The 67,506-nt window shown below is 44.1% G+C and overlaps 5 protein-coding genes across 5 annotated transcripts in view; 4 read left to right on the top strand and 1 right to left on the bottom strand.

The window, feature by feature from the left end:
* The first annotated feature begins 16,535 nt into the window (after nucleotides 1-16,535).
* On the top strand, nucleotides 16,536-18,546 carry LOC149280896 (immediate early response 3-interacting protein 1). The gene is made up of 3 exons (XM_089499978.1): nucleotides 16,536-16,626; nucleotides 17,892-17,993; nucleotides 18,491-18,546. Exons 1-3 carry the CDS (start codon nucleotides 16,536-16,538, stop codon nucleotides 18,544-18,546), a joined length of 249 nt encoding a protein of 82 aa, XP_089356104.1.
* Nucleotides 18,547-24,485: 5,939 nt separating this feature from the next.
* Nucleotides 24,486-31,941, top strand: LOC149280895 (haloacid dehalogenase-like hydrolase domain-containing protein 2). Its single transcript, XM_089499995.1, has 6 exons — nucleotides 24,486-24,586; nucleotides 24,796-25,004; nucleotides 27,335-27,419; nucleotides 29,518-29,734; nucleotides 31,568-31,631; nucleotides 31,838-31,941. The coding sequence occupies exons 1-6, from the start codon at nucleotides 24,486-24,488 to the stop codon at nucleotides 31,939-31,941; spliced, it is 780 nt and encodes a 259-aa protein (XP_089356121.1).
* Nucleotides 31,942-33,204: 1,263 nt separating this feature from the next.
* LOC149280894 (katanin p60 ATPase-containing subunit A-like 2) lies at nucleotides 33,205-46,615 on the bottom strand. Its single transcript, XM_089499974.1, has 16 exons — nucleotides 46,565-46,615; nucleotides 43,417-43,487; nucleotides 42,017-42,183; nucleotides 41,150-41,195; nucleotides 40,220-40,343; nucleotides 39,455-39,556; nucleotides 38,577-38,675; nucleotides 38,365-38,442; nucleotides 37,991-38,089; nucleotides 37,434-37,497; nucleotides 37,157-37,275; nucleotides 36,907-36,998; nucleotides 36,125-36,235; nucleotides 34,455-34,617; nucleotides 33,709-33,811; nucleotides 33,205-33,341 (listed from the first exon to the last, which is right to left on the bottom strand). The coding sequence occupies exons 1-16, from the start codon at nucleotides 46,613-46,615 to the stop codon at nucleotides 33,205-33,207; spliced, it is 1,626 nt and encodes a 541-aa protein (XP_089356100.1).
* Nucleotides 46,616-55,231: 8,616 nt separating this feature from the next.
* Nucleotides 55,232-63,539, top strand: LOC149280893 (uncharacterized). Its single transcript, XM_089499993.1, has 3 exons — nucleotides 55,232-56,769; nucleotides 63,204-63,269; nucleotides 63,383-63,539. Exons 1-3 carry the CDS (start codon nucleotides 55,232-55,234, stop codon nucleotides 63,537-63,539), a joined length of 1,761 nt encoding a protein of 586 aa, XP_089356119.1.
* Nucleotides 63,540-63,577: 38 nt separating this feature from the next.
* The window catches only part of LOC149280892 (E3 SUMO-protein ligase PIAS2-like), a 17,681-nt gene continuing 13,752 nt past the window's right edge, over nucleotides 63,578-67,506 (top strand). The window contains exon 1 of the mRNA XM_089499992.1: nucleotides 63,578-63,601. Coding sequence (XP_089356118.1) covers nucleotides 63,578-63,601 — 24 coding nt within the window. The remainder of the gene's footprint in view (nucleotides 63,602-67,506) is intronic.

The following is a 67,506-nucleotide window of genomic DNA, read 5'->3' as shown; positions in this document are numbered from 1 at the left end:
GACTCTGCACACCTATCTTGATTCCTGTGTGCCAGACCCACCGACTCCTTGGACTCTGCTCACATACCTTGATTCCTGTGCGCCAGACCCGCGGACTAGTTGGACTCTGCTCACCTAAATAGATTTCTGTGCACCAGAGCTGCAGACTCCTTGGACTCTGCTCACCTACCTTGATTCCTGTGCGCCAGAACCGCTGACTCCTTGGACTCTGCTCACCCACCTTGATTCCTGTTCGCCAGACTCTGCTCACATACCCTAATTCCTGTGCGCCGACTCCTTGGACTCTGCTCACCTACATGGATTCCTGTGTGCCAGACCCGCGGACTCCTTGGACTCTGCTAACCTACCCTGATTCCTGTGCGCCAGACCCGCAGACTCCTTGGACTCTGCTCACCTACCTTTATTCCTGTAAACCAGAACCGCTGACTCCTTGGACTCTGCTCAGCCACCTTGATTCCTGTTTGCCAGACTCTGCTCACATACCCTAATTCCTGTGGTCCAACTCCTTTGACTCTTCTCACCTACCTTTTTTCCTGTGCACCGACTCCTTGGACTCTGCTCACCTACCTTGACTCCTGTGCGCCAGACCCGCCAACTCCTTGGACTCTGCTTACCTACCTTGTTTCCTGTGCGCCAGATCCACCGACTACTTGGACTCTGCTCACCTACCTTGTTTCCTGTGCACCAACTCCTTGGACTCTGCTCACCTACCTTGTTTCCTGTGCTCCAGACGTGCCGACTCCTTGGACTCTGCTCACCTACCTTAATTCCTGTACACTTGACCCACCGACTCCTTGGACTCTACTCACATACTTTGATTCCTGTGCGCCAGACCCGCAAACTCCTTGGACTCTGCTAACCTACATTGATTCCTGTGCGCCAGAGCCGCAGACTACTTTGACTCTGCTAACCTACATTGATTCCTGTGCGCCACACCTGCGGACTCCTTGGACTCTGCTCACCTACCTTGATTCCTGTGCGCCAGAACCACTGACTCCTTGGACTCTGCTCACCCACCTTGATTCCTGTTCGCCAGACTCTGCTCACATACCCTAATTCCTGTGCGCCGACTCCTTTGACTATGCTCACGTACCTTGTTTCCTGTGCGGAGACTCCTTGGACTCTGCTAACCTACCTTGTTTCCTGTGCGCCAGACCCGTCGACTCCCTGGACTCTGCTTACCTACCTTGTTTCCTGTGCGCCATATCCGCCGACTACTTGGACTCTGCTCACCTACCTTGTTTCCTGTGCACCAACTCCTTGGACTCTGCTCACCTACCTTGTTTCCTGAGCTCCAGACGTGCCAACTCCTTGAACTCTGTTCACCTACCTTAATTCCTGTACACCTGACCCACTGACTCCTTGGACTCTGCTCACATAGTTTGATTCCTGTGCGCCAGACCCGCGGACTCCTTGGACTCTGCTAACCTACATTGATTCCTGTGCGCCAGAGCCGCAGACTACTTTGACTCTGCTAACCTACATTGATTCCTTTGCGCCACACCTGCGGACTCCTTGGACTCTGCTCACCTACCTTGATTCCTGTTCGCCAGACTCTGCTCACATACCCTAATTCCTGTGCGCCGACTCCTTTGACTCTGCTCACGTACCTTGTTTCCTGTGCGGAGACTCCTTGGACTCTGCTAACCTACCTTGTTTCCTGTGCGCCAGACCTGCCGATGCCTTGGACTCTGCACACCTACCTTGATTCCCGTTCGCCAGACGGCCCAAATCCTTGGACTCTGCTCACATACCATAATTCCTGTGCGCCGACTCCGTTGACTATGCTCACCAACCTTGTTTCCTGTGCGCCGACTCCTTGGACTCTGCTAACCTACCATGTTTCCTGTGCGCCAGACCTGCCGATGCCTTGGACTCTGCACACCTACCTTGATTGCTGTTTGCCAGAACCACCAACTCATTGGACTCTGCTCACCTACCTTGATTCCTGTGCGCCAGAACCGCTGACTCCTTGAACTCTGCTCACCCACCTTGATTCCTGTCCACCAGACTTGCCGACTCCTTGGACTCTGCTCACCTACCTTAATTTCTGTACACCAGACCAACCGACTCCTTGACTCTGCTCACCTACCTTGTTTCCTGTGCAGACTCCTTGGACTCTGCACACCTACCTTGATTCCTGTTCGCCAGACCCCCCAAATCCTTAGACTCTGCTCACATATCATAATTCCTGTGCGCCAGACCCTCCGACTATTGGACTCTGCTCACCTACCTTGATTCCTGTACGCCAGACCCGCCGTCTCCTTGGACTCTGCTCACATACCATAATTCCTGTGGGCCAGACCCTCCGACTATTGGACTCTGCTCACCTACCTTGTTTCCTGTGCGCCAGACCCGCCGACTCCTTGGACTCTGCTCACCTACCTTGTTTCCTGTACGCCAGACCCGCCGTCTCCTTGGACTCTGCTCACATACCATAATTCCTGTGCGCCAGACCCTCCGACTATTGGACTCTGCTCACATACCTTGATTCCTGTGCGCCAGACCCCAGACTCCTTGGACTCTGCTCAACTACCTTAATTCCTGTGCGCCAGACCCGCCGACTCCTTGGATTCTGCTAACCTAAATGGATTCCTGTACGCTAGACCCACCGTCTCTTTGGACTCTGCTCACATACCATAATCCCTGTGCGCCAGACCCGCCGACTCCTTGGACTCTGCTCACCTACCTTGTTTCCTGTACGCCAGACCTGCCGTCTCCTTGGACTCTGCTCACATACCATAATTCCTGTGCGCCAGACCCTCTGACTATTGGACTCTGCTCACCTTGATTCCTGTGCACCAGAGCTGCAGGCTCCTTTGACTCTGCTCACCTACCTTGATTCCTGTGCGCCAGACCCGCCGAATCCTTGGACTTTTCTCACCTACCTTGATTCCTGTCCGCCAGAACCGCTGACTCCTTGGACTCTGCTCATCCACCTTGATTCCTGTTCACCAGACTCTACTCACATACCCTAATTCCTGTGCGCCGACTCCTTGGACTCTGCTCACATACCTCGATTCCTGTGCGCCAGACCCGCAGACTCCTTGGACTCTGCTCAACTACCTTGATTCCTGTGCGGCAGACCCGCCGACTCCTTGGACTCTGCTAACGTAAATGGATTCCTGGGCACCAGAGCTGCAGACTCCTTGTACTCTGATCACCTACCTTCATTCCTGTTCGCCAGACTCTGCTCACATACCCTAATTCCTGTGCGCCGACTGCTTTGACTCTGCTCACCTACCTTGTTTCCTGTGCGCCGACTCCTTGGACTCTGCTCACCTACATGGATTCCTGTGCGCCAGACCCGCCGACTCCTTGGACTCTGCTCACCTACCTTGATTCCTGTGCGCCGACTCCTTGGACTCTGCTCACTTACATGGATTCCTGTGCATCACACCCGGCAACTCCTTGGACTCTGCTCACCCACCTTGATTCCGGTTCGCCAGACTCTGCTCACATACCCTAATTCCTGTGCGCCGACTCCTTTGACTCTGCTCACCTACCTTGTTTCCTGTGCGCCGACTCCTTGGACTCTGCTCACCTACATGGATTCCTGTGCGCCAGACCCACCAACTCCTTGGACTCTGCTCACCTACCTTGATTCCTGTGATCCAGACCCGCCGACTGCTTGGACTCTGCTCACCTACCTTGATTCCTGTGCTCCAGATCCTGGACTCTGCTCACCTTCCTTGTTTCCTGTGCGCCAGGCCCGCCGAATCCTTGGACTCTGCTAACCTAAATGGATTCCTGTGCACCAGAGCTGCAGACTCCTTTGACTCTGCTCACCTACATTGATTCCTGTGCGCCAGACCAGCGGACTCCATGGACTCTCCTCACCTACCTTGATTCCTGTCCGCCAGAACCGCTGACTCCTTGGACATACCCTAATTCCTGTGCGCCGACTCCTTTGACTCTGCTCACCTACCTTGTTTCCTGTGCGCCAATTCCTTGGACTCTACTCACCTACATGGATTCCTGTGCGTCAGTGCCGCAGACTCCTTTGACTTTGCTCACCTACATTGATTACTGTGCTCCAGACCCGCCGACTCCTTGGACTCTGCTCACCTACCTTGATTTCTGTGCGTCAGAACCGCTGACTCCTTGGACTCTGCTCACCCAGCTTCATTCCTGTTCGCCAGACTCTGCTCACATACTCTAATTCCTGTGTGCCCACTCCTTGTACTCTGCTCACCTACCTTGTTTCCTGTGCACCGACTCCTTAGACGCTGCATATTTCATGATGAGTTTTTTATGAGATTTAGGATTGTTTTTTCTGAAGATCTTCTCTATATTGTCAGTTTTCTTCTTTTGTGATTAATTAGTCTGAATTAATAATTAATAACAGTTTTAATAAACAAGGGATATCAGCTGTTACCAAACCTAAGCAGTGTTTGTGCTTCTAGTGAAATACAGAAAATAATAAATGAAAACTAATAATAAATTGAAATCTCAGCGTCGCCTCGGGGTGAAAGGAGACATCAGGCGGCATTCGTTCTTTCAAAGCATCAAGTGGGACGACATAGAGACCCGACGTGCAACTCCCCCGTACCGGCTGGAAGTAAGATCAGATCTCCACCAGAAGAAGCTCTGCAATATTCCGTCAATTCTGCGGACCCCGGAGGACATTTCCTCTTCATCCAGTAAAAAGGACCTGTCTGGCTTTACCTTTGTAACCCCAGACTGGATGAATTGAAGGATGGACAGTGCCCCGGCCAAGTGACTCCCAAACTCTTGTTTCCAAAGACAATCCCAATAAATGAAGGAAACAAAACACACTTTTGGTTTTTGTATCTTCAATTCTATAGAACTCTGGATGGCTGTAAGTGGGTGTGACCTCACAATACAGTCTCTGCCTTTGTGACATCATACACCATGACACTTTTCATATACTCTGAAACACGGAGTATAACAAATAAAACTAAATTTCAAACATGTACTTTCTGCACCTCGCAATTAACACAATCCGGGCAATACTTTGGCCAGCTGACCGGCTCCGACACTCCAGAACGCCCCCAAAAAAGGGCAACACAAAATCTGCCCCAAAACAATGAATTCCGAGGCCAGATCTGTGGAATAAATATTATTACCCCCCATGTCCGAGTCAGAAAATACCCCACAAATAAATAAAACGCCCACAGTAACCCTTTCATTTCCAGCAACACAGCCACATCCTATGAGCTGGATTATCAATTAATATATTACCATAATTATATATAATTATCATTTATTTACACATTATTACTACTTATATAGAGCCACCATATTCCGCAGTGCTGTAAAATGTGTGTTATTATTATTATTGATTTATATAGCGCTATCATACGCTGTACAATGTATTTTATTATTATTTATACATCGCCACCATACTCCATAGCGCTGTACAATGTAAATAACACCTGATCCTCTAGATCCCTCTAGAATGTAAGCTTGTTTGAGCAGGGCCCTCCTCACCTGTTGTCTCTGTTAATTTATGTTACATTCTACTTGTTATGTCTTGTCTACCCATTGTACAGTGCTACGGAATTTGATGGCGCTATATAAAACAATAAATAATAATAATCTCTATATATTGCTGTATAGATTAAATAAACAAAATAAAGCAAACCTAACTGCGGACTTATCTAACAAAACTGTTAAAATCTGGCAATGCTCATTTAATACACAGAGTTAACAAAACTGTGACATTTTCTAAAAGCAAGTGTTGCTATAAAGGGAATAAGGTCAATAAATTAATCACAAATAAACTTAAAAAAAGAAATAGGTTAATCACTAAAATTATAGATACTGATAAAAAAGTTATGAACCCTGATAAAATCGGCCTACGTTTTTGAAAATTTTAGCAAACTCTGTACAATCTCCTATCAATACTTCACCGAGGAATATTTTAAAGATAAAATATCAAAAGTAACTAATGAACAGATACTAAATATCAAGATTTATACAGCAGTATTAGCAGATGGAATGAAAATTATAATTCAGTCGTTGATTCATTCAGACCAAGTAGGTTTCAGTGAATAATAGAAGAAGAGTAATAGACACGTTCGACTTTAGCCTTTGACGGATTCAGATGGGATCTCCTCTTAAAATCTCTAGAAACCTTTGGATTTAACGCTAGAATGATAGACGCTATCAAGGCTTTATATACTATCCCTACTGCTAGAGTAACGGGATCAGGTTTCTCCTCATCACCGCTCTTATATATTCTCTCATTGGGACCCTTGGCCATCTCGAATAGAGAAAACCCTAGCATTAAATGCTTCACTACTGCACACGGGGAGCCTTTATGCCGATGATATGCTAATCGCCAAGGGAAATCTGGAGAACTCGGTATAAGAAATAGTGAAAGCTATAGATGAATACGCCATATATTCAGAATACAAGCTCCATTTAGAAAAACATCCCAAACCATGTGAAATGCAACTTGATAAACAAACTTTGTTTTCACCCGGGCTAAAGATGACAGTAAACACCTAGGAATACATATCTTAAATAAGTGCTGGAAGATAACTTCCTACCACAACTCCAACAAACAAATAAAAATCTAAAAGAGTGGAAAACGCTGGAGATTAACTGGTGAGGAATAGTAAATTCTATTAAAGACAATATTCTCTCAAAATTGACATATCTTATTCAGATGATCCCACGTTCCTAAACCCTGAATAAAACTATTACAAACAGCATTCTCTAAATGTATTTTATTGGGTAGAAAAGCGTGATATAAAATATTAGAATGCTAGCAGGTTGGTCCATGCTCTCATTACCCAAAAATACCAACTAGAGACGTGACAGATGGCCCCATATATAGCTGGATATCGCTAGTATTAAAAATGTACTCACTTTGTATGGCAGCCTGATAAAACTAATGCCTCTATGATGCTGTTTTCAGTTGTTTAGGGTTTTCGGCATCCGCTACGCTCTTCCTCTGTATGTCTCCGTGTTTGAGGCGGTGCGTGTTTTTGCCTAAAGATCAGTAATACATGTATTAGAGAGAGCTACATATATGTTTTCTCTGGAAGATGAATAGTGTATGTGTGTTACAGAGAGCTGTGTATATGTTGGGCTCTCGCCGTGTCTGTGTGCAGGAGCGTCTGTGTGTCAGAACTATGACATCACAAGACATCACTGTTCCATCTCTCATTTCCAGGGGGAAGATCATGCTGCTGCCGGATATAACCGGTTTCTTTTTTAAACTGTACTTTGTATTTGTGTTAAACACACGAGTCAGAACCCAAATTTTAAGGACAATATGGAGATGAGGAATAGTTAATACTATACATTGCCAGCAATTCCTGTACATATACCAGGGAGCCGGTCCCTGTATATAATACAAAGCAGAAGAGGGGCCCAGCGACGGGTTCTGGCCTAGGCACAGGCCTCCACAGTTTCCTTGATTCCTTTAAAAGTGCAGCACCAGGATATGATGTCATACCCTGACGCCCAGAATGGGATGGGGCGGTAGGAAACACTATCCCACTTAGGCCTCAGTCAGCGCCAAAGGTAAATACATCACTGGGGGCCACAGGTATCTTTCTGTCCTCCATCCATCCTCAGCTCCAACGATATTTATGGAGACATCATTAGGTCAAAGCCTGGATGAGGATCATGGGAGTTGCTGGAGATCAGGCTGCTGGATACCCATGAAATAATCTCCCACGAGGCACATAAATAGTTAAAACATTATTAAAGATTGTAATGTATGTTTATGTGTAATAAATAGTTTTATGAATTCCCGGCTGTTGTGTGTTTATAAGCGGAGAGAGGACGAGGCTCCCCGTGCGGCCGGGCTCCGGAAACTAGAGACATAACGGAAATTGTTACAATGTCACACTGTGTGCAGAGGGGCAGAGATCAGTCTGTTGTATTATGTGTGTAGAGGATCTGGATATTATGCCAGCAGGTGGTATTACAGATGTGGTGAAACTAGTCCAGAGCCTCTGTATTATGCCACCAGCTCCTGTATTGTCCCCCAGACCCTCTATTATCTCCCATTATTATCCCACCCAGCCTCAGTATTGCCCCCCAGGACCTTATAATACCCCCCTCACTGTGTCAGAAGCGTGTGAGAGGAAGCTGACAGGTCTATGCTGCAGCTTCACAGGCCTGCGCTTCAATCCAGCGGTGGATATAGAGCCTGAAGTCAGGAGGGGTACTCACCATAACTCATCCAGACACTCACACTAATACACACACGCCCAGACACTCACACAACCAATCAGCAGTAATACACACACAGACACTCACACAAGAAGGCCCATACGTTAACACACATGCGCACACTAACACAACCTAGACACTCACACTAACGCAAATGAATGCTATCATACCCAGAGACACACACAGACACTAACATATCCAGACACACACAGTAATAATATGCCCGCACACACACTAACATATCCAGACACACACTAACAAAACAACAGAATTCCACGCATACTCAGCAAGTAAGTATTGGGGATCCCATTACACTATATGGCTATATAACGCTCAGCCTCCACTTCATCAAAGTACCCCGAGGTGGGCGAGTTCTGTCTAACAAGCCTTAGATATAGCCATATAGTATGAAGAAATCCCCAATATATATTCCTTAGAGTTTTTTTGAATGATATTCACTGGGTATGCGCTGAATTCTTGCTTTGTTTTGTGTATTTATTAGCTGGGAACTCTTCGCGCTTCGCCCGGAGACTCCGGGGTAAAGAGCTGCTTCTCTAGGTCTTCGGGTCACTGTACAAAATCTCCGAGTCTCAAACTCCACCCCCGCTTATTTCCTTTTTCTACCCCTTGCAGATTTTATATATTTGGGGTAGCCCCGCCCCCAGCAACATCACTGACCGCAGCGGGCCCACCCACTGTTGGCATAAAAGAGCGAAGGCTCTGGGTAACCAGGACCTAGATGTCTTATATCCCACCCGTGGAGTCTCTGTCTACGTCTGTAGCCACACAGTCACGCGCGCTCACATATAGGACAGTCAAATGATGGGCTTGTGTGTATTGACCAAAGGGAAGCCCTTGACCACGGGGGTCAAAACGGCCCCAGATACATAGACATGCATTAGAAAAGGTCAAAATTTACCGAGACATACGTTCTACCAAAGTCAAAAAGAGTCAAGAGACCGCTGAACGTCTCAAATCAAAAGTCACGCTAAATCACGCCGAGAGGAGGATAGAGTTTTGGAACAATATATCCGATAAGAGGTTCTGCTTAATTTCTTGCAGGTCACAATAGGTCCAAGTGTTTTGTTTTTTTATAAGTCTTGGTATAATAATTATACTCTCTCATTATATGAACAAGTTCAGAATCAAAGTTAATTATTACTCATTATTTCAGATGTTGAAACGTGAAGTTAGAATCTCTCGGAATACGTAAGTAAAGCAATTATATGTTATAATTCAGGGTGACAAATCGTTACTGTCGTTTTTATTCAAGGAAAACATTATATAAAGCTGCTTCCAAAGGTCGCCCGTTATCTACGGTGATAATCAATACAATCAGCATCGTAAATCTAAAGATATGGATCTTTTCTGATAAATGGCAGGATTTTCCACTCCCACATTTTAACTATAGATATTTTTTATGACATCTGGCAATTATGTGGATTATTTAATTCCACGCCATACCCTAGATGAGAGTGCAAGTTTTCATATACGTTGTTTAGTATTATCCTATAGCATCAAGTAGGGTAACCTGTATGTTCTAGAATCCTGTGATCATACCTGGGGTGTCTCGGGGTTTGACTCTGAGTCTCAGGGGTTTTGCCCCAATCTCGAGGTCTCGGGGTGAATCTGACTCCTTTCTACCCCCCCCCCTCCGTGATCATATATCAGAGTCCCAATTGGTGCTTTTGCTACTGAGATGTTACAATTGATATGTTACTGCATGCAAATAGGTGCCTCTGCTGAAAAAAGGTAGCGTAAGCAGGAAGCATACTTCTGCGCATGCTCAGTAGCTCTCCTAAAGAAGTCAATATGAGCTGAACCCTCATTGATATCAGTAGGAGTTTTAGCAGCCAAATTCTCAAGGTTGTTGCCCCAGTCTCAGGGTAAAGGGGCAGATTATCTGGATCATACAATTTGGAGCTGACTCCTTCCTATTCTGCCCCTGCTGTGGTCAAATATGACTCCTTGCTTGAATGCAGGTGAGTCCGAATGAATGAAGTTTCCATGAGAGCCGATATAAGAGCCATTTGGGTAACACATTTGGCGAGTCACTACATGGAATCTTCACAATGAGCTATTAAGGGGTTAATATTTCAAGCTTTTCAGGGTCAGCTGTGAAGTACATGGATAAATGTGAAAAACAGTAGAAATATTTGTTAAAAATGGTGATTATCCCCAATGCCCAGCTGCACAAAGGGCCGGTTACAGGGGAGATCTTTAAACCTCCCAACCAGCCTATTTCTTGGATTCATACTTTAGAGACTATAAAATCAGATGTTCTCAATAGTACTTGGGATAATCCACGGCTTGATCCACTGCCGTCGCCTTAGATCTGCCGCCTAGTCGGCCTAGGCCTGGGTACGTCACCGGTCATTAGCGAACAAAGCAAAAGAACCGGGTGCACAATTCTCACAAATAGCATGAAATCATAATTCCTCTTGTTTCTCGATTATTGTAATTTATTTTTTTTTGTTATGGCGAGATCCACTCTGGTCCGTTTAAATATTTATTCCATTTCAATTCAATACTATTTTTATTATATTTTTCTATTGGTTTTAACTATTTTATTATTTTTTAACTCTTTTGATTTTATTTTTTTTAATTATTTTTAAAAATATTAGATTTTTTTCATATTTTTGGAAGAGGGAGAAACATCCTTTGTCCCTCTTTTTTCAATGTGCTCACATAATTTAATGATAAAAAAATAAATAAATAATAAAACCCATAAAAATATTTTGCAATACTGTCCCCATACCCTTTCTGCCTCTGTTGCCGTATCATGATAGCAGGGATCAGACAATTGTTCCTGCAAGCTGACATACTGATCTAACACAAGGTTCCATGTCTCTCGTCTTCAGTATGTTTGCCGAAGGGGGTCCTGAGCCAGATAGAAGCTGTAGAGGAGGGACGTGGAACCTATTGTAAGATCAGCTTTGGGAAACAATTGCCTGATCCCTGCAGTCATGTGATAACAGAGAGGCGGAAAGAGTAGTATGACGTGGTTTCCCGAAAGGGCACCCAATCGTGTTGGGTTTTATCTTACCGTTCATAAAACAACAATGAAATCTTAATGTAGCAAAGAGACTCGTCTACAAAGGCTAAGGTTGGTGTCTCTTAACAGAGAGAAAGCACTCTATGTCCATGGATAGATCGCCATGCAAATGGTATTATTGGCCCTTGGTACAGGTTTATAGGTCTGGGAAAGCAACCACAAAGAGTCAGCGCCAACCGGTGAAAAGGTGTCCTCTTTTATTATTAGATAACTACAGGGATGGGCAACTAGAAGCCACATAGTAACAGTAGGGCAAACATTTCCACCACCTACAACCACCCAGTGCTTAATGGGAGCCGTCGTCCGGCGGCAAAGCCATAGATACGCCTCTAATACAGCCATACGCACAACATTTAGAAATGTAGGGGAAAAGCAAGGAGGTAAATTGTCAGGAAAAGAGGTCATAGAGTGAAATAAGTATTCCTTCACTGAGAGGGTAGTAGATAAGTGGAACAGGCTTCCGGCTGAAGTGGAACATGGGGGAACTCACACATGCATGGGATAGGCATACGTGTTCCTGAGAATAGGGCAAGAACCAAGTAAGGTTTGAGGTCTTAGTTAGAAGTAGTAGTTCTTGCTGTAAAGATTCAAGCCTTAATCAGCCCTTGGTCCAGTCTTCAGATGCAGGAGCCGTACGGCTATTCCAGTCTTTAAATTCTCTCACTGTATTAGCCTCTACCACCTCGGCTGGGGGGCTGCTCCATTTATTCATCACCCTTTCCGTAGGGTAAAACCCTCTAGTTTTAGATTATGGCCTCTTGTTCTAACATTTCTCCTCCTTTTTGGGGGGGAGAAAAAATACAAATTTAAAATAATTTATGTATCAAAACCATTAACAGAGACAGACATGAATCCAAAATGCACTCATGTTTTGCTGTTTATCCTTAAGAATCTGTAACATTCTTATCTATTTGATCACCCGCAGATTGCAGATAATAAAGAGATGGCATGTTAGATAAGCCTCTCCTATCGTAATGATCTCCGGCCCCGCTTCTTGTTTATTTACTTTCCCCATCGAGTATTTCAGGATGAGTCATTAGATTGTGAAACTGACCAAACCCTAAATGTCCTTCTTTATTCGCCTTTGATCCACACACCACGTACCCGACTTTCTTTCCTGTCATATAATTTAATTATTGAACGCGTATCGGTTTACAGCAGGCAAGCCACCGAAAAAGAACAACTTTGATGTAAGGGGGTTATCCCGTACCCTTATCCCCCCCCTTATCCCCCAGGGATCGCCCGGGGGGGTAGAAAACCAGACAAGTCTCCTGGGGTAGCTCAGATTCTAGGTTCTAGAGTGCTTAGAGAACAATGTTGCCTTCTTTGGCTGGTCATCCCTAATTAATGCCATATAACCTCGAGGGGGGTTTATCAAATAACTTTTTTGCCCTTATATGTTTGTCACACATTGACAAACCCATGCGTTTCTGCTATGACATACATAGACACACAAAGGCAAAGCCATACCTGGGAACTGTCCAGGTTTGGCCCGGGAGGAGCACCGCTTCTCTGGTTCTCCAGGTCAACACTGGAATCCGCAAGGGTAGGTTCCGGGTAGCCGGAGCCCAAAAGTTCCCAGGTAAGGGCGTAACACACACACACCTGCATACACACTGATGGCCATTGACACAGATCCGACCTTCAGAGTATCTCTGCTCTGCTATCTGCAGGCTGCTGACTGGGGGGATCCTGACGCAGTAACTCTGACCATTGCGTGCCTTACAGAGAGCCACGGAGCTTCCACTTTCACTCACTGTAATATGTGACTACAAAATGTCCTAACTGGAAGCCCACCCTACTATCACTGATCAGTCTACGATAAATAAGCCCCCATCTGGACGCCCACGTCTCAGACCAATTCTTTATTAATGCAATTATAAATAAATTACACTGCGGCAAGTAAGCGGCGGGCGAGGAGGCTTGACAGCAGAGGCCTTTGGGGCAAATACCCCATTGTTATTCCATCCATGTAGATGCTTACAAACCCCTTGCTGGAACATGCAGAAGGCAAGGGGTTCACTTGGCTGTACGTCACACGCATGATACCCCGGAAAAGTGTTGCGGTAACACATAACACACATAACCCTAATGTAGCTACACACTCTGACTTATTCTTCACTTGGGAGAAGCTCCATTGTCTATGTCAAAATATAAGACTCTCTTGGGAAAGGTAAAGGTCAGCCAGAGGACCAAGGACAGCCCCAGGTGCCCCACCTGCGGCCACCCTAATGACGACGGATCGGCGGGACCATACCATGACTTTCCATGTCTTAAAGACGCGCAGGGGCTTTTAATCCAGGTCCCGTGTAATGAGCAGTGGCACACCACAGGTCTGATCACCCAACAGGGCAATATGCCCCCCCCCACACAAATAAAAAATAATACATATATTTCGGTCCATTTCAAGGTAAAATTGTAAAATAAAAGTAACATTTCTAAGAAAAAAATGACCTTGTCATGTAGGTTATCGAAACAAAAAATGAGTTAATAGAAAAACGAAGAAAATAGAAGAAAGAAGAAAATATATCTTTGCCCGTGAAAAATGCTATGTATGGACCTTAGGGAATTCTGGGTGATTCCAACCACATATTTTGGTACCCAAGGCAGTAATTTAATCCTGGTTTGCGGTAACAAGGTCCTCGTTACACATGAAGGACTTCAGAAAAAGAATGAAAGAAGCAGCATCAGTTCTTATATATCTTTTTATCACATTCCAAACGTTAACATCCCAGGAGGGTTTGCTGTATGGAAAATGTTTTTTGATATAAACTGGATGTGTTTTATTGCTAATAGATACAAACTTGTCATCATGGAAAAAAAATCAGGGTGAGATCATCGAATCGCAAAACCGTCTCCCGACGTTTGTGGCATTTTTCATTAAAAAAGAAAGATAGCAGCAAAAAAAAAAATGTGTAGTAAAATATATAGAATATATTAATTCATATTTTTTGAGATGTATTTGAGATTGTAGATTGAATTGTAACACGTAAATAAAAATATAAATTTTAAATAATTCTAATTTTATTATTCTTTCTGTAATAAAAATTACATTGTTAAACTATTTTATGGGTGCAGATTTTAATGTATCAGTATTATATTTTTTTACATCACCAGAGGGCAGCTGGTACCTTTTGCCCCGGGAGGGGCAAGTAAAGCCATGTGGCACCTGGCCTAGACCTAGGCCTCTTGCCACCTCCGTGTAAATGTCATGCTACCACAGGGTCAAGAAATATGACGTTACATGACCCCACCATGCTCCCAATTACAATAGCAGGCCAGCCAGTCGGACCATCTATTTAGACCAGCCAAGGGGCAATTGCCCCGGCCAGCCTACCCCAGCCAACTACCCAATATCATACCTCCCAACGGCTTGCTGGCCCGTAAAATCTCAGTGCCGGCCCACCATCGCCAGTCCAGCCCTGAATATAACCCACACCTGCTGGGTGTTTCAGCATTGTATCTACTATCCACACGATGTAGAATGGCTACAAAGATGTATTTTTTTTAAATACTTAAATGAATCGGCATACAACACGGGTAAATGGTATGGGAAACTGGATCAGGTCATAAACTTGAAACCCAAGAGTTCAATCTATGTTTAAGTTTCCAAATCACGGGCCGCTGAAAATGAGACATTTACCAGGCAATGGAACAAAGCATTCGATTCCTGCTCTACAGGTCTCATGAGACTGTGTTTCAAACGGAAGACGGAACTTGGGATGATTGACAACTACATTTTAGAACTAAAAGAATTAAAGATCAATAATTTGCACCCTTACACCGACAAAGTAAAGTAATTGGATGTTGCTTTAGATCAATATTACCCAATTAAATAGAGGCTCTGGAACGTTACAAGGGATCTAGATTATAGAAACTGTTAAAATAATCAATTCATATTTACTAATGTTGAATCTAGGAAAGAAAGCGGTTATGGGCTTCAACACAAAGAGTTAAAATTCCGCCTGTGAATGATGGCAACGACATGAATGAGGGCACTTTGTAGCGGATCCCTGAAGTTTTGGACAGAATGAAACCTCAAATCAAAGGGAACATTTTCAAAGTAAATCAATAAATTAAACATCTGCAGAGATAATTTATATATATATATATATATATTAAGAAAAAATATACATAGGTCCAGCTTGGAGAAAAGAAGAGAGAAGGGATAGGATAGAAACTTTAAAATTCTGTTTCAGAGTATAGGAAAGCTTATTCCAAATGAGGAGAAACATTATAAGAAGAGGAACAGCCTCCCAGCAGAAGTGGTAGAGGGTAACAGAGCAAGGGAATTTAAACATGCATGGGATCGGCATACGGCTCCTGAATCTAAGACGAGACCAACGACTGATTTGGGTTTGAGTCTCTACAGCATAGGAGAAAAATTTCCATTTTACATTGATTTGGAATATATTTGGGATATATTTATTCAGATTGTAAGAAATTATAAATATTTCATTTAAAGCAAAAAAAAAAAAAAAAAGGAAATTATGTAGCCACAGATACTCATCGTCAATAATGGGATGGAGCGGTGAGGGAATGTGTATAATATATAATGTGCAGCATTTTTTTCTAGTACAATGTATAGATCAAAAACTCCGACCATAGAGCTTGTCTTCCACTTATTAGATAAGAAAAGTGCATTTTTTTTAAAAAAAAAAACCTCTTACCCCAAAGTACAAAAATAAGAAAAGATTGGTTAGTATGTAAGGGGCACTTTATGCCATTATAAATAAAAGCATGCTACGTAAAAGTCAGAAAAGGTTTTTTTTAGGAATTTTTCTTTTTTTATTATACATTATATGATAGGATCAAAATAATTGTACCTAAAGAAAGCCCTTTTTGTCCTGAAAAAAAACCAACAATATATCATTTGTGAGGGTACATTAAAAAAGAAAGAAGATTACACCTAAACACAAACACCGCAGAAATGTTAAAACTTACAGAACAGTCTGGTCACGAAGAGGCTAAGAAGACTTTTCTGTTTCTATGGCAACAATGGTTACAATTGGAAGGGGGAACATGGTTAATCTGAGAATAATTTAACAACGTGACTGACGTTTTATGATTTAGGGATCGATGCAGCACTTTCTTGACTCCCATTATTTAAAAGAAGTGTAAAGTTTGTAATATGCCCTGAAACGACTACATGAAGCAGGAAACACGGAGAGCTGCAGCCGAGTCTCCCAACCAGCTGCAGCAGTGCGGGGCTCAAGGCGCTAACAGCCGCTTCGCGTTCCAGGCCGGTTTGTCTCTCGCGGCTCCCCGTCCCAGCTGCTGCGTCCGCCCTGCACGCGCTGCCACGTCACATTGGTTGCCAGACATGGCGTTCACGCTGTACACCCTGCTGCAGGCCGCCCTTCTGTGTGTCAATGCGATGGCCGTGCTGCACGAGGAGCGCTTCCTGAGCAAAAGTGAGGAGGACGTGCAGGGGCTCGGGGGGCAAGGAGCTGTGGAAGGGGTGATGGCGGGGGCAAAGGAGCTGTGGAAGGGGTGATGGAGGGGGCAAAGGAACTGTGGAAGGGGTGATGGAGGGGGCAAAGGAGCTGAGGAAGGGGTGATGGAGGGGGCAAAGGAGCTGAGGAAGGGGTGATGGAGGGGGCAAAGGAGCTGAGGAAGGGGTGATGGGGGGGCAAATGAGCTGAGGAAGGGGTGATGGGGGGCAAAGGAGCTGAGGAAGGGGGAAAGGAGCCGGGGAAGGGGTGATGGAAGGGGGAAAGGAGCCGGGGAAGGGGTGATGGAGGGGGCAAAGGAGCTGTGGAAGGGGTGATGGAGGGGCAAAGGAACTGTGGAAGGGGTGATGAAGGGGGAAAGGAGCCGGGGAAGGGGTGATGGAAGGGGGAAAGGAGCCGGGGAAGGGGTGATGGAAGGGGGAAAGGGGAAGGGGTGATGGAAGGGGCTAGGGAGCCGGGGAAGGGGTGATGGAAGGGGCTAGGGAGCCGGGGAAGGGGTGATGGGGGCGAAGGAGGTGGGAAAGGAATGCGAGGCGCAGATATTCAGGGCAAAGGGTGAGAGAGGGGCAAATCAGCTGGGGAAGGGGTGATGGAGGGGGAAAAGAGCTGGCAAAGGGGTGATAGAAGAGCAAAGAAGCTGGGTAAGGAATAAAAGAGGGGCAGAGATCCTGGGCATAGGAGCTGGGGAAGGGGTGATAGATGGGGACAAAGGAGTTGGGGAAGGAATAAGAGAGGGGGCAAAGGAGTTGGGGAAGGGGTGACGAAGGGGGGGGGCACAAAAGAGGTGGGGAAGGGTAATAAGTAACCCCAGAGAAAGTTAAGAATCAAAACCTGTTGTCTCCGGGGGTAACTGTGATTTAGCAAGCACCCACATTTCACAGGGGTACATGTGATGGCTTCCAAGCCTGGCTCATTCTTTCCCATATGTTTTTTTTGTATTTAAAAACGGTTAATCCTGTGGAATAATTTAAAAAAATTACTGAAACAAATAATTAAAAAAAAGTTAAAACAAGTGAGATTTATTTACATTATGAAATCAAAAGCTGTAGCAGTTATTCCTGTATACTGAAGTTACAAAAAACAGAAAGCAGCATTCTAAGGGCTGACGCACATAATATAACGCGGCTTATTGCAAAGGAAATATGTTTGAATATATTGTTAGGATAAATGACGTCCTCAGTTTCTCCGTTCTGACCTCTCTCTCTCTCTCTCTCCTTGGCGTGCAGTCGGCTGGGGAACGGATCAGGGGATTGGAGGATTTGGAGATGAACCAGGAATCAAATCCCAACTGGCCAATCTTATACGATCTGTGCGGACAGTAATGAGAGGTAACGATACGTGTTCTACTAACTTTAATATCCAGGCGCGTCCAGCGTACCCCAGCACTGGGGGAAATGCTTACAGCTGGGTCTTTAACTGAAACCCCTTTACCTGTACTTTGCAATGTTCTGATTAAGAATGTTGGGGTTATGACATCATATCTCAGCTCCCTACTTCAGAACATTGCTAGGTGGCCTCAGGGAACTGATGATTGGGGTCTGCGCTGCCTAAACACAGAACGAGATCCATTCCGCAGCTCAGTATGACAACCTCGGCAGAACCTCTGATCTTCCCAACCTGCCCTTTATCATCACGGTCTACAAAAGATAGCGCAGGGGTCAGGAAATTGGGACGTTCCACTAAAAATGGGGTATATAGTCCGGGAAATATATATATATATCTATACAGGCAAAATGCTTATCTGTATTAAAATGCAACCAAAAAAAGTAGAAGAGCAATAAGCAAGCACTCATATTAACTATTTCTAATCTTGTTTTCTTTACAGTACCCTTAATTATCGTCAACTCGATAACAATTGTGCTGCTGTTACTCTTTGGATAAAGAAGACCTCTCACAGAAAAGCACATCATGGAGCATTCTAACCGTGTCTCACGGACTTTCTACCCATCAGTCCTACACGTTCACAATAGCATTTCCTCTTCGGTTGTTTTTTGAACACGAATGAATGCGGCAGTATATATGAAGATACTGACTGGTGCTATATACCCTTAACCAGGGGCAACTCTTCATTTAACACCCCAACCGTCAACAATACGGAACTGTATTCGCTATAACGGGGTTTTTGACCTCATTACGATTACAGCCCCTTCCCCCATCCTATATTGATAACAGCGATAGTTAATAATCTAACAATTTTATTTTTAACTATTCTGAGATCTAGTGCCGGATCCCCATCGCTTGCCTGTCATAAGAACCCCCTGCATTATCGGGTTTAGAATTGAGTTCTGTGATGTCACCCGGAGCACTCCATTGGAAGCCTGAATAAAACCCAGTAACGCTATTCCCCTTGGTGCATTAATTTACACAGCGGCCTAGACGGGGACTGTGTATTATAACCAGTAGGCATACCCTGCTGTAAAACAAAGAGTTTCTCCCCATAATGTGTGTAATATATATATATATTTTTTTTTTTTTTAAAGGAAGCTGTTGATTAAGAGCACGCAAGTCGTATCGCCTGGTCTTGTTTACAGACCAGTGTATCAAGCTCTGAAATGTATTGTACATGCTGTAGGATAAGTGTGTTATTGTGCTTTTTTCTATCAAAACCAATAGCTTGAAGATCTTCATCAGCGACTAAGGCCGTCTTGGGCCTTAGTAACAGTATCTTTGTAGTTTTGTGTTGGCTTAATGTAAAGCTCAAAAATACTGTACATTATCTTAACACATAAATCAAAGGAAAGTTTTAAGAATTATTTCCTCCAACCCATGATGTCATCACCATGCAGTCAGCTGAATTAAATCACCTGCTTTTGCTTAATGCAGGCAGCATTCTTAATATGTTTAGGTGATGTCCTGTAAGAAATATAGCGTGTACATTCAAAGGACCCTTTTTGCGCATTCCACAACACCTGAAATATATAGGATTGTGTTATTATACCATAAAAACCTATTGCACAGATGTGTTCGAGGACAATTTGTATTAAACCTTTGGTTGTTGTATCTTTATTGTCACAGAAATCTTATTAATTATAAAATATGCAAAAACAGATTGCTTAATGTATAAAATGTGTAAGTTTCAATTAGGCCTTCCTAAGTTATATATAAGTAACCAGTAACGAGGAGCTTGAAACAAACCATTCTTTCATCTACGCATTGTCCGAAACGTGCCTGGGTCGGTGTATAGATCAAACGTGCTTTGTCTGTTTGACACATATCCGATCTTCGTTTCTGTATCTTGCGAGTGTTGACTTAAAAAGTCTAAAAAAAAATTTGGACATTTTTTATTTTTAAAAACCGTTTCGGAATTGAACGTTGCAAAGACAGATGTCTTTTTTTTTTTTCCTGTAAATACGTTTTATTAATGTAGTTAAGGATCCATAATTAAGTGGTATGAGAGAAAGGATTCCTCGCTCAACAGACCAACACATATTTGTCACGTTCTAGATGATCCAGCTGAACACACAACATATTATTATTGTATTTTTCCAATATAAAAATAAAACCCCTGTTATTTTGTGTTGTGTCCTACCTTTAACATATTTGTGACTATAGCTTCGTAAAGGAATTACAATGTGGTCGATTCATTAGAGAGTTGTGTTTCAGCCCCTGGTCTTCATCAATGGTCAATCCCCCGATGAGCTTCTTTTCGTGGCTGGCCCTGTATAATGTACTTGCATAAATGAGTGAATTTCTGCAGTGTCTCCTCACACATTGAATTATATACAGGGCCAGCTCGGTACATGTTGATGGATCCATCTGCTAGGGTTTCCCTAATCGTAATAAATAGTAAATTAATAGATTTAAAACCACAACTCCTTATATAAGGGTATTGATATATTTCATTTGTCTTGAAAAAACCCAGCTTAAGTAGTTACTCCTCCACCCAAAGCCTCCATAACAGGTAACTGGGGTCACTGTTTCTTAGATACCCTGCTTACAAAATGCCCAAATATCTCTAAAAACTGAAACAGCCTCCGAACCGGTACTCCATTTATTTTTTTAAAAAGCATGAAATGTAACGCTGTAACTATCCCTTCAAGAATACGTGACAGTTTTCTGAAAACGAGGCTTGGAGCGCATCGATAGTTCCCGCATTCCGGCTCACGGGGTCCTACGATGTATTAAGCTGCCTCCACGCTGCCTCATTCTCTTGGCTGATGAAAATAGACCTAATTTCGCGAGCTGTAACCAGGATAAATTGCGTAATTTATAATGAAATAATAATTCTAAATGTATAGAGATAAAATAACGTACCTAATGTGATTAAAGTCAAACAGGCATGCGATGGGGCACCCTGGGCCGTCAAGCGCTCTGGGTCCTGTGGTACTGTGCAGGTATGAGAGAGGTGTCTGTGCGGGGCAGACCTGTGCTAATAAATGGCGGGCACTTTGTTATTTGTCAGGCATATCTCGTGTTATGAGAATGATGTTATTATTGGTGTTTAATAACTTTTTTTATATTAATATAGATAATTTAGTTTCATCCATGTGGCAAATGAGGTAAATGGAGCTCAGTGCATTGCAATAATTTGTATGTTTGTGCTACTGACGTGGAATGTGCATTTAATCCTTCATATTATTATTATTAATATACTTTGCTGGATAATAACACCGGGGCCTTCGTTTTGAGAAGGATCTCAAATTCAAGGTTCTTTGGAAGATACAATTCAGAAATTTTAAAGTCTATTAAAAAGCAAGTATTGAGGGTGATTTATAAGGTGGGACAAACGTAAAAACAGGGGAAACACCCCCCCCCCAAAGTTGCACCTGTGCCGATGTGCATATTTTGTGGCATTCAGTAAAGCTGTAAATGACGAAGCAATGACATCATAAAAAGAGGTCCATCCCTTGTATAATATGCCTGGCTTGGGGGAGAGAAACATTTAAGGGATTTAACAAAAAATGGCGGATGTTGCTTAAAATTGCCAATCAGCGGCTAGACTCAGACCACGGAGAAGAAAGGGAGCTGCAGTTCTGTAGCTAAAGCTTCTCCCTAAGGTAAGTATCGCAAAATCTTGGGTATAATACGAGCAGGACTCGTGGAAACGGGCTGCGTATTCTATACTCGACTGAAAGATCTGGTTATGCTCCACAATAACGCCATGATAGTGAATGTGCAGCGTTAACCCATTCATTGCTGTGACCTTGACTGGTGGGGGACCCAGTCACAAGCAGCATTGAAAGAGTTAAACTAATAATGATTAAAAGTAATCTCCAACAGCACTGATCTAGAAGTCAAGGGTACTGCCAGGTCAGTGATGACCCCCTTCCATCAGAAAAAGGGTTAATCCGAATAAAACACGTAATTAATAAAAAAAATATATATATATATATATTTTATTATTCTTATATTTTTTGTACGTAACTGATTATTTTGTTATTGTTTTATATAGCGCCATCCTATTCCGCAGTGCTGTACACTGTGATCACTAATAAGTGCCTTTTTATCAGCTCATTTAGCCTTGCAAGTAATCTGATTGTGGAAACAGATTTTTATTTTGCAATATTTATTTTAAAAATAAACAGCTTCTCAACTCTTTAGATCATTGATGAGTCTCACCGGTCATCGGCCACCGACCCGATCTGGCGGGTGCGTATTTTGCACTACTTTTTTTTCTAACTTTAGTATGCATTGTCTTGTGGTGAGGCTGTCAGAGACATTAAACTACAAGGCAGGACTTTATAATAGCATTAAATTGCATGTGTACAGCATGGCGGAATATGATGGCGCTATATAAAACAATAAATAATAGTGCGATAGCATCAAGAAATATATTTAATGACTCAATGTATTTTAATGTCCTACAGGTGTAATGGCTTCAATACTCTTGAGCCAATCAGGAGCCACTTCTAATTATGTCTTTATCCTGATTGCAGGTGTCGAATGTTCTGGTTCACCTGCTGAGAAGTGGTTTACAGTTTGCACACAGCCTCCCACACATCCATCCAGAAGTTTAACCTTAACCTCGAGGCTCCTGATGTTAATTCCTTGCTGATAAGGTCTGTGTAATCTGATGTCATATGGCTTGCACTGTTTAACCCCTACGGCTCAGGAGAGTGCGTGTAGCGTGATACAGGATCGTAACACATGTGTCGGTGGAGGTAGTTAGAGGTTAATGCCGCTGTAGGAGGCAATGGAGTTCCTGTGTTAAAGCTGGTACTGATAACAGGGGCTCTATAATCAGGGCCGATAAACCAGACTGATTGCGGATTAGGGCTGTAGGTTCCTGAACTGAGCGCTGGCCAATCATCTGCTGCTTGGGGTGCTTCTGTCCCTGATTGAGGCAAAGGAGGAATTTTACTTTGTATGTACTTAAAATGTACCTGTTAAGGGGCATAAAAAAAAAAGAATTTCAAATATATGTATATATATATATATTTATATATATTTCTCGTTGAGCATATCCCCTGCAGCGCTGTATACAGTAATATAGCCCCCCTGCGCTGTATACAGTAATATAGCCCCCCTCCCCCAGCAATGTATACTGTAATATAACCCGCAGAGCTGTATACAGTAATATAGCCCTCCTCCCCCAGCGCGGTATACAGTAATATAACCCCCCCCAGCAGTGTATATAGTAATATAACACTCAGAGCTGTACACAGTAATAAATCCCCTCTCCCCCAGCGCTGTATACCATGATGTAGTTTGGCATTGACAAAATCCTAGTTTTATCTCATTTGGCCCCAATAAACTCGTTTTATCTGCAGACCTTGAGGCGGCTGCTATTGTCAGTCATTCGGTATTTTGAGTGACTTTCCCGGCTCAGACTCCACACCGAGCTGATTCTGGATGGCAATGCTAATGAAGTCTGTTCCTCTGTAGACCTTTATGAGTCTTTGTGTCTGACTGAGTGATTAGCTCTGAGCCAATAGATCTAGTAGATCGGGGTCAGATAAATGAGCAAGAATTCATACAAATGGCTGATATGCAGCGGCCGGATATCATTGTAACAATTAAATCAGGAGGCTGCCATAACCTGCTGGTTACATGTTAACATGAGGCAGGAAGATAAAATATGTGCTACAGGACTGGATTAAAACATTCTGCCCTGCATGGGGCATTTGTTATAAAGCTGGCTGTTAGCCCTTTTATTTATTCCTATATATCATTACCTGCTGCTGGTTCCTCCTGCCTTATGCCCGCTCTCTGCTGCTACTACTACATAAAATGTGTGTATTAAACCTACATGGGATCTTAATTCATGCAGAAGTTCTGAGCTTCTTTTCTTTTTTCTATGTCTCAGTTGTGTCGTTTTATTTTTCGTTTTACAATTTTTGTGTCCTGCAACTAAACCACGAGTTTAAACTCGCAGCGCTGTGGTATATGATAGTGCTATATAAATCAATAATAAAGATCATACCTAGGAACTGTTCAGGTTTGTCCGGAGTCTCCGGGGAAGTCCTGCTTTTTCCTGGACTCCAGGTCAGTTTCTTCGTTCTTTTTTAGGCTTTTAGGTTTAGACATGCACCCCCCCACACACACACACACTAAAAGGGTATCTGGGGCAAACTGCCCCCCTACCGCTCCACTCCTCCCAAACGAGTAGCCTACTCTGGGAAGTTTCCAGGTTGACATAAAGAATAAAGCCAGAGGTAGGAATGAGATTTGGTTATACCTCCCACATACTGCAGGGGGCAGCACTTTACGTGTAATTGTGTCCTGGAAGGAAATGGCCGCTGTGATCACACTACACAGGGGGATATTGTTGAAAACCCACTAAGTACTGCAAGGTTCAGATGTTAATAACATTAACTAATAACATTCTTTATGTTCCACGTCCTTATATCTCACAGATACGGTTTCTTTTGTTACTGCAGATGGCAGCCCGGCGAGTTCTCAAGGCCGTGTTGGTGGATCTCAGCGGCACCCTCCACGTCGAGGACACGGCTATACCCGGGGCACAGGAGGCTTTGAAAAGGCAAGTTACTAAATCATCCATCTATTTTACTGCCGCAATGAATATGGTTTGCAAGAATGGAGAGATCTCAAGAACCCTTAATCCTTTTTCTTCAATTAACCCCTTAATATGTTTAAGTAACATGTTTCTCCTATTTTTTTTTCTCTATCCACGTTCTATTATCTCCTGTTATTATTCTACCACCTCTGACACCGCTTTTCGATCTTCAGGCTCAGGAATGCCCCGGTTGTCATTCGCTTTGTGACCAACACAACCAAAGAGTGTAAGAGAACCCTCGTGGAGAGGCTGAGACGTCTGGGCTTTGACATCAGCGAGGACGAGATCTTTACGTCTTTGACGGCCGCGAGGAACCTGGTGGAGCAGAGGAACGTGCGGCCCCTGCTGTTAGTGGACAGCAGCGCCTTGAGTGACTTTGAAGGTGCGGTTACTCTTCCTTTAAGTGTATTTCTGGGGGTATTGGATCAATACACATTACACACGGGTGTCTATTAACTCATTAATGAATAGCCGATAAGACAATAAGTTTAGCCTTGTGATTAAATAATTACACCAAAAAAAATGGTCTCGGAAGACTGAGCGAAGACATTCGTGTCAACATTCACAGATAAAGCAGAGTCATATTAACCTATGAGACCTCCGAGATCACTTCTGTAGCTCTGATGAGACGTTACATCTGAAGACGGGACTTCAGAGCTCTTAAAGGTTTACACGACGTATGTTTAACATTGAACGTTAAATTAACCCAACTTGTCCATGGAGCTCCGAGGTCCTATTGCATAATATCTCCCAGCATGCACCTGGCACATTCCTCCTGGTCACTTCAATATTTTATTTCTAACTTTATAAATAAGTTAAAGATACGCTGTAACGGGTTCACCAAGAAAACTGTAGTAACTCCCAGAGATCACCCACATGTATCCTCCTGTTGTCCCCGGAATCACTTCCAGCACCAGCCAGCATGCGCACCTTGGAACCCTGCTATGTGTACCCAATAAGTAGACACAACTACCTTGAATTGAGTACAGCAGGAATGAACAGTTTATTATTGTAAAACATAGACTGATATACCCAGAGAACCTTATTAACATTGATAAACAGGTAGACAACCCAACCTTTAATCCCCTTTAGCTACTGAATATCCCCCGGCAGCAATCCTGTTAATGGGATTAGTCAACACAATGGAGTTCCTGCCTGTTTGGCAGCCAGACTGGAGCCATCTCTGAGTACCTTGGGCCTTGTATGACAGGACATTCTGTCACATACGCCTTATGTGGCACTGACCTAAAACATTCTGTGATCGATTGCATCAAATATACCATGGCCCGTCATACAGCGCTGCAAAATATATATAGCTATGGCGCTCTATAAGTCGGTAAATAATAATTATAGCTACCTTACAATATGCTTAGTGTGTTGAAGCACATTATGGTATATTTTTTGGTCTGCTGGAAGTTGACTCATAGCTCCTGGTCAAAACAAGTAGTGTGTTGAACATACAGATTATTGGCCATAAACCATTCGTTCCTGAGCTACATAAATTCTACATTTCAAATACTACTAAAATTCTGATCAGTCTCCAAGGACACATACAGGTCCTGTTGTTAAGTTTGCGGCATTTAAACTTTCCTTCTATTTCCTCGTTTTTCACCTGTAGCTTTATCTTGAACAAGAGCAGCTAGAAACTTGGCTTCGGGATGCAGGTTCTTGCACGTAGTGGCAAGTTAAAAGTGATAAGATTAGTGATAAGACTCTGGTAGAATAATGGAACTCGGCTCCAGTCATTCTCTTACTGAAAGCAAACTCTATCTTCACAGAATCTTCTTCTTCTAATACACTTTGCACATTTGAGAGGGTGGTAGATAAACGGAACAGCATCTCAGCAGAAGTGGTAGAGGGTAATACTGAGAGGGAATTTCCTTCCTCTAGGTTTAGTTATGATCTCTTGTTCTAACATTTCTCCTCCCTTGAAATGAGCCTCCCTCCTGTACCCCCTGAAGCGGAGATTAAGGTGAGGAAACAGGGGCACAGGGATTTGGGACCCCAACAGAAACTGTGCTGACGTGGGAGAAATGCCACACTCATAACTTAAATCATTTCGTGTAATCCACTACCCTTGACATAAAATTCCATGGGAAAAAAAACTGGTTTTATCCAGTTTTGCCCCAATAAAATCCCTTCATCTGCAGACCTGCTGTCTGTTGTAAGTCATGTGGTATTTTGGGTGACTTTCCCGGCTCAAACACCACACTGAGCTGATGCTTTATGGCAATGCTAATGAAGACCCTTCCTCCATAGACTTCTCTTACTCAGTGTCTGACTGGGTGATTAAGACTGAGCCATTCTATTGTTTCCCACGGGCAGTATGATAAGGAGTCGGGGTGTTTAGTAGATTGGGGTTCAGATAACAGAGCGAGAACTCCTACAAATGGCTGATATGCAGCTGCCTGAAAACCTTATATTATGAGGGAAAAACGAATGAATAAATAATTTCTGTCTCGCACTAGTAATAAATATGTTGGCAGTTATTGACCTTTAATAATAATTGTGTTATACAGTAAGTGCTGTACTGAACGTATCACAAGAGAATTTTGTAATTTTTTCACCACAATTAAAATGGCGTTTTTTTGCTTTGCTAAATTTCGTCCCCGGGCTCTAAATTGAAGCGCGACTAAAATTCTATATTTTAATGTACAATTCAATTATTTCAGGATCTGTGCTAAACTGACCTCTATTCTTTTCCGTTCGCAGGAATAGCCACACACAGTCCCAACGCGGTGGTGATAGGATTAGCTCCAGAACACTTCAACTACCAAACCATGAACGAGGCCTTCAGGTGAGGATTGTCCTCATTCCGTTTCATGATTCATATAATTGTCTGGCTGCTTTTTATCAGACAGATTAATTCTGACGCTCCACGGGGACCTGAAATGCATCTCAATACCATTCAGTTTATTAGCATAGTGCTCCGCAGTAGCCTAGACTAGCAGTAAAGCAGATATACATTGTGAGGCTGTATATACCGTGTTTGCTCCATTATAAGACAAGGTTTTTTCTGAGCAAATGCTCTGAAAAATATCCGTCGTCTTATATTTAGAACTCAAATAGAGGTCTGACTAAGATCCAGATCCCCCGCAGCACTGCAGGAGACCCAGATCCTCCTCTCCGGAAGCCGGTGGAGTTCCGTGCGACGTGCGCAGACAACCTTCGCTGCTGGCGGCACTTCGTCTGGGGGCTTCTATGACGGAGCACCGGCATCACATGACCTTCCGGTGCGCCACCATAGAAGCCCCGGCAGAATTGCCGGCAGCAGCGGAGGTTGTCTGCACATTTTGTTTTTACACTGGTCCTTCACAACTCTTTCTAGATAAATCCCATCGTCTGTAGTAAAGATCTCCTCCATCCACAAGGAATGCCTTGGCTCGATATTCAGCCCGGGGGACAATTGTGGCCCAGTGATAAAGGGGCCCAAAACACATTTGGAAGCCAATAAAGCCCAACGTGCACCAATTGGTCTGCGCTAAAACGCTTTAACAGAAATGTTATGCATTAAAACACATTGAAAGGATACAGTCCGTGAGTCTCAGACACCCTAGTGGCCATGTATGGAATTGCAAGTAAGCAGACAATAAAGCTTCAGGCAGTGGCCCAAGGTCTTTAAATCAGAGCAACCCAGGAGGCAGTTGCCCCCCCGGTCCCTTGCCAGTCCCTCTTTAAATGAGCCCAGGGGATTACCCAGATGCCCAGCAGGCTCTGTGCTCAACATGGTCCTTCATCAGGACCCCCACACGCACAACACATTTTTACCCGACTCCAGATAGAGAGGGAGTTGATGTAAACGTGAGGCCGCGCATGCTGTTTTCTCAGGGTTACAAAGCTTTATTTAATTTTATCTAATCTGGTAACAGCTCTTATCTTATCATCCCCGTATCTGCTGTTAAACTCAAGTGCTTTCATGGTTGAGCATCTTGGCGTCTTCTATTTTACACTCGCCTTTCCCTTTTATATCGTGAGGATGATACCCCGCGCTGTCCAGGTCAATGCTTTCACTGCTGTTATGAACTGTGTGTTATTGCCTGTAAATAGTCCATATCCCACGTCGTATAACCACAATATAGCCTCAAGCTCGATATGTTTTGTAACATTTCTGTGTTTGTCTCAGGAAGCGAACGCTGTGACGTTCTTTACTCTATTCAGGGAAAAGATCAGCTCTTCATTCCACACGGAATCTTGTGTTAACATCCTTTTTTTTCAATTCATTAGTTTTGGGGGCATTTGCGCAAAATAAATTAACATAAATGAGGCCAAGAAAAAAAGGTCTGACATCCCATATACCTCAAACAATAAAGTCTTGGCTGCTTAAAACTATAGATCCGTTGTATACATAAAACACACATGATGGATACATTTAAATAAGTGTATCTCTTAGGGATTTATTCGCTAAGGGGAGAGTTGTGTTTCCAGCTCATTGACTTCACTATACATCATGATACACATATATGTATATATACATACACATCAAGATATTTCCACCAAAAATATGGATTAATGAATATTAAGTAATCTTTTTTGGTAGTTTTTAAGTTGAGGCACATCTAGAGAACATCCCCCCCGCTTCCTACCAACAGTCGACACCTAAGTCTGCTTCTCATTTTAAAATACAGGGAATCCTTTTTTTTTTTGAAAGATTATATAATCAATATTGTGACTCATTTGCATCAATAAAAATTGCGCAATTAGAATTTATTTTTAACCTAACATTTAGAGGCTATTTCTAAAAATGCTCGAATATATATATTACTGTTTTGTTAAACTAAGTTGGGTTTCTGAAGAAATAAAAGAAAAATCTTTGTTTGCAAGGTAGAGCAGCCCTTACTCCTGGTGGCCCCGTATTGTTTTTTGGCTTCCTTTAAAGATGCTCGTTGTATTGTCAGGCTGGCGCTGGACGGGGCTCCAATCGTGGCTATCCACAAGGCAAGGTATTACAAGAAGAAAGATGGCCTGGCCCTCGGCCCCGGGCCCTTTGTCACGGCGCTGGAATACGCCACAGACACACAGGCCACAGTTGTCGGGAAGCCAGAGAAGACCTTCTTCTTGGAAGCCCTGCGGAGTACCGGCTGCCTTCCGGAGGAGGCGGTGATGATCGGTGATGTAAGTACTGATAGAGAAGCGGTACCCGCTATCTGCCGGCGGAAGGTACCTGTAGCTCATCCTGTTGAATGGTGTTGGTGGACAAGCCGTGGCAGGGCAGGAGAGCGTGCAGGAGCTACAAACCTCTCTCCTCCGTCTTGTCAGACCACCCAGCACCTCAAATCTGCTCCCCCCCCCCCCTGTCTGCGGGTACTTGTGTCCATCCCCATTCCTAGACTGTAAGCTCTTTGGGCCGAGCCCTCCTCACCTTTTGTTTCTGTAAGCCCGAATTGTTATGTGATGCACTGCTTTGTATGTTTGCCCATTGTACACCGCTGCTTTATAAATCCATAAAATAGTGGGGTAGTTTCTCTTTCTGTATCTGGATAGAAGCCTGTGTTCCCTGGTGGCCGCTCGTAGTATTACAGTTACCGGCACCTTTATAGATACAGGTTTGGGGGAAACAAGACAAGGGAGCAGAGTTCTTCCTGGAAACTTTATTTAGAACCTTTAAACAAGAAGAATGTAACTCATTATTATTATTTTTTTCTTAGTATTCATTAAAAAAAGTAGCAGGAAAAAAAGTGGTTCTCAGCCTCTGTGATTTGTGTAATAGGAGTAGGGTTGCTGTAATTTTTTTTTACGGGTGGCTGCCTACAATCTACCTGCTTCCCTGGGTTTATACATCATACATACTGCAGGAGGCGCGTTATAGGTGCTGATCAGCAAATAAAAAATTTGATGTGTCCAGGAAAAAAAAAAAAAAAAATGTTGATAAGGCAACCTTAAATAGAACCCAGAAAATGCTAACGAACTCTAGATTGTAAGCTCTGATGTATCGGTTTGTCTTAGTCTTCATTTTCTAGTCTCATCGCTCACCTTGAATATGTTTATTGTAAGAAGCGCTGCGTGAATTGTTTGCGCTATATAACTAAAAAGATAATATTTATAATTATCTTTTAATGAACTCTAGCTTGCGAGCCTGGCTCACTAATGTCTCAGTCTGTAAGTTCTAGTTTTGTCAGACCCTTTGAATGGAGGGACTTTACGGAGCGCTGCAGACGTTGTTGTAAGTATAGTAAGAAATGCAGCAGTGCCCTCCTGTGGTGTGAGCTGGTAACTACCATCCTGTATGACATCACGCCGGGCAGCTGCCTGTCTTTCATAGATTTAGCGTTTCTTTAACACCTCTAATGACAATTGACGGTCCGGACACGTCACGTGAAAACAAGCGGTTAACGACAATGGACGTGCCAGGACCGTCATTACTTCTACATTCGCTTTCCGCACCCAAACGGTGGTGTTGTAATGCCTCAATGTCGGCATAAGGGGCCATGTCTGGCCCCTCCATGGGGCGTCAACATCCGCCAAACTCTGTATGGCAGTGGACGCCTGTTTTTTAAACTTCAATGGTGTCGCTGAAATGCCCCGATAGTGAGATGGGACAAGCAGCCATAACAGCTTGTTGCGCGGCTCTTCTTTTGGCCGACGGCCTGGTCCTACCTGGATCGTTTAAGATTGTTAGTCTTTCACACGCCGGCCGCACGCAGGATTTAGTTTTTGTTCCTAATGCAAATAATTGTTTCATATACGCTGCATTCACTCTCTATAGGATGTATCCTATCTCTCCAGAGCAAATTCTGCTCACCTCTCACCCGATATGGGTCTCCTCTAATGTTTGCCCTCCTCCTCCTCCTGGAGCCCCTTCAATTCCCCAAATCCCCCCTTTTACATACAGGCTGCGGTGGTATGAGAATGCCCCCTTACGAGTATACCATGGGAGCAGCCATTGTAAGTGTAAGCTCACTGGGTCATTGGTATGTAATTTTCCGTTACGCCGTCTCTCTCCTGCAGGACTGTCGGGATGACGTCGGGGGAGCACAGGATTCTGGGATGCTTGGGATACTGGTGAAAACTGGTAAGTTTATGGGACCAGTGGAAGGCTTACTGGTCCTTAAAGATCTTAACTCAGAACGTTACTGTAGAGATACTTGGCATACAGAAAAAGCTTCGTGAAGGTACAGCATTGAGTATACCTGTAGCCTTTTTTGATGTCCTGTTCTCTGTATTACGTTGCTCTGCGTTAAACAGACTCCTAAACGTGTTTTCTTTGTTGGCCGACAGGAAAATATAGACCAGGAGATGAAAGTAAAATCCAGCCGGGGCCGCACCTGACGTGCGAGAGCTTCCCGCACGCTGTGGATCATATACTCAAAGACCTGATTTAGGAAGACCCGGAACCGTTATCCTCGCAGCTCGCCGTTTGCTGCTAATAAATGAAACTTCCTTACAGGATGGAGATATATCGGATAACGGAATCCGTGTTTACGGCTGAATAAAACCATTAAGATGTTGCTCTTGGATCTCTTGCGATGCCTCTAGGTAAATGGTTAAAAATCCTGGTTCCAGGCTGAGGTCTAATTGACCAAGGGGGGGCGCAGTTACACATCAGGGGCAGATTTAGTGTTGACGGGTTGTCATTAACCTGCTCAGAACAGCCCAAGATTTTAGCATCTCCTGTCTCTGATCTTGCCTCAGGAGTTGTGGATGCGTGAAGCAGCTTTCCAGCCTTGTGATGTGTATTTTAACTCCTTGACTGCACCATGGGTCACTTGAAACCTCGTGGCCCTGAACTTCACAAAACATGTCCCACAGTGCGCCCTTAGCTCCTCATCTTGTGAGTGCCACCTTTGCCCCAAGCAGCTTAGTGTCCCCAAACAGCGTGCATGTGCCATCTTTGCACCAGCTTGTCAGTATCCCCAAACAGCTCCTCTGTGCCATTGTTTCCCCTCGCTGACTGTGCAAGCAGGGTCAACTGATGTAACAGGACCCCACTGGGAGACGGTCTTTCTGTGTGGGTTCATAACTGTTTAGAAAGTGCCCTTTTCTTAACAATTTTGAAGGGGCACGAGAAGACAGAAATAAATGGCTGCAGGGGTCACCCGGGCCCCGTCGCAGCTGCAAATCCTGTAGTTAAGTCCATGGTCGGTAAGCCTCTGCTGCAGGTAGAGCTTGGCTGGCCCTGTATAATGCGGAATTAAATGAGTGAAAAATCTTTTCCTTGTGCATTGAATAATGCATTGTGCAGGGCCAGCTCAGCTCAAAATACTGGAGGGTGAGGGCTCTTGGAGTATTAAAACGCATACCCAGCCTTAAAGTGCCAGGGCTGCAAGGTCGCCCTCAATACGACCCCACCACACACGCATTTTATATATATTATATTGTTTATGTATGTGTGTGTGTATATATATATATATATATATATATATATATATATACACACACACACACACCACCCAAAACCCACATGCTACGCATAAAAAAAACAATAGAATGTTTAATTCATTTAAAAGCTTTACACAGTAAAGTTCACTTTCAAAATAAAAATACTTTGGTCCTTACACCCCATGCGCAGCGCGGTCTCTTTGGCAACGCGTCCGAGCTCCGTCACACATCCGGAAGGCAGTTGTCACGGTTTTGTAAAGAGCTTCTCAAACCGACTCGAATTCCTTCTGCCAGGCCACGTATTTCTGGGTCAGACTCTTGGCCGACGGCTTTGTGTGAGCCAAGACCTCCAAAAAGTCAGAGGTGGTGACCGTGTCCAGCCGGATGACCGGCAGATCCTTATCTAACGGGGAGGAAAAGAACGCACGGTTTTTACACCTATAGTTCTTAAACTTTCAGCCATTATAAGCATTTGCCACACCATACATGTGATGCACTCTCAGGCGCAGGAGATGCTGCAGGAGAGGGTCTGTTCATTCACATGGGTGGAAAGTACTCTTATTGAGTTTAATAGGAACATTTTCCTGCCAGTGATCAACTGTTTCAAGCAGTCAATCAGTGATAAGAATAGTCAGAGGAGGGCATTGCTGCGGTATGGCTGCCTGTTCTGCATCTATTTTTCTTTTCAGTTTTTGAAGTCACCCACAGAGTACTTTCCACGCATTCTTCCAGACGTAACTCCTTATACCCCTCTCCGGGGCAATACTTACCCGGCTGGTGATTTTCAAGCGCGTCAAAGATTTTTCTCACCGGCCGCATGGCTGCCTCTTTACAAACAAGTTTAACGTCAGACCCGGAGTAACCCTCCGTCTCCTGCGAGGAGGAAAACCCGACGACATTTTCAGGTATAAATTTATTGAAAATTATTAACATTATGCGTAAGAACGGCTTTGGGGCCGGAAAAAGCTGCAATAAATAAAGTAGAGGGGGAGGGATAGGAACTTTAATGGTGTGTGGGGAGGGTTAGTGCATCGGCCATAGTTTATAATATACCCATGACTGTCGCATGTTGCTGCACTTTGTGTGTAAAGTGCTGCCCCTGCAGTATGTGTGAAGTATAACAGAGTAATTGTTTCCTGCTGTGAGTTTATACACCCTTTAAGTATTTAAATGTTTTAAGTAAAGTGCAGAAATGTTACCAGAATCTAACACTAGAGAGTAAGAGGCTTAGGTGGAACATAAGAAACTTTTACTTTACAGTGAGAGTGGTAGATATGTGAAACGACCTCCCAGCAGAAGTGGTAGAGGGTAATACAGTGAGGGTATTAAACATGCATGGGATAGACATACGGCTTCTGAATCTAAGACGAGACCAACAACTGATTAAGGTTTGAGTCTTTACGGGCGACTAGATGGGGGCCGATCTGCCGGTAAATTCTATGTGATGTGTGTCGTACCCTGGCTTCCAATGGATTGAAGTGAAGGTGGGGTGTAATAAATAGCAGGGGGCACGTACGTCTCCCAGGGTGCTGTAATCCAGGTCGGTCCTGAGCTCCACTCCTCCGCTGTTGCTGACGGGTGGCAGCCAGTGCTGGATCATCGCCTGTCTGGCCTCTTTGCTGGGCAGGTCTACTAGAATCCTCTTCTCCAGGCGCCTTAACATAGCGTAGTCCAGCTCCCTGTGGGCACAAGGGACCCCCCAAAACTCAGCGACATAACAGAGAACGCTACCCACTAGCTTCAGAGTGTGTGTACGGGTATCACTAGCGGGTAATACACTCGCCGATATCTCCCCGTTTTAGGCTATAACTGGGCAAAAATAACCTGAATTACGGCTCTAGTATAGATTCACATAGACTTCTGTCTATATGAATAACCCACTGACTGCCGGAGAAGTGACCAAGACATTCCACCTCCAAGGGTTAACGTGGGAACGTCTGTAATAAGAGTTTACAGAGTGTAATAATAATGAACGGCTGGTGGAAAGGGAAACAAGTTCAGGGCTGGTAATGTTAGTGCAGGTCGTTGCCACAACAGAAGCTCATGACAGAGTAAACATTCATGAAAACTATTGGCTGTTTAATATTCTTTGGGCACATAATATGAATCAACCAATATAGTTTAACATAACATAGTAAGATATATGTAAATGTTTCATAAGCTTTTGGAACCTCAGCGGTCTCTTCTTCAGAAGTGACCTCTTTCATTATTTGCCCCTAAAGCTTTCTGTGTCTCTCCATGGAAGTGACTGAATATCGTACGGTTATAAACAAGCTTATGTGATGTGTAATTCAGTGCCCGCGTAGGATTAGTATAGTGGCTTCTCGTACGGTATAGGCCACTGTCAGCGTTGTTAAATGGCGCATCATGCATTGTCAGCCACCATGCGCAGAAAGTGCCTTCACTGATGGGGAAAGGAATGAGCAGGCATTCCGCTAGAGCTGCAGCTTCCCCCAAAGGTAAGTTATGCAATTTTTTTTTTTTTTTTACAGCTTATAAAGTACCGTAATTGGCGTTCTTAACCTAGGAGGCGACCCGGCACTCCGGAGCGGCCCCTGGGTGAACACAGGGCTATTAAATCTACCCCAAGATGCTTTGCACGACAGACGGAAGGAGACGCGTCGCTCACTTCTCTGGCCGCCGTGTTCTAAACTCATGGGAACAGATGGTACGGAGATCTTGCTCACTGGAGCTTACAATCTAAATCACTGAGGACCTGAAACTTGTAAATACTTTCCATTATCCTTTATGTTGCCGTCTATTTATAACGTGAAAGATTACACAGAGCTCCACTTATCCAGTGAAAGATCAGCCATGTTGGTGGCGTGCGCGCTTACACTTAAATCAGATTACGGGGCCGGCTGCAGCCGCTGTACGCAGGCCACTGGAAGCTTTAAGTACTTTACACTTGAAAGTTAAAATCCTTCTTAGCTAAACCGTAGTAAATAACTTGAGAATGAACTCCAACGGCGTGTTTTAAATACTGGCATATGGTTCGTGTTTATGAAAGATTATTGGGGGGGGGGGCGGCAGAGCGTCCAAAAAGGAGAGAGAGAGAGAGTTCACAATTAATCTTTAAATGCTTTAACCAAAAGCAAGATGGCTCCGCGCTCTAAATACAATCTTTATCTGTGCTTAGAGGATCACGGATATGTATTCACAAAAGCATTTTCTGTGATCTCTTACCACGGAAGATTGGAAGCAGCTAAAACAAATACAAGATCATCTGATCGGGACAAGCCGTCCATCTGCACCAGTAATTCAGTCTTCATCCGCCGGCTTCCCTCATGTTCCCCCCTGCAACGGACAAAGACTCGCTGACTTCTGCGCAAGCGAATGCTTCACCACCATGTCTGAGTGCAGGTATTACATATACATACGAGGGCGACGGGGTTTGCTACAGGTAAGTATGTCCAGATATGTAAACACAGAATCTGCCAGCAAATCGGCCCCTGTCTAGCCCCCCCATAAAGACTCAAACCTTAATCAGTTGTTGGTCTAGTCTTAGATTCAGGAGCCGTATGTCTATCCCATGCATTTTTCAATTTCCTCACTGTATTAGACTCTACCACTTCTGCTGGGAGGCTCTTCCACTTATCTACCTCCTCACTGTAATGTAAAACCTTCTTCCATTCCATCTGACCCACTAGTTGTAGATTATGGCCTCCCGTTCTAACATTGTTCCTCCTTTGAATTATTGTGGGACATTATACCTACCTGGGGAATTCCTTTTGCAAAATATCCCCTGACGGGTGCTAGAGGTGTGTGTGTGTGTATATATATATATATATATATATATACATATATATCTACCTCTAGATTATAAACTGGCGAACTGGTCCCTCACTCCCTAACGCATCGTTTCATCTTAGTCTGTCAGTTCTAGTTTTGTCAGACCCTTTGAACGTAGGGACTGTAAGGGAAAAAAAAAAAAAAGTATGATGTTCAATAAATAATCCCAAACTCACCCTGGACCTGCTCCCCTCTGACTCATCACAGACTCCAGTTCATCCAGGAAAATAGTGGAGGGAGCGTGATATCGGGCAAGTTCAAACAACACCTGTGCAAAAGGACACATCGTATAATGTACTGGTCCAGCGTCATGTTCTTTAGGTCGTCGTACAGATTGTATTGTGCAGAAATTAGATAAAACGACATTCCTCCGCTCATAACTCTCGTAATTATTATTATTTTCTTCTTCTAGAAAAATGCTCCTACCCGCACAAGCTTCTCGGAGTCTCCTCGCCACTTGCTTACGATGGTGGAAGCCGAGATGTTGAAGAACGTGGTGTTGCATTCCGTGGCCACAGCTTTCGCAAGCAGCGTCTTCCCGGTGCCTGCAAGATGGACATAAAAGCAATACAAAAAAATGACTAACAATATAAAATACGTTGATAGGTTGTTCAGTGTAGATGTTGGTGCCACAAAGGCATTTTATTTCAATTCAAATTATCAGATTGTGTGCATGCGGCTTAACGGCATCCGAGAGATTTACCCGGTGGTCCGTACAGCAAGAGTCCCTTCCAGGGCGAGAGAATTCCCGTGAATAGCTGCGGATACTGATGAGAAAATGCAGTGATTGATCAGACACAAGTGCAATGTAATTCTATTCCATATATCTACATTTTATATTATTGATATATATATATATTTTATTGATATATATATATATATATATATAATAATATGAGTGTCCCCTGGCTAGCCTTTGGAAATGGCTGGGGATAGTCAGAGTTAGGAGCCTGGATTATGGATTGTGTGTTAATACAGAACGCGTCAGTGTCGAGAACGATCTTGTTTTCTTCTAGAATAGAATGTTTAATCATCTACAGTAACATCATAAACGATCCGCAATCCATTCAAAGTTGTTGCTGTACGAAAGCCTCATTGCAGAACTCGTCCGTATTAACCGTATCGCCGTGACGCTGTTTGAATGGAAACGCGATGCAACTCTGAGTCTGCCGGGATGCAACTTCAGGTCAGATCTAAAAACTGTGTAAAATCGCACACATTCAAATTAATGTAAAATGAGACCCGCCTGCCACGTCTCACCCTTATAGGATACACCACAGCCTCCTTCACCAGCCTCTTGGCTGAATCGAGCCCAATTATATCATCCCACCTCACGTTAGGGTTCTGGAGGTAAATGTCCTGCAACCAAAAGAACAGGTTTTTGCCAATGCTGACCTATATTACTGTATACAGCATGTGGGGGGGGGGGTTGAATTACGGTATACAGCACTGGGGGGGGTTGAATTACGGTATACAGCGCTGGGGGGGAGAGTTGTATTAGGTTATACAGCGCTGGGGTTTATGCTCAAGGACAATGTTTTTCCCCCATGGGACTTTTTAGGAATACTCTGCCATATATCTGTAAATAAAATGTGAGCTTATCTCGTAAACGCGGTTGAAATAGAAGGTCGTACCCTGCTTATCACGGTGGCCAACTCTCTCATTTCGCTGTTTGCCCCGACAAAGGCGCTTACAGGTTTGATGAGACGCTCCTGAGAAGAAGAAGAAAAAGCTATATTTAATTAACAGATTTTGTGTGTACCGAGATGAGGTTTCTATCTTTAGTTTAAAATACTTCCAAATTATTTGGTAAGTCGTTATACACTTCCGGTCCCAGGGAACTCACCGAAGGATCTGGATTGGAATTTAGGCTGTTCAAAGAGATTTCATTACTCGCCCCTTTGATTGCATCTTGAATCATACTACGGAAGTCAATTATTTGCCCCTGAAAGGTTAAATGATAAGAATAGTTACAGAGATATCACCATAAATAATAAAAGAAACATATGGAGATTAAGGTGTCGTCGGGCTGCTACAATGTGGCCAATTCTTTGTTTGAGTTGCCAGAACACATTTTTATGGCACTTGTAGGCATATGGGCAACAAGCCAGGGTTTTAGACACTAAAGTATGATTACATGTTCACGAGAATCCACCTTAGGTATTTTATAACATTATCTCTGGCCAATTTGAATGCTGAAGGATCCTATAGATGCTGAAACTACGCCGAGGTCAGCGTAAGCTGTATTCATGTCTCATCCAAATAGAACAAGCTATAAGATAACTGATCGCCTGATTCATTTGCAGGAGCGTTAACAAAAGTAGAATAAAGTCCACTAAAGCCATACACACAATATTCGCTACAATCGTACCCAACTCAAAATCTGTCTTCGGTGAATAAACTGTTGGTATCTCCGAGTCAACCAGAGGCCATTTCACCGTAACGGCTATATTTTAGATCATAAATACATACCGAAAAGCAGCATCAGGATGGACAACGTATTTTAAACATTAATTATTCCCCAACTTTTACTGGGTTTATTTTTATCACAAGGAGTTGTGCTTTTTCAGTAATAAATAATAATAATAAACAGTATATATATATATATATTTTTACGATATAAAATAGTATTTAACAGCAATTAGAATAGAAGAGCCTCTTCACTGTCATCTGTCTTCACATTGACCATAGGTGGGATTTTACGAGCGGCCGCATGTTACTGACCCGTCTTGGATGGCTACCATCTCCACTCTTTCCAGTCTTGTTCATGGATGAAACATTCAGACCGAACTCAGAAGTCTCAGAGGAGCCGGCGCTGCCGTTTTCCTGCAACAGGAATAATTTCGGGAAGGGAAAGGAATATCTGTGAATAAATTTCCTTGACTTATTTTTATCTTTACAGAAACTTAGAGGCACCCTTACTCTTCTCTGTAATCTCCCAGAAACATTTAAACTTGGGGATTAACTTCTCCCCCTGCCTAACCATCTTCTGAGCCTGTGACTTCGACGATCTCAGAAGGAGGGGAGACGTTTTAGTACGCATGCGCACCCCGCACTCCTCTCTGACTGGGTTCATTCACAGTAAATAAGACAGAATAGTTTAACAACAAAAAAAAAATCTTGTTTACATTTTAACGGAAATGGTACAGTGAAGTAAACATGCTATGCTTTTCTGACTCCTGAAGATAAAAATAAAGGATAGTCCATTTAATTATAAAAATTGGGAATTCCTATTAAAAAAATATGGTCCAATTAATTATAGTAATTGGGAATTATTATTAAAATAAATAGAAATAACATTTGTCTGGAATTTTATTGTATGGATAAACACTTTCCACAGGTGGAAGAGGAGAATTTGAAGTCAACAGGGGCACATTATAGACGTTCTAGTTATAGGTTGATAGAGTTAGGTAGGTTTATTCAATTGTACTACTTTAATATGTGGTGTTTTTCTCCCCTGTTGGACTTCACCTGTGACGTGTTACCCACCTGTTTAGCTCCCTCCCTGCTTGGGGTCTTCTCCGTTGTTCTGGTGTTGTACCTGGACAGCGGTCTCTGCACCGGGTGATGCTGATGGATCCTCGGAAGGCCTTGTGAAGAGTTACTGCCTGCTCTGCGACATGGAGGTTTTAGCTTAGAAACAGCAGTGAGATCGCTCTTCAGACCCACGATGAATAGAGAATGAATCATACATGTGATCGTGACCCCACGCATGGCAATAAACGGGCAATCAGTGATGCCTTCCAGCAGGTCCTTAACAAAACTCGTATAGCACTGCTAAGGGGCAATTATTTCACTCATTATCCCCACCCTGTGGCAGAAGACGAGACCATGTGAAAGGAATTCATGCAGAATGCTAAAAACCAGTGATTATTAAAGTCAGGTCTCAGGACCCAAAATAGTGAAGTTTTTAGGATCTGACCCCCTGTACCAATCCCAGTTTAATCTCATTATATAAGAGAGTACATTGCCTTTTGTATTTAATCCCAGGGATTTAATTTGCAGGTAAAATCTCCTCCGTCGCACCCCTTACATTATATTACGGCTGTTATTTATCCGTTAGGTGTGCGGCTGCGATCGGGATTTATCTCTGGCAGATCACACATGTTATAGAGGTTGTTATTTTTCGTCTTCTTCTTCTTCTTGAATAAATATGTTGGTTTTATGACATTCCACTACATGTCCCTTCAGAACGTGTTATTCCTTCTCCAAGAAGCATCGCCACAGACCGTGATGTCCTTGTACTTTTCTTACTCCTGATCAGCAATACATTTACCCCACCATGCAGAGCATTACATCCAGATTCCCTACCATATAGTTTATCTGATATAACGCTAAAAACATAGAATCAGCCCACAGATCGACCCCGACCTAAAATCACCAGGCAGAATTACAAATGTTTGTTCAAAGTGCGCTTACCTCCTGAATTTTCCTCCACTTTGGGGTTTAGAGTTTAGCCGACTGTCTAAAATAAAACATAAATCCATGCATTACAAAGCCATCCAACCTCAAAGGATAACCGAGAACCTGCAAGGGTTTGTTATATATCCAGTAACGGTCTTATCGGGGGATCCACTGGGGGGACTTGAAAATGTAATACAATTGAAGTTATCCAGGTTGATGTTGTTTAAGTTTTAAATAGATTGTTTTTATTTTCAATATTATGTATTTTATTTTTTTTTTTTAACAGACCAAACATTGGCATTAATGAGAATGGTGCTACGTGAGCAGCATGTCCACACGCATGACGATCAAGACCGGAAATATTGGACTTCACGCCTGTCAACATAGAACCGATGAACAATGTTTATTATGTCTGGAGATTTTCTGGTCCCGAATGCCGCTGTCATAATATTACAGGGATTGTTATATGTTAAACACTTGGGAGATGACCCATTGCTGTCCACATACTCTTAAATCCAGAATAAAACTAAACGTTAAGCCATGAATAAGAATCTTATAAGTAAAATAATGAGAGGCTCGTCACTAAAAGGATCGGCTATTACGATTATAACGCATATAAATCTGCATTAATAGTGCTGGAGCCGGCGGCCGGTAAGTACAGCACGGCAAATAGTTGAGGTGGCGAGGAAAGGGGGTGACGCACATGGGGTATTATGCAGAACCCCCCCCCCTATGCATTTACAGGGGGGACACCGAATACATGTAAAGGGTCAGATTTAGTAGTGGAGGGGATCCCCCATTTGATGGTTAGCGTGTCCCCTTATCACGTAATCAGATAGACCCGTCACCTACGCAGCCTTTTGGTGTCATTTAAACTCATACCTGGGTCGGCCGCCCTCTTAGTGACTTTGGGGTACTTCTGAAACTTAACGTAATAGTAACTTTCGTATTCCAGCAAAATGCTCTCCAGATCTATGTTGTCGCAAACTTCAAAACGTCTCAGATCTAATTTGGTTTCTTGTTCCAAAGCGTTTGCGGAATCCACATACCTGGAGATTTAATAACACAGAGCGCAGGTTAATAAGAAATAATAAAAAGTCACTCGGGCGCCATAAATGAATAGAATCTTTAATAATATATAAAGCCATTTCCTGATGTTTCTATGCACATTATAGGGGCGTTTAGGGCTGTAGAACCCTGCGATACCCTCATACCCAGCAAACATTCCGACCTCCTAGAAAAGAGGGGCTTAGGGGGGGGGGAAGGGCCAAAGGGAGAGCTGGGTCTCAAATAAGGACTGGACAAACTAATCAGACATTAAGATGACATGTAAAAAAAATAATAATACCGTATTGGCTCGAATATAGGCCGCACTTTTCCCCCCCACTTTAAGTCTTTAAAGTGGGGGTGCGGCCTATATTCGGGGTCTAGCGCCCGACGCCCGGGACATGCAGTCCCGGGCGACGGGCAGGCAGCGGGGTTAGGATACAGATCCCCCGCAGCGGTGCAGGGGACCTGCATCCTACTCCCCGATACGCTCAGACAGCCTCCCCTGCCAGCACTTTCCACGGGGGAGTCCCGGCACGGGAGGTTGTCTAAGTGCATCGTGCGCATGGTCACCGGCTGCGGAGGTTGTTTACACGCATCGCCGCAGCCGGTGACTGTCCACACGATGCGTTTTACCTCTGCCCCCCCCCCCCCCGACTTACCAGAGGAGACTCCCGGGTGTCTTGCGGGGGACATCAAGGCAATACGCGTATACAACGCGTATACGGCACCGGAAGTTATATACGCGTATTGCGTAGATGTCCCCCGCCGGCCCTGCAAGACACCCGGGAGTCTCCTCTGGTAAGTCGGGGGGGGGCAGAGTGGCAGCATATCTCGGGGGGGGGAGTGGCAGCATATCTCGGGGGGGGGGGGGGGAGGACAGTGGCAGCATATCTCGGGGGAGGGAGGAGGAGGACAGTGGCAGCATATCTCGGGGGGGGGCAGTGGCAGCATATCTCGGGGGGGGGGAGACAGAGTGGCAGCATATCTCGGGGGGGGGAGACAGAGTGGCAGCATGTTTTTTTGGTGCTTTTTAAATAAAAAAACTTTTTCTTTAAAAAAGCACCAAACTTTTAGGGTGCGGCCTATATACGGGGGCGGCCTATATCCGAGCCAATACGGTACAAGTTAAAAAAGGAAACAAGTGAAAAAGTATATATATTTCATGGCCCAGCAGACATTCCCACCAAATGTTTCCTTCCATTATGAAGCAAACAGATCATAGAACTACCCACCCTTCCTGCATCAAGTAATGCATGATGAGAATAAGGAGGTTTTTGCGTCTCGCTTCCGTCCGTAACTCATCCTGGAAAGGGAAGGGTTAAGATTAGAAAATGTTTCATATTTCCCGCATTATTCGCCATTTGATACACCAAATAAATCTATATCACTGTTTGCAGATTAATATAAACAGTATTATGTATAAATTACACGCCTACTTTGCGTGTACCCTATTGGAGCGACCACGTTAACCCAGAATATATATAATTATTCCTCCCCATTAAGTTATTTTACCCTATTGCATACCTCCAATTAAAGCGGGATAGTCCAGATCTTGGGCATAGTCCTGCTGAGCGGCCCCAATGATTTTGTGGGCAGAGGGGACAAGCAGCCCACAAAGATTAGGGGACTGAGTATGCCTACCAACTGTCCCGCTTTGCGTGGGATTGTCCCCTTTTTGCCACTATACTCCGGAAACTTCCATCTCTGTCCAGCTTTTCGGGACAGACAAAGCTCAGTGGGTCAGTGGGATTTGGGACCACAATCCTGGGACCCCTTATTTCATTCCATGCATAGTGCGCAGGCACACAGGCAGTAGAGCTGCCAGTTTGAGTGACAATCTACCCCCCAAGCTCCGCCCCCCGGCATCTTGGCTGTTGGGAAGTAGGGACTCACTTTTTTTTGTTTTCGTATTTATGGAACATTAAATCCTTAATTGTTAGTTACAGAGTAACGACGGTTTTAATTGGCCCGGAGTTTATGTCGGCAGCGATTATTAAAATTCAAATAAAAAATAAATAAAATGTTGAATGTTAAGTAAGATAAAACTGTATAAAAAAAGCTGAGTGACAATGAAGTAATTAAACAGAACTACCCTGCTGCTATCCGAAAATAATAAGTAAACCGCTAAAAATGCACAAAAAAATTATCCAATTTAAAAAGCAATTAAACCTGCGAGTGCTGCAATAATTGAAAGACATTTATTAATGTGATTAAGTTAATGAAAGGGATCCGTTACTAGCGCGTACAGCACTTCATTCTCATCTAAAGCAGGAAGGCCAAAGGGGATTTACAGTCTTCGATTCAGGAGCCGCATGCCTATGCCCTGCGTGTTTAGCCTCTACCCCCTCTGCTTGGAGGCTGCTCCACTTATCTACCCTCCTTTACATTCCATCCAAGACTCTTTAGTCTTAGATTCTGGTCTCTTGCTGTAACATTCCACCTTCTTTGAATAAACTTCCCCCCTGCACTTTGTTAATCCCCTTTAAGTATTTAAATGTTTCTCTCCCACTTCTCTTCTCTCCCCCAAGCCGGACATATTGAGATCCTTTAGTCGTTTAGTCCTTAGATCTCTCTCCAATGCGTCAGTATCCCCCTGGAGATGGGGTCTCCAGAACAGCCCCCAGTACTCTAGGTGAGCTCTGACCACTAATGCCTCTCGCTATATAGCCCGGCGCCCTGCTTGAACTTTGTTACATTGCTTCTTACCTTTAAAATACTCAGATATAATTGTAATCCTCCGAGCGTCAGAGTCATTTCCACGTCTCCTAAGCGAATGCACTATATGGGCAATGCTTGGAGGAGTTTGGGGCGGAAGAACTTGACCGGCCGTACAGAGCCCCGAACCTCAATCCCATCGAACACCTTTGGGGTGAACTGGAACGGAGATTGGGAGCCGGGCGTCTCGTCCAACATCAGTGTCTGACCTCACAGACGCTCTACTGGGTGAACGGGCAACAATTCGCACAGAAACTCCCCAAAATCTTGTGGAAATCCTTCCCAGAAGAGTGGAAGCCGTTATACCGGCAAAGGGGGACCAACTTCATATTAATGTCTATGTATCTAGAATGTGATGTCATTAAAGGTCCTGTTGGTGTAATGGTCAGCTGTCCCAATACTTTTGTCCATATAGTGTATGTGATATTATTATTATGAATTGTTTTATATAGCGCCATCATATTCCGTAGCGCTGCACATTACTAACAATATATGTACATAAAGCAGTCTCCACTTTCAAACTGCTATTATTCTTCTGAACCGCGTAACAAAAGCAGATCGTGGTAATGAAAGGGCTGTTGTTGTCATAGCGGCAAATGCGGCTGCCTCGTTTCCTAGAACAGCATCTACCTGACCCCACTCGGAGCGAGAGAGAGACTCGCGAGGCCTTAGGACAAAAACAGTAAGAACCCACGGAATGCTGCCCCGGAGCGAGACCATAAAGCATTCTCTCTACGCAATATATTACAGTCGTTATAAAGGGGCCGACAGCGGCAAGTATCCCCAGCGTGGCGGGCTGAGCTGGCTCCTGCACCGGACCTTCATAATGTTTTGCGAACTCAAGAAGCACAAATGCAACTCTCCATTTAGTGAATAGACCCCAATGAGATTGGGACCCCTGCCCTCTCTTCTGTAGCCCGGGCCTTACCCTGACTTGCCAAATACCCTAATGCTGTTACAGTGACCGGTGTGGAACAATACCGGTACGTGACAGATAAACACGCAAGACACGGCCCACAATATTCCTGCCGGCATTTATTATTATTGTTATATATAGCGCCATCAGATTCTGTAGCGCTGCACACAGGTAGACAGGACTAAATAAGCAGTATATAACATAACTATTTGACTTACAGGAACAACAGGTGAGGGGGGGCCCGGGTCAAAGAGCTTACAATCACTTAACATGTTTTTTTATTTGAATTTGGCGGTTCATAATATTAACATATAGTATATATACACATACATACTTAATGTGGGGAAAGTAACTGAAACAAGACCGAACTGAGCCGGCTCTTTGTAAAACCGATAAGCGTCTCCGAATATAAAACCACCTCAACACGAGCCAAGCGCGGCTTTCCAGTTAGGGGCTCAGAGCATGCGCAGTGCGCACTCCCGGAAGCCGGTGGAACGCATGGGCCATCTCCATAGCAACCAGGAGAAACTCAAAAACCCTTCCGTGCGGAATTGCCTTTATAGCTCACATAAGAAACGGGGGGTGCAAAAGATGGTGTAACAGCCAAATGCTGGATTAACCCTACCGCTTCCACCCCTTAAAGGAAGGGATGCACCCTGACCTGTATCACGCATGCACAGAGACATTGTATATGTTGGGTGCCGACAGCCCACGGTGTCCCCGAGCGCCCACACCGCCCCACAGCTTACCGCCTCTCTGCTCTGGGAAGCCGCCTTCACGGCCCGGTAGGAGAGCTCCATGCCGCAGAGCCCGAGAGTTACGAGAATCGTATACTGGAAAGAAAAAGAAAAACAAAAAAGAAAAGGGGGTTTAGCCGGCGGGCGCGGCCTTCTGCTGCATGACAGCTAAGTGAGCCAATAGGGATCAAGGTGGGACACTGACCAATGAGAATTGAGTTGCCGGCAGACTCAGTGTATCGCGAGTGTGTTGTACGTTATCGTCTGTAAGGAGCAATACTAAGGCAACGTGATAAATATGGAGCAATCGTCATAGCAACCAGCGGAGTTTTTTTAATACATGTTTTATTAATACGGTTAATTAGTATTTGTGTGTGCCATATACTAAATAAACAAATTTAAATAAAATGCAGTTGTAAGCAGCAGAATGAGTTTGATGTTGCACATAGATGCTCACACACGCACATTCATGTTCACACATATGTGCTAACACGTATGCACATACAAATCCATGCTCACACACATTTACACATACATGCTCACACACACTTACAAATACACGTACACACACATACACATGTAGTTCAGGAACATATATTGAAGGCTCTCTTTAGTTGAGTTACTGAGGGAAGGTGTGTCTGGGCAGTAGAGAAGTCATGGGACGAAACAGGGTCAGCAAACAAATCACACTGGGCAGGAACCAAGCCCCATCAGCAGACAGAAGATGTGGTCACTGAAACAAGCAGGAACCAAGAGAACACCGCACCAAGAGAACACCGCACCAAGAGAACACTGAACCAAGAGAACACTGCACTAAGAGAGTGCTGCACCAAGAGAACACTGCACCAAGAGAACACCGAACCAAGAGAACACCGCACCAAGAGAACACCGCACCAAGAGAGCACGGAACCAAGAGAACACTGCACCAAGAGAGTGCTGCACCAAGAGAACACTGCACCAAGAGAACACCGCACCAAGAGAACACCGCACCAAGAGAACACCGCACCAAGAGAACACCGCACCAAGAGAACACTGAACCAAGAGAACACTGCACTAAGAGAGTGCTGCACCAAGAGAACACTGCACCAAGAGAACACCGAACCAAGAGAACACCGCACCAAGAGAACACCGCACCAAGAGAACACCGCACCAAGAGAGCACGGAACCAAGAGAACACTGCACCAAGAGAGTGCTGCACCAAGAGAACACTGCACCAAGAGAACACCGAACCAAGAGAACACCGCACCAAGAGAACACCGCACCAAGAGAACACCGCACCAAGAGAACACTGAACCAAGAGAACACTGCACTAAGAGAGTGCTGCACTAAGAGAGTGCTGCACCAAGAGAACACTGCACCAAGAGAACACTGCACCAAGAGAACACTGCACCAAGAGAACATTTACACATACATGCTCACACACACTTACAAATACACGTACACACACATACACATGTAGTTCAGGAACATATATTGAAGGCTCTCTTTAGTTGAGTTACTGAGGGAAGGTGTGTCTGGGCAGTAGAGAAGTCATGGGACGAAACAGGGTCAGCAAACAAATCACACTGGGCAGGAACCAAGCCCCATCAGCAGACAGAAGATGTGGTCACTGAAACAAGCAGGAACCAAGAGAACACCGCACCAAGAGAACACCGCACCAAGAGAACACTGAACCAAGAGAACACTGCACTAAGAGAGTGCTGCACCAAGAGAACACTGCACCAAGAGAACACCGAACCAAGAGAACACCGCACCAAGAGAACACCGCACCAAGAGAACACCGCACCAAGAGAGCACGGAACCAAGAGAACACTGCACCAAGAGAGTGCTGCACCAAGAGAACACTGCACCAAGAGAACACCGAACCAAGAGAACACCGCACCAAGAGAACACCGCACCAAGAGAACACCGCACCAAGAGAACACTGCACCAAGAGAGCACGGAACCAAGAGAGTGCTGCACCAAGAGAACACTGAACCAAGAGAACACTGCACTAAGAGAGTGCTGCACTAAGAGAGTGCTGCACCAAGAGAACACTGCACCAAGAGAACACTGCACCAAGAGAACATTTACACATACATGCTCACACACACTTACAAATACACGTACACACACATACACATGTAGTTCAGGAACATATATTGAAGGCTCTCTTTAGTTGAGTTACTGAGGGAAGGTGTGTCTGGGCAGTAGAGAAGTCATGGGACGAAACAGGGTCAGCAAACAAATCACACTGGGCAGGAACCAAGCCCCATCAGCAGACAGAAGATGTGGTCACTGAAACAAGCAGGAACCAAGAGAACACCGCACCAAGAGAACACCGCACCAAGAGAACACTGAACCAAGAGAACACTGCACTAAGAGAGTGCTGCACCAAGAGAACACTGCACCAAGAGAACACCGAACCAAGAGAACACCGCACCAAGAGAACACCGCACCAAGAGAACACCGCACCAAGAGAGCACGGAACCAAGAGAACACTGCACCAAGAGAGTGCTGCACCAAGAGAACACTGCACCAAGAGAACACCGAACCAAGAGAACACCGCACCAAGAGAACACCGCACCAAGAGAACACCGCACCAAGAGAACACTGCACCAAGAGAGCACGGAACCAAGAGAGTGCTGCACCAAGAGAACACTGAACCAAGAGAACACTGCACTAAGAGAGTGCTGCACTAAGAGAGTGCTGCACCAAGAGAACACTGCACCAAGAGAACACTGCACCAAGAGAACACTGAACCAAGAGAACACTGCACCAAGAGAGCACGGAACCAAGAGAACACCGCACCAAGAGAACACCGCACCAAGAGAACACCGCACCAAGAGAACACCGAACCAAGAGAACACTGCACTAAGAGAGTGCTGCACCAAGAGAACACTGCACCAAGAGAACACTGCACCAAGAGAACACCGCACCAAGAGAACACCGCACCAAGAGAACACCGCACCAAGAGAACACCGCACCAAGAGAACACCGAACCAAGAGAACACTGCACTAAGAGAGTGCTGCACCAAGAGAACACTGCACCAAGAGAACACTGAACCAAGAGAACACTGCACCAAGAGAGCACGGAACCAAGAGAGCACTGCACCAAGAGAGTGCTGCACCAAGAGAACACTGCACCAAGAGAACACTGAACCAAGAGAACACTGCACCAAGAGAACACTGAACCAAGAGAACGCTGCACCAAGAGAACGCTGCACCAAGAGAACGCTGCACCAAGAGAACACTGCACCAAGAGAACACTGAACCAAGAGAACACTGCACCAAGAGAACACTGCACCAAGAGAACACTGAACCAAGAGAACACTGCACCAAGAGAGTGCTGCACCAAGAGAACACTGCACCAAGAGAACACTGCACCAAGAGAGTGCTGCACCAAGAGAACACTGCACCAAGAGAGTGCTGCACCAAGAGAGCACGGAACCAAGAGAACACTGCACCAAGAGAACACTGCACCAAGAGAACACCGCACCAAGAGAGCACTGCACCAAGAATCCACCAGTTACGCCATCAAATGGCAAGGAGAAAGTGTAGGTCTGGGATTTAAATATAGGAATCAAGGTCAAGCAAAGTCCTGAAGTTATGAACCAGCAACGTCATGTGCATTGCATGGTCATGCGACCACTGTACGTCCAGGAAACGTGCCTACTTGCACGGCAATGGAGATAAGGCGTAACAGTGTGCGGCTATGGCCCATGGGGAGGAAAGAATTATGCCCAATGCTGGTCAGAGAAAGGGGATTGGTACAACCGCGTGGTACAGACGTCCAAGGTTAAGAGCCACGACTGTTCCCAAGGACCCGGCCTTGCCAGTGGAATCTGGATTCCAGTATTGATTGGATCTCATATTCGTATTCTGGTCCAGGATTTGGTGGAGATTTGGCAAAATGATTAAATTCCTGGATAGGGAAAGTTAATAGGAGACTGGATTAATCTGTTTTACAATACAGTAGGGACTCATGTATTTGGGAGCCAGTTTTATAGATGGCACATTGAGATGAATATATCAAGTAGACAAACAAACCCGGTCTGGAGAATAAGTAGGTGCTGGTAATCTCTTGCGGTCGGCCTGAGCTTTCTGTTTAGTGGAGGGCGAGGGCAGGGTAGACTATGGCGATGGGCATGGACAGCAGGGATACCTGAAGAGATGGACAAGAAAGGAACCGGGTATTGGCCGTAGACAATGGTAAGTATTGTTGAGTTGTGATCTGAAGTGGGTAGCTCCGCCATATTGGCTTTTGGCCGTAGACACAGAAAAAAAAGAGGAACTACAGAAGGACTCATTTAGGGGAAAATGCCGCTGGAGGAAGAGTTCTGAACAGTTGTCTTGAGAATTAACAAGTGTTGAAAGGAACTGCTCCAAGCTTTGGTTGCTTCGCTCCACTGTCTCATTCTTTTGTGGGTGGTAAGCCTAAACTCTGCCTTAGTATTCTTGGAACCAGGCCAGTGAGAAATTATATACTTGAATCTAGAAAGGAATAGCGCCCCCATCAGGCCTGCTGTGGATTTAGACATTTGGCATTGCTGATGCACTGTAGGTTTTTATGATCTGTAAGTATAGTAAAAGTTACTTGAGCCCCCTCCAAAAAATCCTTCCATTCCTCCAAGGCAATAATCACTGAATTTAGAATTCTCAATTCCCTACTTTTTTATAATTAACAATTCTGAATTAATAATTCTTGATTCCCTACATTGTAATTCCTCTCTGCTGGAGAAAACTCCTTGGAGAAGAAGTAACAGGGATGTAAAGGGACCTTCGCAGTTCTGCCGCTGATCTCTGAAGCGTCGGTTTCAAGGATCAAGGGCTGGCTTGGGTCAGGATGGATGAGCACTGAAGTAGAAGTCATTTCTATGTAGAAAATGGTACAATTGCCTCGAGCGGCCATTGCTTCTACTTTAGAGAAGTCCTGTATGAATCTCCTGTAATAGCTGCAAAGAAAAAACCCGCTGCAAAGCCTTGAGCCCTTAAGGTTTAAGACATCTTCCAATTTAGCATGGTCTAACTCCAAGCCTCAGGCACTAATGACCAATGACGTACCCCAGAAAAGTCACACTTTTCCAATTTAGCGAAAAAGAAGAACATGGAAGTGGACCAAAACATCATCCAGATAGACTATGACAAACGGGTAGAGAGAGAGTCCCTGAAACAATTGTTGAGAAAATCTTGAAAAACTGGGTCCAGGGTCCAAGGAGCATTATGTTATATATTTAATAATACCCATAACGTTTTTGGCGTACTTGTACAAGGTTAAACGTACCCTGGAGATCCTGTTTGTCAAACGGTATTTTTGACAGTGATATGGTTTTGTCCAGGGCCATAGGGTAAAATCCCCTTTCTTCGTAACAAAGTACAATCCAGCTCCGGCAGAAGAATAAAAAAGATAAAACCTTCTCTAAATTTTCTTTTAAATATACTACTCCTTGGCCTCGGTTTCAGGTGCCGACAGGAGATACACCCTGCCGCTGGGAAGCATTATCCCAGGAAGATCGATGGGCCAACCATAATGACAACGTGGGGGTAGTTGGTCAACCTTCTTCTTGCTAAACATGTTCAGATAGGTGTGATAGGGCGCTGAAGCGTTGGACGTCTCTGTAGACACTGTAGCAATGTGAATTATTGGCTTGATACATGTAGTTGTAAGGGATATTGTAACCAGTATATTGTTACCGTTAAGCCAAATATTTTGAAATAAAGACGAACACACTCAATTTGGAATAACCAGGCCTTGGACTTTTATTTAGCTTAACAAAAACTCATGTTTAAGCCATAACATTTTTTCAACTAAACTCTTGGCCCAAACCTAGAGTCTCACCTTCATACAATATACACAATATATATATATACACAAAGCCGACCGCCCTAAAAGCCGGAAGGCAAACCACCACAGAACCAGTTAATCCCTATATGGGACAATTTTAACCACAATAAAAATAATAATTTTTTTTGGGGGGGGGGGTTGCTCTTCAAGAAGAAGTTCCATCTTCGCCCGCGGCTCTCCTGCACAGCCAAAATTACCAGCCTTTAACAGGTTAGTACCTGCAGTTCACCTTGTGGAATGAGATGCTGCCCCTTCCACCCCCCTCTATTTATGGCGCAGATTCGCTAACGGAAAGTAACGGGGGGCAACCCAAACAATGGGAATAAAGGACAGAAAGAACCTGAAGTTTGGGTACAGGGTGGGTGCATTTATTCTCTCTTTTTAGTGCAACATTATACCCAAGCATCCATCATCAATTAATTCTATAAGGTGAGAGGCTGAGGATAGAGTATTGGACAGTAGAGAAGAGAGATTGAGAAATAAGAGAGGAGTAGATAAAGACAAGACTAGAAAAGTCAAGTGATCAGCTTGGGGTGGGGGGATAATCGTGCACCTAGGCTTGTGCTTTCATGTTAAGCTAGGTCAATTAGGTTTTACTTTTTCTCCTCTACAGGCATAACTACACACAGTCTCTTCGGATTGAACGACAATCCCTCAAGCCACGGTTCCCCAACAGGGTTAGGATTTTTCCTCTCCTGAGTGCTGACTCTTTGTGACTCCAGAGGTAGCTCTCACAATTAATATTATTATTCAGCTGTTCTCTCATAATATTTGTCTCTTTTGTGGTTTTGACTAAAAGTAACTATTACTATCTGTAATATAAATAATGAGTTAAGTTGCAGGATTGGCTTCCCTAGGTCTTTTAGCCTGGCATTTCACAGAATGAGCCAGATGTTATACCTCACAGTTCTAGAAAAGCACCAATGCGATTGCTTGTAAGGTTGTGGAAGCCTAAAGCCATTCTATCATTGTTGATTTATATAACACTATAATATTCTGCAGCACTGTACAATATTGACATTCTAGATTGAGGCAATACCTCCTGATCGTTGATCACTTCTGAAGCTCTTGCCAGGGCATTTAGGAAGTGATCGTTGATTTCTCTCCGCCGGTGTTGCTGAAGTGCCTCGATGTCGCACCGGCCCCATGTACGATCTGTGGGTCTGATAAGACCCTGTGTAGGTATGCACAGAAAGCGCTCCAATTGATTTCAATACAAGAACTTTTCTGTCACTGATTGGCTCCTTCAATCAACCAACCAGTACCACAAAATGCCAGAATGTAGAAGAAACATTTATTTATTTTTAACCATTCTCACAAAGTACTTTATTAGGCATTTTTATAAGGAAGCTGTCACACCAACTTGTGTAGTGCATACATGGACTTGCTACTTGGTAGAGATGGTATGGCCAATTTCAGTATGAGAGGGGTTAATTTGATTGTACAGTCATGTGGTGCCAAAAGGTCTTGTGAGATAAATGTGTCCTTTGAAGCTCGGACTCCAACCGGGGCCTTCTACAGGGTGTTAGGTCCTGCAGTGGAGCTGCCGTTTTGTCTAGGTTCAAATGTAGACGACCATATGCCTGTTTCCCCCTCATAATACTGGATTCTTTGATATGCTAAGTGACCACTAGCAGTCAGGAAAACCATCTCATATCCAGGTCATATCCAACACATATCAATAATAACTCATATATTCATTATCATACCTCCTTGTGTGCATACCTAGAACGGGGAAAGCGCAGCCTACAAAAAGAGTACAAACATGACAGCGCAACGTAAACGGTTTGGAAGGAATTGTGAAGTCTATGATGGTCAGTCATATGTAGCAAGTGTGACATATCTATGGACTTCACAATTTACAGGAAATTCATAAATGCATGAATTATGGCTGTGGCGAGCACAGGAGGGACGATAAAATGAAAATAAGTTATTTTGACGGATATGTTTCCACTACTCAAGGGGGAGGTCACTTATGGTACACCTTCCCTCTGCTTATACCACCTCTGGGCCGGCTTGGAAACTCGAGATGAACTGGGAAAGAGTATAAAGTTAGTGAAAGAAGATTGGTCAGTGTGCTTACTAGGGGCCAAGATCTAATTTTGAGTAAGTCGCCATCTTTCCTTGCCGGAGCCCTACGGACAGAAAAACTGTTACTTGACCATTCAGTGAGTAGTTAGGTTTTCTGTAATTTTCTCCTTTTTATTTTTATCTGTTCGTGTAAATCTGTTTATCATCTTTTTTGTATGCACTGTGATTTTTTTATTCATAATAAATATTCCTTTATTAAGTTCTGCCTTTGTCTGGTAAAGACTTGCGTTACCTGAAGAGACTGTTTTATTGGTAATTTTAAATCACATAATTTTTGGGTTAAAATATACTGTGTGGGTTTTTTTAGTCTGATTCACTTGGGGTACCAAGACACCCCATTTCTAAATTGTCTTGGTGGTGGCAGCGTTATTTTGATATTTGTTATATCATTCTAGTTAATTGCGGGTGGTATTAAGGGTGGATATTTGTATTTTTATCACTATTTCCGGTCTAGTGCAGACAGATAGTGAATTTTAACCCTTTTACCACCAGAACCAAGTCACGCGCATGCTTGGAGTAGAGTGCGTTCGTGACAAATTGGTGGCACAGCGGTGGGATAGTTAAAAAGATTTTTTCCATCTTTTTCGGTACCAGATTTCAGTGTTGCTGGATTTGCTAGTTAATCCAGACACTAAAAAGAAATTGTTTCTCAATTTCCAAAGGCTGAACTCAGTGCATACTTAGTATATTTACACCTCAACAGTCCCCCCCCCCTCTTTGTTTTTCTTTTCTTTTGCTATCATTTGTTTGGGCCGGTGCGATAAATGGAATACCAAACACAGTCCAAGAGTGCTCTGGAGCAACGTTGCCGTGAACAATGTATTCCCATCCGGGGAAAATCAAAGGATGAACTTATTCAAGCGCTTGTGGACTATGATATGCAACAAGCAGCGCAAAGTGATGCTGCAAACACTTCTGAGGGAGGCATGGTCACACGGGAGATACCTGCAGCTGATGTCGGTGACGTGCCAAGATCTGGAGATCCCTTGGACTCTTATCTACAAACTGTTTTCAAATACGTGGACTCAACAGATGCAAACCTCAGACTGCAGCTTATCCTTAAATATCAAGAGAGGGAAGCTGCAGAGCGCCAGGCGGCAAGAGAGCATGAACTAAAACTGGCAGAGTTGGAGAGGTTAAGTGCCTCGCCTATCAGTGTGGTTTCAAGAGACTCTTCTGCACCCAAACCACGTGCAGAGAATTTTCCCACTTTGGACAAAGATGGGGATCTGGATGTTTTTCTGCGCAGTTTTGAAAAGGTTTGCAGGCAGTACCAATTACCAAAAGACCAGTGGGCAAAGTACCTCACCCCTGGTCTCAGAGGTCCTGCACTGGAAGCATTTGCAGAGCTACCAGCAGAATCTGACCAGGACTATGAGGCAATTAAGGCTGCACTGCAGAGACGGTACAACCTCACCCCTGAGGTGTACCGAAAGAAATTCCGGACTTTGCAAAAGCGTTCCACCGAGAGCTACACTGCAGTTGTGGGACACCTGACGACGGCATTCCGGCAGTGGATTAGAGGGCTGGAGATTAAAACCTTAGAAAGCTTGGAAGATCTGATCAAGGAACAGTTTTTGCAGCTGTGCCCAGCCAATGTACAAGAATGGCTGCTGGACCGGGAGCCCAAAACAGCATTGGAAGCGGGTGAGCTGGCTGATTTCCACACCGCCAACCGAGCACAATCGGACCGGAGCAGAGGTTTTTCTACGGGAGCATCCAGCTGGAAGAGCGCTACACCACGGCTTCCCATCACCCAGTCTACTATACCATCTTCTGCGTCAGTTTCTACCTCAGGGAGAGGGGGAGCTAGTGCCATTTCTACGTATGGGGATAGCCGCAGGTGTTTTATTTGTAATAAAGTGGGGCACATTAGCGCTACTTGCCCGGAGAAAAGAAATCCTACGCCATCCACAGGAGTGGGTCACCCCTCAGAATCACCATCTTCGGTGTTGTTCGTCTGCAGCGCTGAGAACACCCCCAATGTGAATATGCAACCTGTCACTGTGGGAAACAAGGTAACTGTGGGGCTCAGAGACACGGGGGCAGAAGTGACTCTTGTGCGTCCAGAGCTAGTGAGCTCTGAGGACTTTATTCCTGGCAAGACCTTAACAGTGCGGGGAATTGGAGGAGTACGTCATGCAGTGCCAATGGCACGAGTATTTTTGGATTGGGGAGCAGGGAAGGGTGTAAGAGATGTGGGGGTATCAGATAACATTCCTACTAATGTGTTACTGGGTACTGATTTGGGTAGGCTGTTGTCAAAATATATGCCGGAGGATGATACTTTTGATTTATCCAGGTCTTCTAGGGGCCCTACCATAGAAAGGGCAGTGTATAAAAATGTACCAGGGCAGCCTCATGGGGAGAGTGGGCAGAAAGGTTGTGCGTGTCTGCCTGTACTAGAACCCAGAATGTCTGAGGTGCCGTGGGAGAATGTGAAGGTTTCGCATCACTGGGAGGGAGGGCAGATTGAATCTGTGCCAGAACCAGGGATGTCTGAGGTGCTGTGTGAGAATGTGGAGGTTTTGCATCACTGGGAGGGAGGGCAGAGCGAATCTGTGCCAGAACCAGGGATGTCTGAGGTGCCGTGTGAGAATGTAGAGGTTTCGCATCACTGGGAGGGAGGGCAGAGCGAATCTGTGCCAGAACCAGGGTTGTCTGAGGTACCATGTGAGAATGTGGAGGTTTCGCATCGCTGGGAGGGAGGGCAGAGCGAATCTGTGCCAGAACCAGGGGTGTCTGAGGTGCCGTGTGAGAATGTGGAGGTTTCGCATCACTGGGAGGGAGGGCAGAGCGAATCTGTGCCAGAACCAGGGGTGTCTGAGGTACCATGTGAGAATGTGGAGGTTTTGCATCACTGGGAGGGAGGGCAGAGCGAATCTGTGCCAGAACCAGGGGTGTCTGAGGTGCCGTGTGAGAATGTGGAGGTTTCGCATCACTGGGAGGGAGGGCAGATTGAATCTGTGCCAGAACCAGGAATGTCTGAGGTGTTTTGTGAAAGTGTGAGAGGACCGCCCGACTGTGAAGAAGGGCAGAGAACGAGTGAATGTCCGTCTGTGCCAGATCCCAGAATGTTTGAGGTGCCGTTTGAGAACTTGAAGTTTTCGCATCACTGGGAGGGAGGGCAGAGTGACTCGGTGCCAGAACCAGGGATGTTTGAGGTGCTGTGTGAAAATGTGAGGGGGCCACCCTGTGAAGAAGGGCAGAGGGTGAGTGAGTGTTCCTCTGTGTCAGGATTAACTGGTTCCCAGGGTACTGTATGTATGCCTCCTTGGAGTGGAACAGGTGGAGTGACAGATGTTTCAACCATAGCTGTGGTAACCTGGCAGCAGAATAGGGGACAAAGAGAGGGCTTTTGTGCACCTGTGCCCATATTCTGTGGGACTACGAAGTCAGGACACAAGGGAGAGGGTGAAACTGGTGACCATTCTGTTATCCCTTACGAAGGGCCTATATGGTTTGGGAAGCCAGGGCGAGACACCCTAGCTACCCATCAAGTAGATTTGTTGGGGCTTGTAGCTATACCGAGCCGCATGGAGAACCAATCTGTTACTAAGGGGATGGACTATGCCCCTGGGTACCCTGAGACCATGGCCTTTTCCTGTAACAGAGCAGACAACGTAGCCGATGCTTTGAAAAGTACCTTCTGTAGGGTGGGTTTTCCCAAAGAAATACTTTATCTTAGCCGGAAACTGTTACCCAGGGAAAGAGTAGGTAGGCGCAGAGATAAGCTTGTGGCTTAATCTCTGGGCCACCATCTTATTTGGGGGAGGTGTCACACCAACTTGTGTAGTGCATACATGGACTTGCTACTTGGTAGAGATGGTATGGCCAATTTCAGTATGAGAGGGGTTAATTTGATTGTACAGTCATGTGGTGCCAAAAGGTCTTGTGAGATAAATGTGTCCTTTGAAGCTCGGACTCCAACCGGGGCCTTCTACAGGGTGTTAGGTCCTGCAGTGGAGCTGCCGTTTTGTCTAGGTTCAAATGTAGACGACCATATGCCTGTTTCCCCCTCATAATACTGGATTCTTTGATATGCTAAGTGACCACTAGCAGTCAGGAAAACCATCTCATATCCAGGTCATATCCAACACATATCAATAATAACTCATATATTCATTATCATACCTCCTTGTGTGCATACCTAGAACGGGGAAAGCGCAGCCTACAAAAAGAGTACAAACATGACAGCGCAACGTAAACGGTTTGGAAGGAATTGTGAAGTCTATGATGGTCAGTCATATGTAGCAAGTGTGACATATCTATGGACTTCACAATTTACAGGAAATTCATAAATGCATGAATTATGGCTGTGGCGAGCACAGGAGGGACGATAAAATGAAAATAAGTTATTTGGACTGATATGTTTCCACTACTCAAGGGGGAGGTCACTTATGGTACACCTTCCCTCTGCTTATACCACCTCTGGGCCGGCTTGGAAACTCGAGATGAACTGGGAAAGAGTATAAAGTTAGTGAAAGAAGATTGGTCAGTGTGCTTACTAGGGGCCAAGATCTAATTTTGAGTAAGTCGCCATCTTTCCTTGCCGGAGCCCTACGGACAGAAAAACTGTTACTTGACCATTCAGTGAGCAGTTAGGTTTTCTGTAATTTTCTCCTTTTTATTTTTATCTGTTCGTGTAAATCTGTTTATCATCTTTTTTGTATGCACTGTGATTTTTTTATTCATAATAAATATTCCTTTATTAAGTTCTGCCTTTGTCTGGTAAAGACTTGCGTTACCTGAAGAGACTGTTTTATTGGTAATTTTAAATCACATAATTTTTGGGTTAAAATATACTGTGTGGGTTTTTTTAGTCTGATTCACTTGGGGTACCAAGACACCCCATTTCTAAATTGTCTTGGTGGTGGCAGCGTTATTTTGATATTTGTTATATCATTCTAGTTAATTGCGGGTGGTATTAAGGGTGGATATTTGTATTTTTATCACTATTTCCGGTCTAGTGCAGACAGATAGTGAATTTTAACCCTTTTACCACCAGAACCAAGTCACGCGCATGCTTGGAGTAGAGTGCGTTCGTGACAGAAGCCATTAACCCCTTGATGACAATTGCCGGTCCGGGCACGTCACGGAAATTCATGTCGATAACGACAAATGACGTGCCAGGACCGGCACGTCATTAAACGGGTGCAGAAAGCGATCTATTTTCGCTTTCTGCACCGAAACGGCGTTGCTGTAATGCCTCGACCTCGAGGCATTCAGCAACGCCATTATCGGCACAAAGGGGCCATCTCTGGCCCCTCCCCGGGGCGTCAACATCCGCCATACTTTGTATGGCGGCGGACGCCCGTTTTAAAAGCGTTTAGGAGGCGATCAACGATCGCCTCCTAAACTTAAATGGCGTCGCTGGAATGCCTCGATCAGGAGGCATCCAGCGACACCAAACACTTACCTTTGGATGGGCTGTGACCGCTCCGGAGAGCGGTCACAGCCGCAGCTGCCGGTGATCTTCGCCATCTGCAAGATGGCGGCGGTCCGGGAAAATTCAATACAGAAACAATAAAGTCTAAAAAGTTCGCTAGACGGTCTGCAGACCCTCTAGAGAACTCTGGCTCCACTTGCAGGTTGAATATAGGTACTGCATTCAACCATGCAAGTCAATGGAGCTCAGCTTTCTAATCACAGTGTGATTAGAAAAAATAAATTAAAAATAAAATTAATAATAATTAGAAAAAAAATAGTAAAAAAACAGTAAAATGTAAAAATAATTTCCCACTGATGTCACTATCAGGGGAACCTTCAAGTTGAAAAAAAATGTTAAAAAAAAAAAAAAAGGCAAAAAAAAAATATATATATAAAAAATATATTTTTGTGAGCAAGTCCTAAAATTAGCATATTAGCTTAAAACAATTCTCGCATGGAAAGAGTTAAAATACTGGCATATTAAATGCCCATGGGGTGTCTACTTTTAAAAAATGTATGATTTGATGGGGTAAATTGAATTGGCCGGGTTCAACAAGGTCCCAATTAACACGGGGGGAAGGATGGCCACACATCTAATTTCCAATTGGAAAAATGCACACGTACCAAATGTGGCCTTTTAGTTCCCCCCAAAAATGACAAACCCATGCATGTGGGGTATCACTGTACTCAGGAGATGTTGCTGAACACATATTGGGGTGTCGTGTGACAGCGGCATATACCAGGAGCTGTAAATTCATACATAAAGTAGGTGTGTGTGGGAAAAATACACACACAAAAATACTACTGCAAACTTTAAAAAAATGCTGGTGGTAAAATGTGTGCATGCAAAGAGTTAAAATACCAGCATTTAAAATACCCTGGGGTGTCTAGTTTTCAAAAATATATGGTTTTGTTGGGCACACTGAAATGGCCCGGCTCAAAGATGTACCAAATAGGGCACGGGCAGTGGATCCCCAAATGCCAAAGTTCAACATTGAAAAATGTGCATGCCCCAAATGTGGCTCTTTTGCCCCCGAACAGCCAGGCAAAATCATTCATGTGGGGTATCACTGCGCTCAGGAGATGTTGCTGAACACATATTGGGGTGTTTTGTGATAGTGACATATACGAGAACTTTTTAATTCATACCTGAAGTAAAATGTGTGTGACAAAACAAATGGAAAAAAATTACTACCATAAAGTTTGACAAAGGCTGATGGTAGAATAAGTGCTTGGAAAGGGTTAAAATACCAGCATTTGGAATACCCTGGGCTGTCTAGTTTTCAAAAATATATGACTTGATGGGGTAAATTGCATTGGCCGGCTTCAAAGATACCCGAAATGGCACATGGGGGGAAGAATTACCAGATTTGGAAAAAATGGCTTTGAAATAGCAAAACGGTACCTGTACTTATTGCTCCATAACGTGCAGAAAAAAGCAAAAAAACATAAAAACATTGGGTATTTCTAAACTCAGGACAAATAGTAGAATCTATTTAGCAGGTTTTTTCATTACCTTTTATAGATGAGTAAAAGTTTTTTCAACTAAAAGTTAGAAACAGTCATTTTTTTCAAAATTTTTCACCATATTTTATACTTTTTTTAATAGTAAATAATATGATACAATCAAAACAATGTCATCTAAAGAAAGCCCTTCTTGTCCTGAAAAAAACAATATCTAATGTGTGTGGGTTCAGTAAACGGGAAAGAAGAAAATTACAGCTAAACACGAGCAGCGCAGAAATGTTAAAACGGCCATTGTCACGAAGGGTACAAAAAGTAAAATCAGCCTTTGTCACGAAGGGGTTAAACTATCCCTTTAAGTTGTTACCATAATATGATTCTCCACAATAACTCAGTGCCTGTCTAGTTGCTGAATGAAACACCGTGCATGTGCTAAGTACCTGGGATTAGAGTGGAGCCTCGGACTCTTGTTTCAGTCTATCTAGGTCCTTCAGAATATGAAAGGGGGGGGGTCAGGAAAGTAAGGACTGGGGATTGATCCTCTTCCTCGAGACAATGATGGAGAAGTCTCTTAGGAAGCGGAGGATCAGCCCTTTTCAGACTGTGATCTCTTACCTACCTGGGATCAGGCGGTTTCTGGCGAACCACAAAGCGCCCTTAACACGGTCTCATTTAACAGGCGGCATTCTAAACCTGTTTGAGTAAGAGTTATACAGAACAATAAAAAGGTACATTTGCAGCTTTGTTTTTAGTTGCTGTGACTGTTCCCCCCCATTGTGGCTTTTACAGACAATGCCACAAAGGTAAGCAGCATAATACAGTAATAATAATAACGCTGTTCTTTTCTGGCTCTTTGTATACGTAGTCAGTTACACAACATACAAAAACGGGTAAGGCATTCACAGCCCCTGTCACGACTTGCTCAAGGACTACCCTGATCAAATCGTGACAGTTGGCAGCTTATAACATAGAATAGACTTAGATTCACCGAGTTGCTACTGTGTAACATTTTTTATTGATTTTTATGCAATAAAGTGAAACATTGAAACAACAGTCCAAGACACAGATAATGTATCACGTCGTATTTGCTATTAAGGTCACCTACACACATAGCCAAACTTGCTTTCAGACAACCCCCCCCCCCAGAGAGGTCAGGATGCCCCCAAACTATAAACCACCTGCAGCAGATCAAATCCATAGGGACCCCGTCGATATTTTCCGTCCGCTCCAGTTCCAGGACTCTACCCGAACAAATTATGGGCCAACAACACACATAAGAAACATACATTAATACACACAGGCACGTCAGGAGTCAAGAACCCGGCGTGATCCGCCATCTAGCCTTATAGTACTTTATACAAAGTTCCAGGCAGGAATTGTGAGCTTCTGTGGACCCGGCTCGTGAGCTTCCGATCTAAAGGAATAATAAGGGTAATTAGAACAAAAGGAAGGGTTTAAGGAGGCAGTAGTAGTCCTTTTGGGTTAGCGCTTGGCTTGAGATGGTAGTAAGCAGACCGTTTGTTATGAAGCCGTAAGGCTACAAATATTTTTTAACGCATTTAAACAAATGAACCAAGACCCATAATGAATAATACTGCTGATATCTTTGAAGACTTCCAGGTTTTAAACATGGCAGTCATAATACATCACAACTAGGGTTTGCGTGACCTCATAGCTTTTTGTAACAGGAACACAGACACAAAATATTAGCCATTTTCCTTCAGATTTCCTTGCTTAGAGACATCACCGGGTCTTCCTCCGTTCAGGGCCTGATCCGGGCCTTTAATCCCTGACTGGAAGTTGCTGTTATCCACCCTAATCATTTTCGTGTTTTTTTTAAAGTTATTTACTTTTGTCCAAATTAAATTACTACGTCACGCGTTCAGCGAATTTTAAGGACTATCCGAGGTAAGTCTTTAATAGGGCAGAGAACAGGCGCCTTCACAGACTTCCATAGAAACTGCTTACTGTCGCTCCCCGCACACACTGGGCTTTGTGTGTTTCGAAAACCCCAACTAAAGGCACTGCTATTCCCGACGGCTGGCTGAGGGTGATGAGGTCCGTACTCCGGCACCCAGCACGCCGCCGCTCCCTGTGAACACGGAAGACCGGGGCTGGTGCGCGCGCTCGCCCCTCCCAGCTCTGCCACGCCTACCAGCTACGCGCCCGGTCACGTGACTCTGCTCCGGCCGGCCGCAGGATGGTGGCTGGACAAGATGGCGGATGCCGAGGAGCTGAGGGTGAGAGCCGGGTGGGGTGTAGGAGGGCAGGCATGACAGTCACTGCGTGCAGCAGGAGTGTTGGTAGTGGGGGTACCTATACTGACTACGGGGGCCGGGCAGGGGCAAAATGGCACCCTTTCAGAGATTTGCGTTCTTTACAGTGCGTGACATGTATGTTTCTTCACATACTTTGAGTGCCTTTATTGGGCTGTCAGTTCGGTTCAACGGGGTTTCGCTTCCATTTGTTCTGTTGCATAATGCATTATTTCTAAGTAATGTTTTGCAGGACCTTCAGGTGCTCAAAGGGTTAAGGTACAGCCACAGAAAGTGAAATGCCATGATTGACAGGTACAGGAGGTCTGAAAAAATAAATAAATCAGCCGGATACCGTCTACAGGCCGTAATACGTCCCAGTGCATGATGGGACAGAAATGCGTCGGGGCCGTGCGTAGTAGGAACCCTGCGGGCCGGGTCTAGTTAAACGCGTTTTTGTATTAATTAATGCAGAGTCTGGGTTCTGACAGGTCTTCAAGTTGTGTGTCTGTCTCCGTACGGGACGTGTATATAATATAAATATCACACGTTACTGTGTTTTTATTGGATGAGGCGAGTCCTCGTTCCGAAGGAGTCAGTCTGTGACACGGATCGACGCCTTCGCCCGGACTTACGGTAATATTGGGAGTTATGTATAAACAGTGATTTCGGTGCAAAGTTTAAAAATCGGTCTAATCGCCATAGCAACAGACGCAACGGCCCATTCCTTAGGTTCCGTCCATCTATTGCGTTGGTATTAAGACCGCTTTACGAACTTTGCCTCCGAAACACTTTTTTATACAGATTCCCCCCCCCCCCATAGTATTTCTCCTTGTGGCAATTTTTAAATAATGTACCTGCCTTCTACGAAACACAACAGCACCTGGAATACAGTTTAAGATTTCAAAAATGTATACATAAAACATTAAATAAACGCTTAAAAAAAAAAAAAAGACGTCAACAGTGAATATATTGAAGCCTGGCGCCCGTGAAGCGTCGAACGTGTATATAAATGTTATGGTTGATGTGTTGCCGATCCGGTCGCTGGAGTTCATTTTTAATTCCTAGTAATAACCTTGGTTATTGGACGTTTACGAGCTTTCATATCCAGTGGCCGTTGGCTTATACTGTAGAGTTGATTTTTTTTTTTTTTTTTGTGGGCTTTGTCAAGAAAGCGATCATAGGATTTCAAATTATATTTCTTGGCAAAGAAGATCCAGAACCTAAAATTAAATAGGTGCGGGGGGGGTTAATTCAGTTTTTCTTAGAAACAACTGGGAATTCTAACCCCATGGAAATGTTGGAGGCAGGTCTACAGTTGGAAGGGAAATTTGATAATACCTCTTTGGTGAAGTTATATAGAAAAGTGTGGCAGGAAATTAAACGTATCTGTAAAATCGAGGGTAGTCTACCCCACACACGAATATGGTATAACCCAAAACTTATGGCGTTTCACAAGGGGTTAGGGACAATGTTCCCTCTAATTTTTCTTGGGTGATGTGCGCAGAAAATTTCTGTTGTGAAAATTTTTTCCCAGAGCCAAAATTTTGTGCGTACAAAATCACATTGCAAGGGGGGGAGCTATATATTTCCAACCCTTTTGACTCCATGGTCTATTTTAAAGGTGAAATTCTCACCGCAAAAGTTAATTATGAGTGAATCATGAGCGGGGGCTCCGGGCTGCATAAAAGAACCAATATATATATATGTGTGTGTGTGTATATATATATATATATATATATATATATATATATATATATATGTGTGTGTGTGTGTATAGATATATGTATATATATAAATATAATTTTTTTTTATTGGGGAAAAACTGCATAGCTTCTGTCGTTAGGCAACCATTGACAGGGGTACAGCATAACACCTATCACTATATACTGAGGCAGACATTGACGGTGTTGCAACATAACTGCTATCATTATATACTGAGCCAAATATTGACAGTGGTACAGCATAACTGTTATTATATACTGAGGCACTCATTGACGGTGGTACAGCATAACTGCTATCATTATATACTGAGGAAAACATTGACGAAGGGGCAGCATAACACCTATCACTATATACTGAGGCACAGCACAAAACCTATCACTATACATTGAGCCAGACATTGCCAATAATGTAGCATAACCCCTATCACTATATACTAAGGCCTACTGCTTCAGTGTCTGGCTTAGTATATAGGGGGGCACCGAAATGAAAATTCTGGACCGAAAATTTAGCATTCAAATGACCCCCCCTTTTAAAAAAAAAAACCCACTTTATTAAAAATAACACACAAAAATTGGACAAAAAAACCCCAACATTATATATATATATATATATATATATATATATATATATATATATGTATATATATATATATATATATATGTATATATAAATACACAATTGCTAACAGCAATCACACTCCTATCATGCCCAGGCAGCCAGTACATGCTGGAACCTGGGCATCATATTAATGTGATTACAGCCTCCCTATGCCATGCTATCCCCCCCCACTTACACATCCATGCTATCACACACACACACACTCATTCACAAACATTCAGCATAAACTACAGCATAACACCCATCACTCTCACACACTTGCATATCTCACTTAATGTTTTCCTACCTTTCCTCTGTTACTTTCACTCCTCCTCTTCGTTCTTCCTCTTGACTCTTCTTCTTCTGTGTCCTGTCCTTCTGGTGCAGTAAAGAAGGTGGGCGTGGCTTCAGTGCTGTGTGCCGGCATCTGACATCAAATCCCGACGCACAGCATCAGTTGCCGCGCGCATCGCAAGGGAGCAGGATCGGTATTAACAGACCTCCCGCTCCCTTGATTGATTTGAAGCCGGTTGGGGTGAGATTTTTGATCTCCCCAACCGAGCTTGCTCCTCCAGCGGCGGACATTAATGTCCGTATCTGGAGGAGTGCCAGCGTCACCCTGGACGGACTGCCCGCCCCCCCCAGCTCCCCGTTAGGTACTGTGCACACAATGTTAGAGCGTGTGCGCTCCCTCGAAAAGTTATGTGCGCGCGCACAAGCGCACAGCTTAGAGGGAACACTGGTTAAGGAGCGACTTTTGGATTAAAAAAGGGATGCGTTTTGTTGGACAGCTGATTGAACACGGGTTGGAAAACCGACATAAATTTTGGTTTAACCAATTAGTTCACGCATATAATTGCACAGAAAATAAGAAGATTTTTGAGGTTGAGACACATGAGCTGTTTGAATTCTTGCAGAAAAGACTCACAGGGAAGAAGACACTTAATATTATTCATAAAACACTGTTAAGAGAAATGGATATAGGGTTCAGAGGCAAGATTAAAAGGAAATGGGAAGACGAGATTGGTGTTATTGATGAGGCCTCTTGGAACCGTATTCTAAATAACACAGGGTGTTGCACTGCAAATAAACAATATCAATTTACACAGCTTAAAATTATTTATCGTTTATATTATTCCCCGCGCGCAGCTATGGAAGGTTAACTGTAGAGATCATTCAGATTGCCCCGGATGCGGGGTCCTTAATGCGGGTTTATTGCATTTATGGTGGGAATGTGATATGATAAAAAAAATTTTGGGGATGACATATTCTTTTTTGTGAAAAGCAAATTTAGTTGTAATGGTGTAATGGATCCAAAGGTTGTGATCCTAGGAGATGTGGAACGGTTTGGCAGGTTGAACAAACTTTTTAGAAATGTTTTTTTCTTAGGGAGACTATTGATTCTGAGGAAATGGTTCGATAAAGGAGCCCCCGCATTGGCCCAGTGGTTAAATATGATTGAACAAATTAAAAAATACAAACAATATAGAAGTGGCGAATCAAAAACGAAAAAGGAGTTCCAACTCATTTGGGGTTTATGGTGATATATATAATTTTTTTATTTTTTT

The sequence above is a fragment of the Sceloporus occidentalis genome, unplaced genomic scaffold (assembly GCF_023333645.1).
Source record: "Sceloporus occidentalis isolate IW3139 unplaced genomic scaffold, rSceOcc1.0.p SCAF_144, whole genome shotgun sequence".
NCBI lineage: Eukaryota > Metazoa > Chordata > Lepidosauria > Squamata > Phrynosomatidae > Sceloporus > Sceloporus occidentalis.
Note: the sequence above shows the minus strand (reverse complement) of the source record. Positions and strands in the feature narration are given on the sequence as shown.

Coding starts and splice junctions, on each gene's coding strand:
- LOC149280893 (XM_089499993.1), top strand. CDS start 55,232: ATGGAATACCAAACACAGTCCAAGAGTGCTCTGGAGCAACGTTGCCGT. Junction 56,770..63,203: donor GATACTTTTGATTTATCCAG/GTCTTCTAGGGG, acceptor TTTTTTTTAAAG/TTATTTACTTTTGTCCAAAT. Junction 63,270..63,382: donor AATTTTAAGGACTATCCGAG/GTAAGTCTTTAA, acceptor CCCCAACTAAAG/GCACTGCTATTCCCGACGGC.
- LOC149280894 (XM_089499974.1), bottom strand. CDS start 46,615: ATGGAGCTCTCCTACCGGGCCGTGAAGGCGGCTTCCCAGAGCAGAGAG. Junction 40,344..41,149: donor AGTGGAGGAAAATTCAGGAG/GTAAGCGCACTT, acceptor TCCATGTCGCAG/AGCAGGCAGTAACTCTTCAC. Junction 34,618..36,124: donor GCTGCTTCCAATCTTCCGTG/GTAAGAGATCAC, acceptor TTGTGCCCACAG/GGAGCTGGACTACGCTATGT.
- LOC149280895 (XM_089499995.1), top strand. CDS start 24,486: ATGGCAGCCCGGCGAGTTCTCAAGGCCGTGTTGGTGGATCTCAGCGGC. Junction 24,587..24,795: donor GCACAGGAGGCTTTGAAAAG/GCAAGTTACTAA, acceptor TTCGATCTTCAG/GCTCAGGAATGCCCCGGTTG. Junction 25,005..27,334: donor CGCCTTGAGTGACTTTGAAG/GTGCGGTTACTC, acceptor TTCCGTTCGCAG/GAATAGCCACACACAGTCCC.
- LOC149280896 (XM_089499978.1), top strand. CDS start 16,536: ATGGCGTTCACGCTGTACACCCTGCTGCAGGCCGCCCTTCTGTGTGTC. Junction 16,627..17,891: donor GGAGCGCTTCCTGAGCAAAA/GTGAGGAGGACG, acceptor CTTGGCGTGCAG/TCGGCTGGGGAACGGATCAG. Junction 17,994..18,490: donor TGTGCGGACAGTAATGAGAG/GTAACGATACGT, acceptor TTTTCTTTACAG/TACCCTTAATTATCGTCAAC.